Genomic DNA, 60,948 nt, shown 5'->3' on the forward strand with positions numbered 1-60,948 from the left:
CAAACATTTGCCGAGCCATTTGCAATATGTGCCAAGCAAGTGTTGGTCGTGGAAAACTAGGGGGTCATTTTGGAACTTCAGCTCTTATGAGACATCTTGAAGGAAAACATCCATTAGAGTGGAGCAGAGGGAAAATTAATAAGCCTAAGAATGTCAGTGTGATTGAAGACGAGGATGAAGAGGCGGATGATCCACTTGTGTATCCTCAACCAACTTTTGGTCAGTTTGGGTCAACTAGTTTCACTATGTATCCTCCTGAAATGTCGGGAGACCTTAACCCAATACTCCACACTGTGCCTATAGAATATGACAATGAGAACGAAGATGCCGAGAGGTCAAGTAGTATTGGCATTTCTTTCAAGGAAACTATTCTGGAACCAACTAGTATTATTTTGAAAGCAAATGGAAAATACCCTTCCGATCACCCGAAGGCCCAATCCTGGAACAGGAATATAACTGAACTGATGTGTGAGATGGGCCTTCCTTACTCATTCATTACCTCTAAAGCGTTTCAGAAGTTTATGGCGCAGGCAGACCCTCACTATTCAGTTCCTACGAGAGCCTTCTTCTCTGGGAAGGCCGTTCCTCAGCTTTATGAGGCAGTCTGTGAGAGGATAGTTAGTGATCTAAAGATGTCAGGATGTCCTCAAGTCCACATCACGGCCCATGTGTGGTCTAGTGACCTTACCATGAATTATTTAGCCTTAACAGCCCACTGGGTGGTTTTAAGACAAGATGCCGATCAGTCTACAGAGAGGATGTATGCTGTCATATGCATTAAACGCATTCCCAAAGAATATACGGAGAGCAATATCCAACAGGAATTAATTCGACAAGTTAGTTTGTGGCTTGCGCCCAATGCTCTCTGTCCCGGTTTCCTTGTCTCCAGCAGAGATTCCAATCTTATCCATGCAATTATAGGAGCAAATTACACATATGTACCTTGCTTTACTAATTCTCTAAACCTGCTGGTTATGGATTTCCTACAGAATAATCGCTACATTGCAGGAATGCTCACCATGGCCAGAAAAGTGTGCAGCCACTTTAGCAACTCTTCCAGAGCAAGAAGAATCCTTAGTGATCTCCAGTTCCAAAATAATCTGCCCAAGCATTCTCTAAAATTCGAAACTCTGTCCAATTGGACGTCTACTTTCTACATGTTGCAGAGACTCCTAGAGCAGCAGAGAACTGTCCAGGAATACTTAGCGATGCATAAAGTGGAAACTGTTGATATTCATCTAAGTTCTTGTCACTGGAACCTCATGGCATCACTGGTGGATCTTTTACAACCCTTCGAGATGGCCATACGAGAGGTCAATGCCAGTCATTCGTCCATCAGTCAAGTGTTGCCAGAACTTCGGTATCTTCATATCTTCCTGAAACAAATTAGAGGACATTTTGAAAGCAAAGGAGATGCCAACGGGGTTGTTCTTGCTGATAGTTTTGCTTTTAAACTCTCTACTGACTATGGTATCAATGAAATGTTCCAAAAGGAAGAGTTTGTTTTGGCCACCTTGCTGGATCCACGTTTCAAAGGAAGAATTGAAGCAATACTGCCTCCTGACTCAGATATTGACCATTGGAAACAAGTTCTTGTTAAGAAAGTAAAAGAGATCATGTCTTCATCTTCTTCCATTTACTCGTCCTCCCAGGTAAATCACTCGGCCTCTCAGAGTAGAGAAGAAACTCAGTCTCACCTTTTAACAAGTAAACATTTTGACTTGGAGTCCAGTGGGATGACTATGGCTCCACAATGGAGAAAAAACATGAGGTCTCCACCTTTAATCCACAAGGAGAAATCATTAATTGAACATTTGGAGAGTGTTGGCCTCTTGGCCTCCAAGTCCACTGGGGCTTCCTTGTCAACAGAGAGCCATTCTGCATGCATCATGGTGGAGAGATATTTCCAAGACAATAAAACCATTGGAGCAAAGGTTGACCCTTTGATCTACTGGCAAAAACGGTCATGTCTTTGGCCATCACTAACGAAATTGGCCATTATGTACCTGACATGTCCTCCTTCAAGTGTGTTTGCAGAATCAGTCTTTAAAGCTCCTCGGACCTTCATGGACGCCCAACGTCGACCAGACATCATGGAGGGGATGGAACACATTGTATTCCTGAAGGTCAATCTGGAGAATTTCCCCAATTATAATCCACCACCACTTATCTTCTCCTCCGACAACGAGATGGAGCAAAGTGACAGTGACGAGGGATTCTAGACTTGTGTATCACATCCTCAAAAGTCTAAGATTATGAAAATACAAGATATAATAAAGTCCTGAAGCTCATGGGAAACGTGTCCGTGGTAAAGGGATAATACCTTATATGTTTGATAACTATTTTGTTCTGGATCACATCTTGTATCTATGAAAGGAGCTTTTGTGTCCCTATAACAGTACTTCTACTCGTGGGTTCTGGCAGCTTAGTGTTATCATAGTGTTTCCAGCTTTCATTTGATTGACATGGTTGTTTTTGGGTTGTCGTACTAGATAACACTGAGATGCTATAGTACAGGACAGTGAGTGTTGTCTTGGGGATGCAGGTAGTAAAATCCGATAACTTGACAAGTGCTTATTTTTTCTGTACATGTAGTCTGTTGTTTAGGCCACGGCCCCACTATCAGTATTTGGTCAGTATTCGGTCAGTATTTTTTCTCAGGAGTGGGAGCCAAAACCAGGAGTGAGTGATAAATGCAGAATTGGTGACTTGTTTCTATTCTACCTTTTCTCTGATTGTTCCTCACCTGGTTTTGGCCAAACATGTCCAGTGCATCTGACGCGGCCAGGAACAGGCGAGGAAGCATTCACATGGGTAGTGTCATGTACCAAGCACTATCGTATGTCCTATGGATGCTGAGACCACTAGTTTCCAATTTTTGCAAAGCTAAATCATAGGCAGCAGGTTTCTTAAATTTGTAACGCTCGGGTTAGGTTTAAGGAAATCGATAATTTTATATGCTGAAACTGAATAGCTGCTTTTAGAAACCTTTCCTATAAAGGGTCTGCCCTCTTAAATTTCTAAATATATTCCTACAGTAGCTGCTGTTTATTTTATAGAAAACTCCAAGACCGTGCATGACAAAATGATGTCTGCCTGCAGCCACCACTAGGGGGAACTCACTGCATACAGAGATACATGACAAGATTCTGGCTGCAGCCACCACTAGGGGGAGCTCCCTGTATACAGAGATACATGATAAGATCCTGTCTGCAGCCACCACTAGGGGGAGCTCCCTGTATACAGAGATACATGATAATATCCCATCTGCAGTCACCACTAGGGGGAGCTCCCTGTATACAAAGATACATGATAAGATCCTGTCTGCAGCCACCACTAGGGGGAGCTCCCTGTATACAGAGATACATGATAAGATCCTGTCTGCAGCCACCACTAGCGGGAGCTCCCTGTATACAGAGATACATAATAAGATCCTGTCTGCAGCCACCACTAGGGGGAGCTCCCTGTATACAGAGATACATGATAAGATTCTGTCTGCAGCCACCACTAGGGGGGGCTCCCTGTATACAGAGATACATGAAAAGATCCTGTCTGCAGCCACCACTAGGGGGAGCTCCCTGTATACAGAGATACATGATAAGATTCTGTCTGCAGCCACCACTAGGGGAAGCTCCCTGTATACAGAGATACATGATAAGATTGTGTCTGCAGCCACCACTAGGGGGAGCTCCCTGTATACAGAGATACATGATAAGATTCTGTCTGCAGCCACCACTAGGGGGAGCTCCCTGTATACAGAGATACATGATAAGATTATGTCTGCAGTCACCACTAGGAGGAGCTCCCTGTATGCAGAGATACATGATAAGATTATGTCTGCAGTCACCACTAGGGGGAGCTTCCTGTATACAGAGATGTCTGCTAAGATTCTGTCTGCAGCCACCTCTAGGGGGAGCTCCCTGTATACAGAGATATCTGATAAGATTCTGTCTGCAGCCACCACTAGGGGGAGATCCCTGTATACAGAGATACATGATAAGATTGTGTCTGCAGCCACCACTAGGGGGAGATCCCTGTATACAGAGATACATGATAAGATTGTGTCTGCAGCCACCACTAGGGGGAGCTCCCTGTATACAGAGATACATGATAAGATCCTGTCTGCAGCCACCACTAGGGGGAGCTCCCTGTATACAGAGATACATGATAAGATCCTGTGTGCAGTCACCACTAGGGGGAGCTCCCTGTATACAGAGATACATGATAAGATTCTGTCTGCAGCCACCACTAGGGGGAGCTCCCTGTATACAGATACATGATAAGATCCTGTCTGCAGCCACCACTAGGGGGAGTTCCCTGTACACTGTGTTATTACTGGTTTCAATGTGTAGGCATGAGGATTTCCCTATTGGTGGCTGCAGTGAGGCACAATATTATCCTGCACTCGTGTAAGTATGAATTTAAAGCTCTGAGTCCTCATTGCTACAAACATATATACAGTATAAAAAGAAATCCATTACTGGCTGAGATCAGATTTACATCTCAACTCTCTTCTGGGTTACCTCCCTATATGTGAATGTTATTGTGATTACTGTATATATAACATCCAAATTCCAAAAAAGTTGGGACTTTGCAGATTCACCATCTACAGCACAAAATATAATAAAAAATTCAGACATTCTGGAGAAATCCATGTGCACAAGGGACAATAACAATGGTCCATATTGGAGGTTCGTGATCTCCGGGCCCTTAGGCCACAATGTTTTAAAAACCGATGGGATTTGGTCATGCAAATCATTTCATGGGCTCAGGAAAATATCCAGAAATCATTGTCTGTGATCAAAGAAGTTCTTCAATCCATGAATGCAAAATAAAGCTCAAACATACAAAGAAGAAGCCAAATATTGTCACAATCCACAAACATTACCATCTTCTCTGGGCCAACACTCATTTATAATGGACGGAAGCAAAAATACAGATATAGAGAATTACAGCCAGTATACAGAACAAGGGAAGTGGTACTGTGCAATATATATACATACACAGGACAGGAGACGTGATACTGTGCAGTATGTGTATATATATACAGTACAGACCAAAAGTTTGGACACACCTCATTTAAAGATTTTTCTGTATATTCATGACTTTGAAAATTGTACATTCACACTGAAGGCATCAAAACTATGAATTAACACATGTGGAATTATATACATAAAAAAAAGTGTGAAACAACTGAAAATATGTCTTATATTCTAGGTTCTTCACAGTAGCCACCTTTTGCTTTGATGACTGCTTTGCACACTCTTGGCATTCTCTTGATGAGCTTCAAGAGGTAGTCACCGGAAATGATCTTCACTTCACAGGTGTGCCCTGTCAGGTTTAATAAGTGGGAATTCTTGACTTATTAATGGGGTTGGGACCATCAGTTGTGTTGTGCAGAAGTCAGGTGGATACAAAGCTGATAGTCCTACTGAATAGACTGTTAGCTGCTTTTTTCTTGCCATAATACAAATTCTAAGTAAAGAAAAACGAGTGGCCATCATTACTTTAAGAAATGAAGGTCATTCAGTCTGAAAAATTGGGCAAACTTTGAATGTGTCCCCAAGTGCAGTTGCAAAAACCATCAAGGACCATGAGGACCGCCCCAGGAAAGGAAGACCAAGAGTCACCTCTGCTTCTGAGGATAAGTTTATCCGAGTCACCAGCCTCAGAAATCGCAGGTTAACAGCAGCTCAGATTAGAGACCAGGTCAATGCCACACAGAGTTCTAGCAGCAGACACATCTCTACAACAACTGTTAAGAGGAGACTTTGTGCAGCAGGCCTTCATGGTAAAATAGCTGCTAGGAAACCACTGCTAAGGACAGGCAACAAGCAGAAGAGACTTGTTTGGCCTAAAGAACACAAGGAATGGACATTAGACCAGTGGAAATCTAGGCTTTGGTCTGATGAGTCCAAATTTGAGATCTTTGGTTCCAACCACCGTGTCTTTGTGCGACGCAGAAAAGGTGAACGGATGGACTCTACATGCCTGGTTCCCACCGTGAAGCATGGAGGAGGAGGTGTGATGGTGTGGGGGGGCTTTGCTGGTGACACTGTTGGGGATTTATTCAAAATTGAAGGCATACTGAACCAGCATGGCTACCACAGCATCTTGCAGCGGCATGCTATTCCATCCGGTTTGCGTTTAGTTGGACCATCATTTATTTTTCAACAGGACAATGACCCCAAACACCTCCAGGCTGTGTAAGAGCTATTTGACCAAGAAGGAGAGTGATGGGGGGCTACGCCAGATGACCTGGCCTCCACAGTCACCAGACCTGAACCCAATTGAGATGGTTTGGGGTGAGCTGGACCGCAGCGTGAAGGCAAAAGGGCCAACAAGTGCTAAGCATCTCTGGGAACTCCTTCAAGATTGTTGGAAAACCATTTGCGGTGACTACCTCTTGAAGCTCATCAAGAGAATGCCAAGAGTGTGCAAAGCAGTCATCAAAGCAAAAGGTGGCTACTGTGAAGAACCTAGAATATAAGACATATTTTCAGTTGTTTCACACTTTTTTGTTAAGTATATAACTCCACATGTGGTAATTCATAGTTTTGACGCCTTCAGTGTGAATGTACAGTTTTCATAGTCATGAAAATACAGAAAAATATTTAAATGAGAAGGTGTGTCCAAACTTTTGGTCCGTACTACCGTGTGTGTATATATATATATATATATATATATATATATATATATATATATATATATATATATATATATACATATACAGTTATATGAAAAAGTTTGGGCACCCCTATTAGTCTTAAGCTTAATGTTTTATAAAAAATTGGTGTTTTTGCAACAGCTATTTCAGTTTGATATATGTAATAACTGTTGGACACAGTAATGTTTCTGCCTTGAAATGAGGTTTATTGTACTAACAGAAAATGTGCAATCTGCATTCAAACAAAATTTGACAGGTGCATAAGTATGGGCACCCTTATCATTTTCTTGTTTTAAATAATCCTACCTACTTTTTACTGACTTACTAAAGCACTTTTTTTGGTTTTGTAACCTCATTGAGCTTTGAACTTCATAGCCAGGTGTATGCAATCATGAGAAAAGCTACTTAAAGTGGCCACTTGCAAGTTGTTCTCCTGTTTGAATCTCCTCTGAAGAGTGGCATCATGGGCTCCTCAAAACAACTGTCAAATGATCTGAAAACAAAGATTATTCAACATAGTTGTTCAGGGTAAGGATACAAAAAGCTGTCTCAGAGATTTAACCTGTCAGTTTCCACTGTGAGGAACATGGTAAGGAAATGGAAGAACACAGGGACAGTTCTTGTTAAGGCCAGAAGTGGCAGGCCAAGAAAAACATCAGAAAGGCAGAGAAGAAGAATGGTGAGATCAGTCAAGGACAATCCTCAGACCACCTCCAGAGAGCTGCAGCATCAACCTGCTGCAGATGGTGTCACTGTGCATCGGTCAACTATACAACGCACTTTGCACAAGGAGAAGCTGTATGGGAGAGTGTTGCGAAAGAAGCCGTTTCTGCAAGCACGCCACAAACAGAGTCGGCTAAGGTATGCAAAAGCACATTTGGAGAAGCCAATTTCTTTTTGGAAGAAGGTCCTGTGGACTGATGAAACCAAGATTGAGTTGTTTGGTCATACAAAAAGGCGTTATGCATGGCGGCAAAAAAACACAGCATTCCAAGAAAAACACTTGCTACCCACAGTAAAATTTGGTGGAGGTTCCATCATGCTTTGGGGCTGTGTGGTCAATGCCGGCACCGGGAATCTTGTTAAAGTTGAGGGACGCATGGATTCCACTCAGTATCAGCAGATTCTTGACAATAATGTTCAAGAATCAGTGACAAAGTTGAAGTTATGCAGGGGATGGATCTTTCAGCAATACAATGATCCAAAACACCGCTCCAAATCTACTCAGGCATTCATGCAGAGGAACAATTACAATGTTCTGGAATGGCCATCCCAGTCCCCAGACCTGAATATCATTGAACATCTGTGGGATCATTTGAAGAGGGCTGTCCATGCTCGGCGACCATCAAACTTAACTGAACTGGAATTGTTTTGTAAAGAGGAATGGTCAAATATGCCTTCATCCAGGATCCAGGAAATCATTAAAAGCTACAGGAAGCGACTAGAGGCAAAAGGAGGATCTACTAAATATTAATGTCACTTTTCTGGTGAGGTGCCCATACTTATGCACCTGTCAAATTTTGTTTGAATGCAGATTGCACATTTTCTGTTAGTACAATAAACCTCATTTCAAGGCAGAAACATTACTGTGTCCAACAGTTATTACATAGATCAAACTGAAAGAGCTGCTGCAAAAACACCAATTTTTATAAAACATTAGCTTAAGATTAATAGCGGTGCCCAAACTTTTTCATATAACTGTATATATATATTTATACACTGCTCAAAAAAATAAAGGGAACACTGAAATAACACATCCTAGATCTGAATGAATGAAATATTCTCATTGAATACTTTGTTCTGTACAAAGTTGAATGTGCTGACAACAAAATCACACAAAAATCATCAATGGAAATCACATTTATTAACCAATGGAGGCCTGGATTTGGACTCACCCCCAAAATAAAAGTGGAAAAACACGCTACAGGCTGATCCAACTTTGATGTAATGTCCTTAAAACAAGTCACAATGAGGCTGAGTATTGTGTGTGGCCTCCACGTGCCTGTATGACCTCCCTACAACGCCTGGGCATGCTCCTGATGAGGCTGAGTATTGTGTGTGACCTCCACGTGCCTGTATGACCTCCCTACAACGCCTGGGCATGCTCCTGATGAGGCTGAGTATTGTGTGTGGCCTCCACGTGCCTGTATGACCTCCCTACAACGCCTGGGCATGCTCCTGATGAGGCTGAGTATTGTGTGTGGCCTCCACGTGCCTGTGTGACCTCCCTACAACGCCTGGGCATGCTCCTGATGAGGCTGAGTATTGTGTGTGGCCTCCACGTGCCTGTATGACCTCCCTACAATGCCTGGGCATGCTCCTGATGAGGCTGAGCATTGTGTGTGGCCTCCACGTGCCTGTATCACCTCCCTACAATGCCTGGGCATGCTTCTGATGAGGCTGAGTATTGTGTGTGGCCTCCACGTGCCTGTATGACCTCCCTACAACGCCTGGGCATGCTTCTGATGAGGCTGAGTATTGTGTGTGGCCTCCATGTGCCTGTATGACCTCCCTACAACGCCTGGGCATGCTCCTGATGAGGTTGCTGATGGTCTCCTGTGGGATCTCCTCCCAGACCTGGACTAAAGCATCCGCCAACTCCTGGACAGTCTGTGGTGCAACGTGACGTTGGTGGATGGAGCAAGACATGACGTCCCAGATGTGCTCAATCGGATTCAGGTCTGGGGAACGGGCGGCCAGTCCATAGCTTCAATGCCTTCATCTTGCAGGAATGGCTGACACACTCCAGCCACATGAGGTCTGGCATTGTCCTGCATTACGAGGAACCCAGGGCCAACCGCACCAGCATATGGTCTCACAAGGGGTCTGAGGATCTCATCTCGGTACCTAATGGCAGTCAGGCTACCTCTGGCGAGCACATGGAGGGCTGTAGTGTGTTTTTCCACTTTAATTTTGGGGGTGACTCCAAATCCAGGCCTCCATTGGTTAATAAATGTGATTTCCATTGATGATTTTTGTGTGATTTTGTTGTCAGCACATTCAACTTTGTACAGAACAAAGTATTCAATGAGAAGATTTCATTCATTCAGATCTAGAATGTGTTATTTCAGTGTTCCCTTTATGTTTTTGAGCAATGTGTGTGTGTGTATATATATATATATATATATATATATGCAGTGCCTACAAGTAGTATTCAACCCCCTGCAGATTTAGCTGGTTGACACATGCGGAATTAACTTGGCATTGTGACATAGCCTGGAAGTGGGAAATGCTCTGCAGCAAATTTTTTTTTTTTTTTTTTTTTTTTTTTTAAAAACGTTAAAAGTTAATTCAGAGTGTCATTTATTATTCAACCCCTCAAACCACAAGAATTCTGTTTGGTCCCCCTAAAGTATTAAGAAGTAGTTCAGGCACCAAGAATAATGAGCTTCACATGTGTGGATTAAAGATCTCTTTTGCCAGCCTTTTCTGACTATTTAAGACCCTCCCCAAACTTGTGAACAGCACTCAGACATGGTCAACATGGGAAAGACAAAGGAGCATTCCAAGGCCATCAGAGACAAGATCGCGGAGGGTCACAAGGCTGGCAAGGGGTACAAAACCCTTTCCAAGGAGTTGGGCCTACCTGTCTCCACTGTTGGGAGCATCATCCGTAAGTGGAAGGCTTATGGAACTACTGTTAGCCTTCCACGCCTGGACAGCCTTTGAAAGTCTCCTCCCGTGCCGAGGCCAGGCTTGTCCGAAGAGTCAAGGCTAACCCAAGGACAACAAGGAAGGAGCTCCGGGAAGATCTCATGGCAGTGGGGACATTGGTTTCAGTCAATACCATAAGTAACGTACTCCACCGCAATGGTCTCCGTTCCAGACGAGCCCGTAAGGTACCTTTACTTTCAAAGCGTCATGTCAAGGCTCGTCTACAGTTTGCTCATGATCACTTGGAGGACTCTGAGACAGACTGGTTCAAGGTTCTTATGGTCTGATGAGACCAAGATCGAGATCTTTGGTGCCAACCACACACGTGACGTTTGGAGACTGGATGACACTGCATACGACCCCAAGAATACCATCCCTACAGTCAAGCATGGTGGTGGCAGCATCATGCTGTGGGGCTGTTTCTCTGCCAAGGGGCCTGGCCGTCTGGTCCGCATCCATGGGAAGATGGATAGCACTGCCTACCTGGAAATTTTGGCAAAGAACCTCCGCTCCTCCATCAAGGATCTTAAGATGGGTCGTAATTTCATCTTCCAACAAGACAACGACCCAAAGCACACAGCCAAGAAAACCAAGGCCTGGTTCAAGAGGGAAAAAGTCAAGGTGTTGGAGTGGCCTAGTCAGTCTCCTGACCTTAACCCAATTGAAAACTTGTGGAAGGAGCTCAAGAATAAAGTCCACATGAGACACCCAAAGAACCTAGATAACTTGGAGAAGATCTGCATGGAGGAGTGGGCCAAGATAACTCCACAGACCTGTGCCGGCCTGATCAGATCTTATAAAAGACGATTATTAGCTGTGATTGCAAACAAGGGTTATTCCACAAAATATTAAACATAGGGGTTGAATAATAATTGACCCACACTTTTATGTTTAAAAATTAATAAAATTCAACTGAGCAACATAACTTTTTGGTTTGTAAGATTTATGCTTCTGTTCATAAAACCTACTCTCGTTTGCAGTTTGAAGGCTCTAACTTATTTGCATCTTATCAAACCAGCTAAATCTGCAGGGGGTTGAATACTACTTGTAGGCAGTGTGTATATATATATATATATAATATATATATATATATATATATAATATATACATATACAGGACAGGAGAAGTGGTACTGTGCAGTGTATATATACTTGAGAGGAGAAGTGGTACTGTGCAGTGTATATATACAGGACAGGAGGAGTGGTACTGTGCAGTATATATAGAGGAGGAGTGGTACTGTGCAGTGTATATATACAGGACAGGAGGAGTGGTACTGTGCAGTGTATATATACAGGACAGGAGGAGTGGTATTGTGCAGTTTATATATACAGGACAGGAGGAGTGGTACGGTGCAGTGTATATATACAGGACAGGAGGAGTGGTACTGTGCAGTGTATCTATACAGGACAGGAGGAGAGGTACTGTGCAGTGTATATATACAGAACAGGAGGAGTGGTATTGTGCAGTGTATATATACAGGACAGGAGGAGTGGTGCTGTGCAGTGTAGATATACAGGACAGGAGGAGAGGTACTGTGCAGTGTATATATACAGGACAGGAGGAGTGGTACTGTGCAGTGTATATATACAGGACAGGAGGAGTGGTACTGTGCAGTGTTATATATACAGGACAGGAGGAGTGGTACTGTGCAGTGTATATATACAGGACAGGAGGAGTGGTACTGTGCAGTGTATATACAATACAGACCAAAAGTTTGGACACCCCTTCTCATTTAAAGATTTTTCGGTATTTTCATGACTATGAAAATTGTACATTCACACTGAAGGCATCAAAACTATGAATTAACACATGTGGAATTATATACTTAACAAAAAAGTGTGAAACAACTGAAAATATGTCTTATATTCTAGGTTCTTCAAAGTAGCCACCTTTTGCTTTGATGACTGCTTTGCACACTCTTGGCATTCTCTTGATGAGCTTCAAGAGGTAGTCACCAGAAATGGGTTTCACTTCACAGGTGTGCCCTGTGAGGTTTAACAAGTGGGATTTCTTGCCTTATAAATGGGGTTGGGACCATCAGTTGTGTTATGCAGACGTCTGGTGGATACACAGCTGATAGTCCTACTGAATAGACTGTTAGCTGCTTTTTTCTTGCCATAATACAAATTCTAACAGTCTATTCAGTAGGACTATCAGCTGTGTATCCACCAGACGTCTGCATAACACAACTGATGGTCCCAACCCCATTTATAAGGCAAGAAATCCCACTTGTTAAACCTCACAGGGCACACCTGTGAAGTGAAACCCATTTCTGGTGACTACCTCTTGAAGCTCATCAAGAGAATGCCAAGAGTGTGCAAAGCAGTCATCAAAGCAAAAGGTGGCTACTTTGAAGAACCTAGAATATAAGACATATTCTCAGTTGTTTCACACTTTTTTGTTAAGTATATAATTCCACATGTGTTAATTCATAGTTTTGATGCCTTCAGTGTGAGTGTACAATTTTCATAGTGATGAAAATACAGAAAAATCTTTAAATGAGAAGGTGTGTCCAAACTTTTGGTCTGTACTGTATACAGGACAGGAGGAGTGGTACTGTGCAGTGTATATATACAGGACAGGAGGAGTGGTACTGTGCAGTGTATATATACAGGACAGGAGGAGTGGTACTGTGCAGTGTATATATACTGGACAGGAGGAGTAGTACTGTGCAGTGTATATATACAGGAGAGGAGGTACTGTGCAGTGTATATATACAGGACAGGAGGAGTGGTACTGTGCAGTGTATATAGACAGGATAGGAGGAGTGGTACTGTGCAGTGTATATAGACAGGACAGGAGGAGTGGTACTGTGCAGTGTATATATACAGGACTTGAGGAGTGGTACTGTGCAGTGTATATATACAGGACAGAAGGAGTGGTACTGTGCAGTGTATATATACAGGACAGGAGGAGTGGTACTGTGCAGTGTATATATACAGGACAGGAGGAGTGGTACTGTGCAGTGTATATATACAGGACAGGAGGAGTGGTACTGTGCAGTGTATATATACAGGACAGGAGGAGTGGTACTGTGCAGTGTATATATACAGGACAGGAGGAGTGGTGCTGTGCAGTGTGTATATATACAGGACAGGAGGTGTGGTACTGTGCAGTGTATATATACAGGATAGGAGGAGTGGTACTGTGCAGTGTATATAGACAGGACAGGAGGAGTGGTACTGTGCAGTGTATATAGACAGGACTTGAGGAGTGGTACTGTGCAGTGTATATAGACAGGACTTGAGGAGTGGTACTGTGCAGTGTATATATACAGGACTTGAGGAGTGGTACTGTGCAGTGTATATATACAGGACAGGAGGAGTGGTACTGTGCAGTGTATATAGACAGGATAGGAGGAGTGGTACTGTGCAGTGTATATAGACAGGACAGGAGGAGTGGTACTGTGCAGTGTATATAGACAGGACAGGAGGAGTGGTACTGTGCAGTGTATATAGACAGGACTTGAGGAGTGGTACTGTGCAGTGTATATATACAGGACAGGAGGAGTGGTACTGTGCAGTGTATATAGACAGGACAGGAGGAGTGGTACTGTGCAGTGTATATAGACAGGACAGGAGGAGTGGTACTGTGCAGTGTATATAGACAGGACAGGAGGAGTGGTACTGTGCAGTGTATATAGACAGGACAGGAGGAGTGGTACTGTGCAGTGTATATAGACAGGACAGGAGGAGTGGTACTGTGCAGTGTATATAGACAGGACAGGAGGAGTGGTACTGTGCAGTGTATATAGACAGGACTTGAGGAGTGGTACTGTGCAGTGTATATAGACAGGACAGGAGGAGTGGTACTGTGCAGTGTATATATACAGGACAGGAGGAGTGGTACTGTGTAGATTGTGAGCAGTATCATGGCCTCCAAGCTTTTCTTTACATGCTTAGTGCCCTGTTGCCGTGGTGACAATGTTGGTTTCCACTACTTCTTGGCCTCCTGAGGCAGGAGGAGACCTCAGTCCTTGTTCTGGGACAGATTTCGGAGCTTCTCTGTGACAGGTGAGTGCCATTGACCCCTTATGTTCCAGATTTGTGAGATAATAAGTGAATGAATTATCTCAGTAATATAATACCTGATAGGATTAGATACAGCAGCTCAGCCCAGTATCACACATGCTAGGATCAGATACACAGATAGTTGCAGGCAGAGTGGGGCCATGGACAAAAATTATAAGTGTGGCCTCAAATCCTGACATATTTGTGCCAAATGTATTCCAGTCCATTGTCGCTTGTTTCTCGGACAATCCCCATATCTTGCTCGGTCCCCGTACATACGTTATCGGCAGCACGGCTCCCGGTTACACCGGGCGATGAGAACAATGATCTTTGTTCCTGCACAAACTATATAAAAAAGTCCCGGTCCCGCCATGCGGTGCCCATATAGTGGTAGATACCCGTCCTGCAGATCATGTCAGAGATGACAGTGCAGATATAGGTGGTGACGTTTCTTCACTTTTCCCGTCTTTTCCATCTTACCCAGACCGCCATGACTCCTCAGCAACGAGCGTCTGAAGAGTTTACCACAAACACGTTTTCCCATTCTGTGACGCGTATAGCGCGCAGGGGCAAATTTTGGCCACATCCCGATCCACGCCCATTTACCATTATCTTTCTCCCCTGGCAGGAGGAGTTGTCAGAGGGGCGCTGGTAGTGAGGGAAATTCAGCAGACGCCCGAGACTGCAGGACGCAGACCCAAATCCAGGACTGTCCGCTGCATCCGCGACGGTTGGGAATAGATGTGAGCGGATGGATTCCCGGGTCTCTGGTCCAGCATCCAGGTCAGTGCTACCTGGCGGCTGGACGGGAGGTCGTGAATCTCTTCCGGGGCAGCACGACGTCACCTGTGCGTCCTGCTCATCTCTAGTTGTGGATTATTTTTTGTTCCTTCATTCACAGTCGGAGCAGCCAGAACTTTCTCATCTTTATGAAGCTTCACCATATGACATCTAATTTTTTTGTGTCTGTAAGGCCGTGTTCACACAGTACAGAAATCCTGTGTTTTATGTTTTCAGCAGGATCCGCACCAAACTCCACAATAACAATCCTCTCCCCCTTATTTGATGCGTTGCTGGTGCAGATGTGAAGCCGCGTTTTTAATGTGCTTTTTATAGTTCAGAAAAGCTTTGCACTTAATAAAGTATCTGTGTTTTTTTAGGCTCCACATAGAAGCGTCTGAAGACTCTGCTGAACTCTGCGGTGGTGATGAGCGAGCGTGTGTTGTTAACCCTTTCGGCAAGCACGCTCGGCATTTATGTTAGTGCTGCCGCGGCTGCATGTCTCACGGCATCCTGCATGTGTCACAGCTGTCTAACAGCCCCAACACATGCAGCCGCGGCGGCACTAACATAAATGCCGAGCGTGCTTGCCGAAAGGGCTGAAACATAGATGCCAAACACGCCGAAAATACTCGGCGAACACCCGAGCGTGCACACCGAAAGGGTTAACAACAGGGCTGTGGAGTTGGTAAGCCAAACCTTCGACTCTGACTCCTTCATTTTCATGACACCGACTCCACAACTCCGAATCCCTCATACACGGCTCATGTGTAAGTGATAAATTTACTGCAGCACAGATTCATCTCAGCTAAAAGTCCAGACCCTGAGATCAGGAATAGGACAGACATTTATAGGACATCTCATAACTTTCCCAAGTTCTTATGAAAATATATTCCCCACAAACTGCATTGAACTACTGCACCCAATTTATTATAGATTTTAGGAGTTGGAGTCCACCAAAATGGACTCCGACTCCCTAGCCCTGGTTAACAATACACGCTCGCTCATCACTTCTCTGCGGTTTTGGAGCATTTTCTCCTCGGCTTCTTCTGAAAAAAACGCATGGAGAAAAATAACGCCGCTGCATTTTTAAGAGCAAAATCAAAGCTTTTCTGTACTGTTAAAAAGAGTTAAAAACTCTGGTTCATACCTGCCCCAAAATCGCATCAAATAAGTAGGAAACACATAAAAGAAACGCAGCAAACACCAATAATCAGAGAAGATTGTTACTGCGTCATGTGGTGCGAACACCTGCAGAAAAAAAGCAGAAAAAAAGAACGCAGCATTTACGCTACGTGTGAACACGGCCTCAGCATTACAGTTTTATTACATTTTTTATGGGTTTAATAAAGAAAAAATATCAATCACGCAATTTTTTTTACGCCATTTGCCGATCCCCGTAAATAATCTGATCGCTGTGTTCTGCGGGTTGTTACGATTACAGGGACACCAAATGTGTCCATGTTATTTGCTGATTTGTGATGTTCATTATTTTTTACAATACGCAAGTGACAATATTTTTTTAATTCTGAAATGTTTTTCTTTATTATTTTTTTAGCAATTTTATAGGCTGAAAAAATCTCTTATTCTCCCTGTAAAATAAAATTACATATATAGTGACCAGCAGTGTATGTAGATCAGTACAATCAGCCTATAGTCAAAGCCGGCAGTACGGGTCAAGTAGACAAAATTCTAACAATGGATTCACTAGAGCTGGTGACTCCGCAGGATAAGTATCTGTGTTAGTAATGTTTTAAGGTTGTGGGTTCAAGACCAAGGACTCACAGAATAAAACCTATATTATTGTAATTGTTCACAAATTTACTACTTTTATTTATAGGATCAAAAAAATAATTTTCTTCAGCTCAGTATACAGGCACCATAAAATACATTGCTATACACAATGTATTTCTATGGACTTGTATGAGCTGCTTCTGGAATCATTGCCTGCATTGTTGAGTCAAGTTAACTAAATCCTCCTATATTCACCATAGAGAGCAGTAGCTCAGTGCTTAGAGCTTCAGCCTCTGCACATGGAGTTCCTAGTTCAAGTCCTGAACTGGGAAGAAAAAGAAGAGGTGAGTGTAATGTAATATAATTTAATCACTGACCAGTGAGTGATCCCAACCACCCCAATACTGAGTCACTGCTGCCGTGTGAGTCCATATTACTGCTCTGCAACATGGTGCTTCTCTTACTGCCCCACATCCTAATGCCACCACTGTGCTCCTTACACAGTAATAATGCCTCTTTTGCGTCCTCTAGATGGTAAAATTGCCCCATAGAAAGTTTTAAACCGTCTGTGTTTGCTCTAGAAAGTAATATTATTCAGATTTTGCTCCCAGAAAGTAATAATGTCTCCTGTGTGCCCACTTAACATTTCATATTCTCAGCTGAGTCCCCCTAAAAAGTAATAATGTCTACTAATGCCCCAACAGTCCCCCTATACACAGTACAGTATAATTGCCCCACAGCTCCCCTATATATAGAATTATATCTCCCGCAGCATCCTATACACAGTATGGGATCCCCACAGCCACCTACATACAGTATAATACCCCAGTGGCTCTCCTATATACAATATGGGGCACCACAGCTCCCTATATTTAGTATTGAGCCCCCACAGCTCCCATATATACATTATGATGCAGATGGCCCCTACAGCTCCCTATATAAAAGTATGTTGACCCTACATTTACCAGTATACCATATGATGGCCCCAACAGCTCACTATATACAGTATGAAGCCCCCACACCTCTGTATGTACAGTATGATGTCCCCACAAGCTCCCTACATACAGTATGGGGCACCACAGCTACCTATAATTAGTATGGGGACCCCACAGCTGCCCTATATACAGTATGATGGCCTCAACAGCTCACTATATACAGTATGAAGCCCCTACACCTCTGTATGTACAGTATGATGTCCCCATAAGCTCCCTACATACAGTATGGGGCACCACAGCTACCTATAATTAGTATGGGGCCCCCCACAGCTGCCCTATATACAGTATGATGGCCTCCACAGCTCACTATTACACTATGGGGCTTCCACAACTTCTTATACATAGTATGACATCACACCACCTGTGTCGGGACACTGACGTCCTATACATGCACCCGGCTTTCTTTAGACCTAAGGTGTAATAGGGTAATGGAGGGAGACCATGTCTCTCTGCTCTACCACAGAGCTTAACTGTATCAGCGTGTTGTGATGGTCGCTCCAGATGGGACCAGAACTACCGCCACATTGCTTCTTTATGAACAGGGGCCTCTCCTGGATTCTGGATGGGGACCTTGTGCAATTGCCTTGTCTGACAGCCCCCCCTCCCCCCAGTCCTGTACACAACTCAGCTCAGCAGACAGTATCACACATGATAGGATAGGATACACAGCTCAGCAGACAGTATCACACATGATAGGATAGGATACACAGCTCAGCAGACAGTATCACACAGGAGAGGATTAGATACAGAGCTCAGCAGACAGTATCACACATGATAGGATAGGATACACAGCTCAGCAGACAGTATCACACAGGATAGGATTAGATACAGAGCTCAGCAGACAGTATCACACATGATAGGATTAGATACAGAGCTCAGCAGACAGTATCACACAGGATAGGATTAGATACACGGCTCAGCAGACAGTATCACACATGATAGGATTAGATACAGAGCTCAGCAGACAGTATCACACAGGATAGGATTAGATACACAGCTCAGCAGACAGTATCACACATGATAGGATTAGATACACAGCTCAGCAGACAGTATCACACATGATAGGATTAGATACAGAGCTCAGCAGACAGTATCACACAGGATAGGATTAGATACACGGCTCAGCAGACAGTATCACACATGATAGGATTAGATACACAGCTCAGCAGACAGTATCACACAGGATAGGATTAGATACACAGCTCAGCAGACAGTATCACACATGATAGGATTAGATACACAGCTCAGCAGACAGTATCACACAGGAGAGGATTAGATACAGAGCTCAGCAGACAGTATCACACAGGAGAGGATTAGATGCACGGCTCAGCAGACAGTATCACACAGGATAGGATTAGATACACGGCTCAGCAGACAGTATCACACATGATAGGATTAGATACACAGCTCAGCAGACAGTATCACACAGGATAGGATTAGATACACAGCTCAGCAGACAGTATCACACAGGATAGGATAGGATACACAGCTCAGCAGACAGTATCACACAGGATAGGATTAGATACACGGCTCAGCAGACAGTATCACACAGGATATGATTAGATACACGGCTCAGCAGACAGTATCACACAGGATAGGATAGGATACACAGCTCAGCAGACAGTATCACACATGATAGGATTAGATACACAGCTCAGCAGACAGTATCACACAGGATAGGATTAGATACACGGCTCAGCAGACAGTATCACACAGGATAGGATTAGATACACAGCTCAGCAGACAGTATCACACAGGATAGGATTAGATACACAGCTCAGCAGACAGTATCACACAGGATAGGATAGGATACACAGCTCAGCAGACAGTATCACACATGATGGGATTAGATACACGGCTCAGCAGACAGTATCACACATGATGGGATTAGATACACAGCTCAGCAGACAGTATCACACATGATAGGATTAGATACACAGCTCAGCAGACAGTATCACACAGGATAGGATTAGATACACAGCTCAGCAGACAGTATCACACAGGATAGGATAGGATACACAGCTCAGCAGACAGTATCACACATGATAGGATTAGATACACAGCTCAGCAGACAGTATCACACAGGATAGGATTAGATACACGGCTCAGCAGACAGTATCACACAGGATAGGATTAGATACACAGCTCAGCAGACAGTATCACACAGGATAGGATTAGATACACAGCTCAGCAGACAGTATCACACAGGATAGGATAGGATACACAGCTCAGCAGACAGTATCACACATGATGGGATTAGATACACGGCTCAGCAGACAGTATCACACATGATGGGATTAGATACACAGCTCAGCAGACAGTATCACACATGATAGGATAGGATACCCAGCTCAGCAGACAGTATCACACATGATGGGATTAGATACACGGCTCAGCAGACAGTATCACACAGGATAGGATTAGATACACGGCTCAGCAGACAGTATCACACAGGATAGGATAGGATACACAGCTCAGCAGACAGTATCACACATGATGGGATTAGATACAGGGCTCAGCAGACAGTATCACACAGGATAGGATTAGATACACTGCTCAGCAGACAGTATCACACAGGATAGGATTAGATACACGGCTCAGCAGACAGTATCACACAGGATGGGATTAGATACACGGCTCAGCAGTGTGGTTGGATGTATGGTCGGTGACGTGCAGCTCTCACACATGGGGGCGTCTGCTCAGTGCTCGGGGGGAAGGGTCGCTGCATAGCTGGATGTTCTCTGCCGCGGCTCCATCCTCGTCTCACAGAGAGTGTGATATTTAGGTCAGTACAATGCTGTATTATCTATAGAGTATCACACGGAGATGAGGATCATACATGTAATGTCACCCCGTGTATTATCTATAGGGTATCACACGGAGATGGGGAGGATCGTACATGTAATGTCACCCCATGTATTATCTATAGAGTATCACACGGAGATGAGGATCATACATGTAATGTCACCCCGTGTATTATCTATAGGGTATCACATGGAGATGAGGATCATACATGTAATGTCACCCTGTGTATTATCTATAGGGTATCACACGGAGATGAGGAGGATCGTACATGTAATGTCACCCCGTGTATTATCTATAGAGTATCACACGGAGATGAGGATCATACATGTAATGTCACCCCGTGTATTATCTATAGGGTATCACATGGAGATGAGGATCATACATGTAATGTCACCCCGTGTTTTATCTATAGGGTATCACACGGAGATGAGGAGGATCGTACATGTAATGTCACCCTGTGTATTATCTATAGGGTATCACATGGAGATGAGGATCTTACATGTAATGTCACCCCGTGTATTATCTATAGGGTATCACATGGAGATGAGGATCATACATGTAATGTCACCCCGTGTATTATCTATAGGGTATCACACGGAGATGGGGAGGATCGTACATGTAATGTCACCCCGTGTATTATCTATAGGGTATCACACGGAGATGGGGAGGATCGTACATGTAATGTCACCCCGTGTATTATCTATAGGGTATCACACGGAGATGGGGAGGATCATACATGTAATGTCACCCCGTGTATTATCTATAGGGTATCACATGGAGATGGGGAGGATTGTACATGTAATGTCACCCCGTGTATTATCTATAGGGTATCACACGGAGATGGGGAGGATCGTACATGTAATGTCACCCCGTGTATTATCTATAGGGTATCACACGGAGATGAGGAGGATCGTACATGTAATGTCACCCCGTGTATTATCTATAGGGTATCACATGGAGATGGGGAGGATCGTACATGTAATGTCACCCCGTGTATTATCTATAAGGAATCACACGGAGATGGGGAAGATCGTACATGTAATGTCACCCCGTGTATTATCTATAGGGTATCACATGGAGATGAGGAGGATCGTACATGTAATGTCACCCCGTGTATTATCTGTAGGGTATCATATGGAGATGAGGATCATACATGTAATGTCACCCCGTGTATTATCTATAGGGTATCACATGGAGATGAGGAGGATCGTACATGTAATGTCACCCCGTGTATTATCTATAGGGTATCACATGGAGATGAGGATCATACATGTAATGTCACCCCGTGTATTATCTATAGAGTGTCACACGGAGATGGGGAGGATTGTACATGTAATGTCACCCCGTGTATTATCTATAGGGTATCACATGGAGATGAGGAGGATCGTACATGTAATGTCACCCCGTGTATTATCTATAGAGTGTCACACGGAGATGGGGAAGATCGTACATGTAATGTCACCCCGTGTATTATCTATAGGGTATCACATGGAGATGAGGAGGATCGTACATGTAATGTCACCCCGTGTATTATCTATAGGGTATCACATGGAGATGAGGAGGATCGTACATGTAATGTCACCCCGTGTATTATCTATAGGGTATCACATGGAGATGGGGAGGATCGTACATGTAATGTCACCCTGTGTATTATCTATAGGGTATCACACGGAGATGGGGAGGATCGTACATGTAATGTCACCCCGTGTATTATCTATAGGGCATCACACGGAGATGGGGAGGATCGTACATGTAATGTCACCCCGTGTATTATCTATAGGGTATCACAGGGAGATGGGGAGGATCGTACATGTAATGTCACCCCGTGTATTATCTATAGGGTATCACACGGAGATGGGGAGGATCGTACATGTAATGTCACCCTGTGTATTATCTACAGGGTATCACACGGAGATGGGGAGGATCGTACATGTAATGTCACCCCGTGTATTATCTATAGGGTATCACACGGAGATGGGGAGGATCGTACATGTAATGTCACCCCGTGTATTATCTATAGGGTATCACACGGAGATGAGGAGGATCGTACATGTAATGTCACCCCGTGTATTATCTATAGGGTATCACACGGAGATGGGGAGGATCGTACATGTAATGTCACCCCATGTATTATCTATAGGGTATCACACGGAGATGAGGATCGTACATGTAATGTCACCCTGTGTATTATCTATAGGGTATCACACGGAGATGGGGAAGATTGTACATGTAATGTCACCCCGTGTATTATCTATAGGGTATCACATGGAGATGGGGAGGATCGTACATGTAATGTCACCCCGTGTATTATCTATAGGGTATCACATGGAGATGGGGAGGATCGTACATGTAATGTCACCCCGTGTATTATCTATAAGGAATCACACGGAGATGGGGAAGATCGTACATGTAATGTCACCCTGTGTATTATCTATAGGGTATCACATGGAGATGAGGAGGATCGTACATGTAATGTCACCCCGTGTATTATCTGTAGGGTATCACATGGAGATGAGGATCATACATGTAATGTCACCCCGTGTATTATCTATAGGGTATCACATGGAGATGAGGAGGATCGTACATGTAATGTCACCCCGTGTATTATCTATAGGGTATCACATGGAGATGAGGATCATACATGTAATGTCACCCCGTGTATTATCTATAGAGTGTCACACGGAGATGGGGAGGATTGTACATGTAATGTCACCCCGTGTATTATCTATAGGGTATCACATGGAGATGAGGAGGATCGTACATGTAATGTCACCCCGTGTATTATCTATAGAGTGTCACACGGAGATGGGGAAGATCGTACATGTAATGTCACCCCGTGTATTATCTATAGGGTATCACAGGGAGATGGGGAGGATCGTACATGTAATGTCACCCCGTGTATTATCTATAGGGTATCACACGGAGATGGGGAGGATCGTACATGTAATGTCACCCTGTGTATTATCTACAGGGTATCACACGGAGATGGGGAGGATCGTACATGTAATGTCACCCCGTGTATTATCTATAGGGTATCACACGGAGATGGGGAGGATCGTACATGTAATGTCACCCCGTGTATTATCTATAGGGTATCACACGGAGATGAGGAGGATCGTACATGTAATGTCACCCCGTGTATTATCTATAGGGTATCACACGGAGATGGGGAGGATCCTACATGTAATGTCACCCCATGTATTATCTATAGGGTATCACACGGAGATGAGGATCGTACATGTAATGTCACCCTGTGTATTATCTATAGGGTATCACACGGAGATGGGGAAGATTGTACATGTAATGTCACCCCGTGTATTATCTATAGGGTATCACATGGAGATGGGGAGGATCGTACATGTAATGTCACCCCGTGTATTATCTATAGGGTATCACATGGAGATGGGGAGGATCGTACATGTAATGTCACCCCGTGTATTATCTATAAGGAATCACACGGAGATGGGGAAGATCGTACATGTAATGTCACCCTGTGTATTATCTATAGGGTATCACATGGAGATGAGGAGGATCGTACATGTAATGTCACCCCATGCATTATCTGTAGGGTATCACATGGAGATGAGGATCATACATGTAATGTCACCCCGTGTATTATCTATAGGGTATCACATGGAGATGAGGAGGATCGTACATGTAATGTCACCCCGTGTATTATCTATAGGGTATCACATGGAGATGAGGATCATACATGTAATGTCACCCCGTGTATTATCTATAGAGTGTCACACGGAGATGGGGAGGATTGTACATGTAATGTCACCCCGTGTATTATCTATAGGGTATCACATGGAGATGAGGAGGATCGTACATGTAATGTCACCCCGTGTATTATCTATAGAGTGTCACACGGAGATGGGGAAGATCGTACATGTAATGTCACCCCGTGTATTATCTATAGGGTATCACATGGAGATGAGGAGGATCGTACATGTAATGTCACCCCGTGTATTATCTATAGGGTATCACATGGAGATGGGGAGGATCGTACATGTAATGTCACCCTGTGTATTATCTGTAGGGTATCACACGGAGATGGGGAGGATCGTACATGTAATGTCACCCCGTGTATTATCTATAGGGTATCACACGGAGATGGGGAGGATCGTACATGTAATGTCACCCCGTGTATTATCTATAGGGTATCACAGGGAGATGGGGAGGATCGTACATGTAATGTCACCCCGTGTATTATCTATAGGGTATCACACGGAGATGGGGAGGATCGTACATGTAATGTCACCCTGTGTATTATCTACAGGGTATCACACGGAGATGGGGAGGATCGTACATGTAATGTCACCCCGTGTATTATCTATAGGGTATCACACGGAGATGAGGAGGATCGTACATGTAATGTCACCCCGTGTATTATCTATAGGGTATCACACAGAGATGGGGAGGATCGTACATGTAATGTCACCCCGTGTATTATCTATAGGGTATCACACGGAGATGGAGAGGATCGTACATGTAATGTCACCCCGTGTATTATCTACAGGGTATCACACGGAGATGGGGAGGATCATACATGTAATGTCACCCCGTGTATTATCTATAGGGTATTACACGGAGATGGGGAGGATCGTACATGTAATGTCACCCTGTGTATTATCTATAGGGTATCACACGGAGATGAGGATCATACATGTAATGTCACCCCGTGTATTATCTATAGGGTATCACATGGAGATGAGGATCATACATGTAATGTCACCCCGTGTATTATCTATAGGGTATCACACGGAGATGAGGAGGATCGTACATGTAATGTCACCCTGTGTATTATCTATAGGGTATCACATGGAGATGAGGATCATACATGTAATGTCACCCCGTGTATTATCTATAGAGTATCACACGGAGATGGGGAGGATCATACATGTAATGTCTCCCTGTGTATTATCTATAGGGTATCACACGGAGATGGGGAGGATCATACATGTAATGTCACCCCGTGTATTATCTATAGGGTATCACACGGAGATGGGGAGGATCGTACATGTAATGTCACCCCGTGTATTATCTATAGGGTATCACACGGAGATGAGGATCATACATGTAATGTCACCCCGTGTATTATCTATAGGGTATCACAAGGAGATGAGGATCATACATGTAATGTCACCCCGTGTATTATCTATAGGGTATCACACGGAGATGAGGAGGATCGTACATGTAATGTCACCCTGTGTATTATCTATAGGGTATCACACGGAGATGAGGATCGTACATGTAATGTCACCCCGTGTATTATCTATAGGGTATCACATGGAGATGAGGATCATACATGTAATGTCACCCCGTGTATTATCTATAGGGTATCACACGGAGATGAGGAGGATCGTACATGTAATGTCACCCTGTGTATTATCTATAGGGTATCACACGGAGATGGGGAGGATCGTACATGTAATGTCACGCTGTGTATTATCTATAGGGTATCACACGGAGATGAGGAGGATCGTACATGTAATGTCACCCTGTGTATTATCTATAGGGAATCACACGGAGATGGGGAGGATCGTACATGTAATGTCACCCTGTGTATTATCTATAGGGTATCACACGGAGATGGGGAGGATCGTACATGTAATGTCACCCCGTGTATTATCTATAGGGTATCACATGGAGATGGGGAGGATCGTACATGTAATGTCACCCCGTGTATTATCTATAGGGTATCACATGGAGATGGGGAGGATCGTACATGTAATGTCACCCTGTGTATTATCTATAGGGTATCACACGGAGATGGGGAGGATCGTACTTGTAATGTCACCCCGTGTATTATCTATAGAGTGTCACACGGAGATGAGGATCGTACATCTAATGTCACCCCGTGTATTATCTATAGGGTATCACATGGAGATGAGGATCGTACATGTAATGTCACCCCGTGTATTATCTATAGGGTATCACACGGAGATGGGGAGGATCATACATGTAATGTCACCCCGTGTATTATCTATAGGGTATCACACGGAGATGAGGAGGATCATACATGTAATGTCACCCCGTGTTTTATCTATAGGCTATCACACGGAGATGGGGAGGATCATACATGTAATGTCACCCCGTGTATTATCTAAAGGGTATCACACGGAGATGGGGAGGATCGTACATGTAATGTCACCCTGTGTATTATTTATAGGGTATCACACGGAGATGTGGAGGATCGTACATGTAATGTCACCCCGTGTACTATCTATAGAGTATCACACGGAGATGAGGATCGTACATGTAATGTCACCCCGTGTATTATCTATAGGGTATCACACGGAGATGGGGAGGATCATACATGTAATGTCACCCGTGTATTATCTATAGAGTATCACACGGAGATGAGGATCGTACATGTAATGTCACCCCGTGTATTATCTATAGGCTATCACACGGAGATGGGGAGGATCGTACATGTAATGTCACCCCGTGTATTATCTATAGGGTATCACACGGAGATGGGGATGATTGTACATGTAATGTCACCCCGTGTATTATCTATAGGGTATCACATGGAGATGGGGAGGATCATACATGTAATGTCACCCCGTGTATTATCTATAGGGTATCACACGGAGATGGGGAGGATCGTACATGTAATGTCACCCCGTGTATTATCTATAGGGAATCACACGGAGATGGGGAGGATCATACATGTAATGTCACCCTGTGTATTATCTATAGGGTATCACACGGAGATGGGGAGGATCATACATGTAATGTCACCCCGTGTATTATCTACAGGGTTTCACACGGAGATGTGGAGGATCATACATGTAATGTCACCCCGTGTATTATCTATAGGGTATCACACGGAGATGGGGAGGATCGTACATGTAATGTCACCTCGTGTATTATCTATAGGGTATCACACGGAGATGGGGAGGATTGTACATGTAATGTCACCCTGTGTATTATCTATAGGGTATCACACGGAGATGGGGAGGATCGTACATGTAATGTCACCCCGTGTATTATCTATAGGGTATCACACGGAGATGGGGAGGATCGTACATGTAATGTCACCCCGTGTATTATCTATAGGATATCACACGGAGATGAGGAGGATCATACATGTAATGTCACCCCGTGTTTTATCTATAGGGTATCACACGGAGATGGGGAGGATCATACATGTAATGTCACCCCGTGTATTATCTATAGGGTATCACACGGAGATGGGGAGGATCGTACATGTAATGTCACCCTGTGTATTATCTATAGGGTATCACACGGAGATGAGGAGGATCGTACATCTAATGTCACCCCGTGTTTTATCTATAGGGTATCACACGGAGATGGGGAAGATTGTACATGTAATGTCACCCCGTGTATTATCTATAGGGTATCACATGGAGATGAGGAGGATCGTACATGTAATGTCACCCTGTGTATTATCTATAGGGTATCACATGGAGATGAGGATCATACATGTAATGTCACCCCGTGTATTATCTATAGGGAATCACACGGAGATGGGGAGGATCATACATGTAATGTCACCCTGTGTATTATCTATAGGGTATCACACGGAGTTGGGGAGGATCGTACATGTAATGTCACCCCGTGTTTTATCTATAGGGTATCACACGGAGATGGGGAAGATTGTACATGTAATGTCACCCCGTGTATTATCTATAGGGAATCACACGGAGATGGGGAGGATCGTACATGTAATGTCACCCCGTGTATTATCTATAGGGTATCACATGGAGATGGGGAGGATCATACATGTAATGTCACCCCGTGTATTATCTATAGGGTATCATACGGAGATGGGGAGGATCGTACATGTAATGTCACCCCGTGTATTATCTATAGGGAATCACACGGAGATGGGGAGGATCATACATGTAATGTCACCCTGTGTATTATCTATAGGGTATCACACGGAGATGGGGAGGATCATACATGTAATGTCACCCCGTGTATTATCTATAGGGTTTCACACGGAGATCTGGAGGATCATACATGTAATGTCACCCCGTGTATTATCTATAGGGTATCACACGGAGATGGGGAGGATCGTACATGTAATGTCACCTCGTGTATTATCTATAGGGTATCACACGGAGATGGGGAGGATTGTCCATGTAATGTCACCCTGTGTATTATCTATAGGGTATCACACGGAGATGGGGAGGATCGTACATGTAATGTCACCCCGTGTATTATCTATAGGGTATCACACGGAGATGGGGAGGATCGTCCATGTAATGTCACCCCGTGTATTATCTATAGGGTATCACACGCTGATGGGGAGGATCGTACATGTAATGTCACCCCGTGTATTATCTATAGGGTATCACACGGAGATGGGGAGGATCGTACATGTGATGTCACCCTGTGTATTATCTATAAGGCATCACACGGAGATGGGGAGGATCGTACATGTAATGTCACCCCATGTGTTATCTATAGGGTATCACACGGAGATGGGGAGGATCGTACTTGTAATGTCACCCCGTGTATTATCTATAGAGTGTCACACGGAGATGAGGATCGTACATCTAATGTCACCCCGTGTATTATCTATAGGGTATCACATGGAGATGAGGATCGTACATGTAATGTCACCCCGTGTATTATCTATAGGGTATCACACGGAGATGGGGAGGATCATACATGTAATGTCACCCCGTGTTTTATCTATAGGGTATCACACGGAGATGGGGAGGATCATACATGTAATGTCACCCCGTGTATTATCTATAGGGTATCACACGGAGATGGGGAGGATCATACATGTAATGTCACCCCGTGTATTATCTATAGGATATCACACGGAGATGAGGAGGATCATACATGTAATGTCACCCCGTGTTTTATCTATAGGGTATCACACGGAGATGGGGAGGATCATACATGTAATGTCACCCCGTGTATTATCTATACGGTATCACACCGAGATGGGGAGGATCATACATGTAATGTCACCCCGTGTTTTATCTATAGGGTATCACACGGAGATGGGGAGGATCGTACATGTAATGTCACCCTGTGTATTATCTATAGGGTATCACACGGAGATGAGGAGGATCGTACATGTAATGTCACACCGTGTTTTATCTATAGGGTATCACACGGAGATGGGGAAGATTGTACATGTAATGTCACCCCGTGTAATATCTATAGGGAATCAGACGGAGATGGGGAGGATCGTACATGTAATGTCACCCCGTGTATTATCTATAGGGTATCACATGGAGATGAGGAGGATCGTACATGTAATGTCACCCTGTGTATTATCTATAGGGTATCACATGGAGATGAGGATCATACATGTAATGTCACCCCGTGTATTATCTATAGGGTATCACATGGAGATGAGGAGGATCGTACATGTAATGTCACCCCGTGTATTATCTATAGGGTATCACATGGAGATGGGGAGGATCGTACATGTAATGTCACCCTGTGTATTATATATAGGGTATCACACGGAGATGGGGAGGATCGTACATGTAATGTCACCCCGTGTATTATCTATAGGGTATCACACGGAGATGGGGAGGATCGTACATGTAATGTCACCCCGTGTATTATCTATAGGGTATCACACAGAGATGGGGAGGATCGTACATGTAATGTCACCCCGTGTATTATCTATAGGGTATCACACGGAGATGGGGAGGATCGTACATGTAATGTCACCCTGTGTATTATCTACAGGGTATCACACGGAGATGGGGAGGATTGTACATGTAATGTCACCCCGTGTATTATCTATAGGGTATCACACGGAGATGAGGAGGATCGTACATGTAATGTCACCCCGTGTATTATCTATAGGGTATCACACAGAGATGGGGAGGATCGTACATGTAATGTCACCCCGTGTATTATCTATAGGGTATCACACGGAGATGGGGAGGATCGTACATGTAATGTCACCCTGTGTATTATCTACAGGGTATCACACGGAGATGGGGAGGATCATACATGTAATATCACCCCGTGTATTATCTATAGGGTATCACATGGAGATGAGGAGGATCATACATGTAATGTCACCCCGTGTTTTATCTATAGGGTATCACACGGAGATGGGGAGGATCATACATGTAATGTCACCCGTGTATTATCTATAGAGTATCACACGGAGATGAGGATCGTACATGTAATGTCACCTCGTGTATTATCTATAGGCTATCACACGGAGATGGGGAAGATCGTACATGTAATGTCACCCCGTGTATTATCTATAGGGTATCACACGGAGATGGGGATGATTCTACATGTAATGTCACCCCATGTATTATCTATAGGGTATCACATGGAGATGGGGAGGATCATACATGTAATGTCACCCCATTGTATTATCTATAGGGTATCACACGGAGATGGGGAGGATCCTACATGTAATGTCACCCCGTGTATTATCTATAGGGAATCACACGGAGATGGGGAGGATCATACATGTTATGTCACCCTGTGTATTATCTATAGGGTCTCACACGGAGATGGGGAGGATCATACATGTAATGTCACCCCGTGTATTATCTATAGGGTTTCACACGGAGATGTGGAGGATCATACACGTAATGTCACCCCGTGTATTATCTATAGGGTATCACACGGAGATGGGGAGGATCGTACATGTAATGTCACCCTGTGTATTATCTATAGGGTATCATACGGAGATGGGGAGGATCGTACATGTAATGTGACCCTGTGTATTATCTATAGGGTATCACACGGAGATGGGGAGGATCGTACATGTAATGTCACCCCGTGTATTATCTATAGGGTATCACACGGAGATGGGGAGGATTGTACATGTAATGTCACCCTGTGTATTATCTATAGGGTATCACACGGAGATGGGGAGGATCGTACATGTAATGTCACCCCGTGTATTATCTATAGGGTATCACACGGAGATGGGGAGGATCGTACATGTAATGTCACCCCGTGTATTATCTATAGGGTATCACACGAAGATGGGGAGGATCGTACATGTAATGTCACCCCGTGTATTATCTATAGGGTATCACACGGAGATGGGGAGGATCGTACATGTGATGTCACCCTGTGTATTATCTATAAGGCATCACACGGAGATGGGGAGGATCGTACATGTAATGTCACCCCATGTATTATCTATAGGGTATCAAACGGAGATGGGGAGAATCGTACATGTAATGTCACCCCGTGTATTATCTATAGGGTATCACATGGAGATGAGGATCGTACATGTAATGTCACCCTGTGTATTATCTATAGGGTATCACACGGAGATGGGGAGGATCGTACTTGTAATGTCACCCCGTGTATTATCTATAGAGTGTCACACGGAGATGAGGATCGTACATCTAATGTCACCCCGTGTATTATCTATAGGGTATCACATGGAGATGAGGATCGTACATGTAATGTCACCCCGTGTATTATCAATAGGGTATCACACGGAGATGGGGAGGATCATACATGTAATGTCACCCCGTGTATTATCTATAGGGTATCACACGGAGATGAGGAGGATCATACATGTAATGTCACCCCGTGTTTTATCTATAGGGTATCACACGGAGATGGGGAGGATCATACATGTAATGTCACTCCGTGTATTATCTATAGGGTATCACACGGAGATGGGGAGGATCATACATGTAATGTCACCCCGTGTATTATCTATAGGATATCACACGGAGATGAGGAGGATCATGCATGTAATGTCACCCCGTGTTTTATCTATAGGGTATCACACGGAGATGGGGAGGATCATACATGTAATGTCACCCCGTGTATTACCTATAGGGTATCACACGGAGATGGGGAGGATCATACATGTAATGTCACCCCGTGTTTTATCTATAGGGTATCACACGGACATGGGGAGGATCGTACATGTAATGTCACCCTGTGTATTATCTATAGGGTATCACACGGAGATGGGGAGGATCATACATGTAATGTCACCCCGTGTATTATCTATAGAGTGTCACACGGAGATGGGGAGTATCGTACATGTAATGTCGCCCCGTGTATTATCTATAGGGTATCACACGGAGATTAGGAGGATCATACATGTAATGTCACCCCGTGTATTATCTATAGGGTATCACACGGAGATGTGGAGGATCGTAAATTTAATGTCACCCAGTGTATTATCTATAGGGTATCACACGGAGATGGGGAGGATCGTACATGTAATGTCACCCCGTGTATTATCTATAGGGTATCACACGGAGATGGGGAAGTTCGTACATGTAATTTTACCCCGTGTATTATCTATAGGGTATCACACGGAGATGAGGAGGATCGTACATGTAATGTCACCCCATGTATTATCTATAGGGAATCACACAGAGATGGGAGGATCGTACATGTAATGTCACCCCGTGTATTATCTATAGAGTATCACACGGAGATGGGGAGGATCGTACATGTAATGTCACCCCGTGTATTATCTATAGAGTGTCACACGGAGATGAGGATCGTACATGTAATGTCACCCCGTGTATTATCTATAGGGTATCACACAGAGATGGGGAGGATCGTACATGTAATGTCACCCTGTGTATTATCTATAGGGTATCACACGGAGATGAGGATTGTACATGAAATGTCACCCTGTGTATTATCTATAGGGTATCACACGGAGATGGGGAGGATCGTACATGTAATGTCACCCCGTGTATTATCTATAGGGTATCACACGGAGATGGGGAGGATCATAAATATAATGTCACCCCCTGTATTATCTATAGGGTATCACACGGAGATGGGGAGGATCGTACATGTAATGTCACCCTGTGTATTATTTATAGGGTATCACACGGAGATGTAGAGGATCGTACATGTAATGTCACCCCGTGTATTATCTATAGAGTATCACACGGAGATGAGGATCGTACATGTAATGTCACCCCGTGTATTATCTATAGGGTATCACACGGAGATGGGGAGGATCATACACGTAATGTCACCCGTGTATTATCTATAGAGTATCACACGGAGATGAGGATCGTACATGTAATGTCACCCCGTGTATTATCTATAGGCTATCACACGGAGATGGGGAGGATCGTACATGTAATGTCACCCCGTGTATTATCTATAGGGTATCACACGGAGATGGGGATGATTGTACATGTAATGTCACCCCATGTATTATCTATAGGGTATCACACGGAGATGGGGAGGATCGTGCATGTAATGTCACCCCGTGTATTATCTATAGGGAATCACACGGAGATGGGGAGGATCATACATGTAATGTCACCCTGTGTATTATCTATAGGGTATCACACGGAGATGGGGAGGATCATACATGTAATGTCACCCCGTGTATTATCTATAGGGTTTCACACGGAGATGTGGAGGATCATGCATGTAATGTCACCCCGTGTATTATCTATAGGGTATCATACGGAGATGGGGAGGATCGTACATGTAATGTGACCCTGTGTATTATCTATAGGGTATCACACGGAGATGGGGAGGATCGTACATGTAATGTCACCCCGTGTATTATCTATAGGGTATCACACGGAGATGGGGAGGATTGTACATGTAATGTCACCCTGTGTATTATCTATAGGGTATCACACGGAGATGGGGAGGATCGTACATGTAATGTCACCCCGTGTATTATCTATAGGGTATCACACGGAGATGGGGAGGATTGTACATGTAATGTCACCCTGTGTATTATCTATAGGGTATAACACGGAAATGGGGAGGATCGTACATGTAATGTCACCCCGTGTATTATCTATAGGGTATCACACGGAGATGGGGAGGATCGTACATGGAATGTCACCCCGTGTATTATCTATAGGGTATCACACGGAGATGGGGAGGATCGTACATGTAATGTCACCCCATGTATTATCTATAGGGTATCAAACGGAGATGGGGAGAATCGTACATGTAATGTCACCCCGTGTATTATCTATAGGGTATCACATGGAGATGAGGATCGTACATGTAATGTCACCCTGTGTATTATCTATAGGGTATCACATGGAGATGGAGAGGATCATACATGTAATGTCACCCCGTGTATTATCTATAGGGTATCACACGGAGATGTGGAGGATCGTACATGTAATGTCACCCCGTGTATTATCTATAGAGTGTCACACGGAGATGGGGAGGATCGTACATGTAATGTCTCCCTGTGTATTATCTATAGGGTATCACACGGAGATGAGGAGGATCATACATGTAATGTCAACCCGTGTATTATCTATAGCAGGGTTCCCCAACTCCAGTCCTCAAGGCCCACCAACAGGTCATGTTTTCAGGATTTCCTTAGTATTGCACAGGTCATAATTACATCAGCTGCACAGGCAATAATTCCATCACCTGTGCAATACTAAGGACATCCTGAAAACCTGACCTGTTGGTGGGCCTTGAGGACTGGAGTTGGGGAACACTGTTCTATAGGGTATCACAAAGAGATGGGGAGGATCGTACATGTAATGTCACCCCGTGTATTATCTATAGGGTATCACATGGAGATGGGGAGGATCGTACATGTAATGTCACCCCGTGTATTATCTCTAGGGTATCACACGGAGATGGGGAGGATCGTACATGTAATGTCACCCCGTGTATTATCTATAGGGTGTCACACGGAGATGGGGAGGATTGTACATGTAATGTCACCCTGTGTATTATCTGCAGGGTATCACACGGAGATGGGGAATATTGTACATGTAATGTCACCCCGTGTATTATCTATAGGGTATCACATGGAGATAGGGAGGATCATACATGTAATGTCACCCCGTGTATTATCTATAGGGTATCACAAGGAGATGGGGAGGATGGTGCATGTAATGTCACCCCGTGTATTATCTATAGGGAATCACACGGAGATGGGAAGGATCATACATGTAATGCCACCCTGTGTATTATCTATAGGGAATCACACAGAGATGGGGAGGATCGTACATGTAATGTCACCCTGTGTATTATCTATAGGGTATCACATGGAGATGGGGAGGATCGTACATGTAATGTCACCCCGTGTTATTTCTATAGGGTATCACATGGAGATGGGGAGGATCGTACATGTAATGTCACCCTGTGTATTATCTATAGGGTATCACATGGAGATGGGGAGGATCGTACATGTAATGTCACCCCGTTTATTATCTATAGGGTATCACATGGAGATGGGGAGGATCGTACATGTAATGTCACCCTGTGTTATTTCTATAGGGTATCACATGGAGATGGGGAGGATCGTACATATAATGTCACCCCGTGTATTATCTATAGGGTATCACATGGAGATGGGGAGGATCGTACATGTAATGTCACCCTGTGTATTATCTATAGGGAATCACACGGAGATGGGGAGGATTGTACATGTAATGTCACCCCGTGTATTATCTATAGGATATCACAAGGAGATGGGGAGGATCATACATGTAATGTCACCCCGTGTATTATCTATAGGGTATCACACGGAGATGGGGAGGATCGTACATGTAATGTCACCCCGTGTATTATCTATAGGGTATCACACGGAGATGGGGAGGATTGTACATGTAATGTCACCCTGTGAATTATCTGCAGGGTATCACACGGAGATGGGGAATATTGTACATGTAATGTCACCCCGTGTATTATCTATAGGGTATCACATGGAGATAGGGAGGATCATACATGTAATGTCACCCCGTGTATTATCTATAGGGTATCACAAGGAGATGTGGAAGATGGTACATGTAATGTCACCCCGTGTATTATCTATAGGGTATCACACGGAGATGAGGAGGATCATACATGTAATGTCATCCCGTGTATTTTCTATAGGGTATCACACGGAGATGGGAAGGATCATACATGTAATGCCAGCCTGTGTATTATCTATAGGGAATCACACAGAGATGGGGAGGATCGTACATGTAATGTCACCCCGTTTATTATCTATAGGGTATCACATGGAGATGGGGAGGATCGTACATGTAATGTCACCCCATGTATTATCTATAGGGTATCACATGGAGATGGGGAGGATCGTACATGTAATGTCACCCCGTGTATTATCTATAGGGTATCACATGGAGATGGGGGGGATCGTACATGTAATGTCACCCCGTGTATTATCTATAGGGTATCACATGGAGATGGGGAGGATCGTACATGTAATGTCACCCTGTGTATTATCTATAGGGAATCACACGGAGATGGGGAGGATCGTACATGTAAAGTCACCCCGTGTATTATCTATAGGGTATCACACGGAGATGGGGGAGATCGTACATGTAATTTTACCCTGTGTATTATCTATAGGGTATCACACGGAGATGGGGGAGATCGTACATGTAATTTTACCCCGTGTATTATCTATAGGGTATCACACGGAGATGAGGAGGATCGTACATGTAATGTCACCCCATGTATTATCTATAGGGAATCACACAGAGATGGGAGGATCGTACATGTAATGTCACCCCGTGTATTATCTATAGGGTATCACACGGAGATGGGGAGGATCGTACATGTAATGTCACCCCGTGTATTATCTATAGAGTGTCACACAGAGATGAGGATCGTTCATGTAATGTCACGCCGTGTATTATCTATAGGGTATCACACAGAGATGGGGAGGATCGTACATGTAATGTCACCCTGTGTATTATCTATAGGGTATCACACGGAGATGAGGATTGTACATGTAATGTCACCCTGTGTATTATCTATAGGGTATCACACGGAGATGGGGAGGATCGTACATGTAATGTCACCCCGTGTATTATCTATAGGGTATCACACGGAGATGGGGAGGATCATAAATATAATGTCACCCCCTGTATTATCTATAGGGTATCACATGGAGATGGGGAGGATCATACATGTATTGTCACCCCCTGTATTATCTATAGGGTATCATATGGAGATGAGGATCGTACATGTAATGTCACCCCGTGTATTATCTATAGGGTATCACACGGAGATGGGGAGGATCGTACATGTAATGTCACCCCGTGTATTATTTATAGGGTATCACACGGAGATGTGGAGGATCGTACATGTAATGTCACCCCGTGTATTATCTATAGAGTATCACACGGAGATGAGGATCGTACATGTAATGTCACCCCGTGTATTATCTATAGGGTATCACACGGAGATGGGGAGGATCATACATGTAATGTCACCCGTGTATTATCTATAGAGTATCACACGGAGATGAGGATCGTACATGTAATGTCACCCCGTGTATTATCTATAGGCTATCACACGGAGATGGGGAGTATCGTACATGTAATGTCACCCCGTGTATTATCTATAGGGTATCACACGGAGATGGGGATGATTGTACATGTAACGTCACCCCGTGTATTATCTATAGGGTATCACATGGAGATGGGGAGGATCATACATGTAATGTCACCCCGTGTATTATCTATAGGGTATCACACGGAGATGGGGAGGATCGTACATGTAATGTCACCCCGTGTATTATCTATAGGGAATCACACGGAGATGAAGAGGATCGTACATGTAATGTCACCCTGTGTATTATCTATAGGGTATCACACGGAGATGGGGAGGATCATACATGTAATGTCACCCCGTGTATTATCTATAGGGTTTCACACAGAGATGTGGAGGATCATACATGTAATGTCACCCCGTGTATTATCTATAGGGTATCACACGGAGATGGGGAGGATCGTACATGTAATGTCACCCTGTGTATTATCTATAGGGTATCATACGGAGATGTGGAGGATCGTACATGTAATGTGACCCTGTGTATTATCTATAGGGTATCACACGGAGATGGGGAGGATCGTACATGTAATGTCACCCCGTGTATTATCTATAAGGTATCACAAGGAGATGGGGAGGATTGTACATGTAATGTCACCCTGTGTATTATCTATAGGGTATCACACGGAGATGGGGAGGATCGTACATGTAATGTCACCCCATGTATTATCTATAGGGTATCACACGGAGATGGGGAGGATCGTACATGTAATGTCACCCCGTGTATTATCTATAGGGTATCACACGAAGATGGGGAGGATCGTACATGTAATGTCACCCCGTGTATTATCTATAGGGTATCACACGGAGATGGGGAGGATCGTACATGTGATGTCACCCTGTGTATTATCTATAAGGCATCACACGGAGATGGGGAGGATCGTACATGTAATGTCACCCCATGTATTATCTATAGGGTATCAAATGGAGATGGGGAGAATCGTACATGTAATGTCACCCCGTGTGTTATCTATAGGGTATCACATGGAGATGGGGAGGATCGTACATGTAATGTCACCCTGTGTATTATCTATAGGGTATCACATGGAGATGGAGAGGATCATACATGTAATGTCACCCCGTGTATTATCTATAGGGTATCACACGGAGATGGGGAGGATCGTACATGTAATGTCACCCCGTGTATTATCTATAGAGTGTCACACGGAGATGGGGAGGATCGTACATGTAATGTCTCCCTGTGTATTATCTATAGGGTATCACACGGAGATGGGGAGGATCATAAATGTAATTTCAACCCGTGTATTATCTATAGGGTATCACAAGGAGATGGGGAGGATCGTACATGTAATGTCACCCCGTGTATTATCTATAGGGTATCACACGGAGATGAGGAGGATCATACATGTAATGTCACCCCATGTATTATCCATAGGGTATCACACGGAGATGGGGAGGATTGTACATGTAATGTCACCCTGTGTATTATCTGCAGGGTATCACACGGAGATGGGGAATATTGTACATGTAATGTCACCCTGTGTATTATCTATAGGGTATCACATGGAGATAGGGAGGATCATAAATGTAATGTCACCCCGTGTATTATCTATAGGGTATCACAAGGAGATGGGGAGGATGGTACATGTAATGTCACCCCGTGTATTATCTATAGGGTATCACACGGAGATGGGAAGGATCATACATGTAATGCCACCCTGTGTATTATCTATAGGGAATCACACAGAGATGGGGAGGATCGTACATGTAATGTCACCCCGTTTATTATCTATAGGGTATCACATGGAGATGGGGAGGATCGTACATGTAATGTCACCCCGTGTATTATCTATAGGGTATCACATGGAGATGGGGAGGATCGTACATGTAATGTCACCCCGTGTATTATCTATAGGGTATCACACGGTGATGGGAAGGATCATACATGTAATGTGACCTTGTGTATTATCTATAGGGAATCACACGGAGATGGGGAGGATCGTACATGTAATTTCACTCCGTGTATTATCTATAGGGTATCACAAGCAGATGGGGAGGATCGTACATGTAATGTCACCCCGTGTATTATCTATAGAGTGTCACACGGAGATGAGGATCGTACATTTAATGTCACCCCGTGTATTATCTATAGGGTATCACACGGAGATGGGGAGGATCGTACATGTAATGTCACCCTGTGTATTATCTATAGGGTATCACACGGAGATGGGGAGGATCATACATGTAATGTCACCCTGTGTATTATCTATAGGGTATCACACGGAGATGGGGAGGATCATACATGTAATGTCACCCTCTGTATTATCTATAGGGTATCACACGGAGATGGGGAGGATCGTACATGTAATGTCACCCCGTGTATTATCTATAGGGTATCACACGGAGATGAGGATCGTACATGTAATGTCACCCCGTGTATTATCTATAGGGTATCACAAGCAGATGGGGAGGATCGTACATGTAATGTCACCCCGTGTATTATCTATAGGGTATCACATGGAGATAGGGAGGATCATAAATGTAATGTCACCCCGTGTATTATCTATAGGGTATCACACGGAGATGAGGAGGATCATACATGTAATGTCACCCCATGTATTATCCATAGGGTATCACACGGAGATGGGGAGGATTGTACATGTAATGTCACCCTGTGTATTATCTGCAGGGTATCACACGGAGATGGGGAATATTGTACATGTAATGTCACCCCGTGTATTATCTATAGGGTATCACATGGAGATAGGGAGGATCATAAATGTAATGTCACCCCGTGTATTATCTATAGGGTATCACAAGGAGATGGGGAGGATCGTACATGTAATGTCACCCCTTGTATTATCTATAGGGTATCACACGGAGATGAGGAGGATCATACATGTAATGTCACCCCATGTATTATCCATAGGGTATCACACGGAGATGGGGAGGATTGTACATGTAATGTCACCCTGTGTATTATCTGCAGGGTATCACACGGAGATGGGGAATATTGTACATGTAATGTCACCCCGTGTATTATCTATAGGGTATCACATGGAGATAGGGAGGATCATAAATGTAATGTCACCCCGTGTATTATCTATAGGGTATCACAAGGAGATGGGGAGGATGGTACATGTAATGTCACCCCGTGTATTATCTATAGGGTATCACACGGAGATGAGGAGGATCATACATGTAATGTCACCCCGTGTATTATCTATAGGGTATCACACGGAGATGGGAAGGATCATACATGTAATGCCACCCTGTGTATTATCTATAGGGAATCACACAGAGATGGGGAGAATCGTACATGTAATGTCACCCCGTTTATTATCTATAGGGTATCACATGGAGATGGGGAGGATCGTACATGTAATGTCACCCCGTGTATTATCTATAGGGTATCACATGGAGATGGGGAGGATCGTACATGTAATGTCACCCCGTGTATTATCTATAGGGTATCACACGGTGATGGGAAGGATCATACATGTAATGTGACCCTGTGTATTATCTATAGGGAATCACACGGAGATGGGGAGGATCATACATGTAATGTCACCCCGTGTATTATCTATAGAGTGTCACACGGAGATGAGGATCGTACATTTAATGTCACCCCGTGTATTATCTATAGGGTATCACACGGAGATGGGGAGGATCGTACATGTAATGTCACCCTGTGTATTATCTATAGGGTATCACACGGAGATGGGGAGGATCATACATGTAATGTCACCCTGTGTATTATCTATAGGGTATCACACGGAGATGGGGAGGATCATACATGTAATGTCACCCTGTGTATTATCTATAGGGTATCACACGGAGATGGGGAGGATCATACATGTAATTTCACCCCGTGTATTATCTATAGGGTATCACACGGAGATGAGGATCGTACATGTAATGTCACCCCGTGTATTATCTATAGGGTATCACACGGAGATGAGGATCATACATGTATTGTCACCCTGTGTATTATCTATAAGGTATCACACGTAGATGGGGAGGATCGTACATGTAATGTCACCCTGTGTATTATCTATAGGGTATCACACGGAGATGAGGATCATATATGTATTGTCACCCTGTGTATTATCTATAAGGTATCACACGGAGATGGGGAGGATCGTACATGTAATGTCACCCTGTGTATCATCTATAGGGTATCACACGGAGATGAGGATCGTACATGTAATGTCACCCCGTGTATCATCTATAGGGTATCACACGGAGATGAGGATCGTACATGTAATGTCACCCCGTGTATTATCTATAGGGTATCACAAGGAGGGGGCTTCCAGATTTTTGAAACACTCATTTGTCTGTATTTAGATCATTGTTGTCAGCAGCCCCATGTAAACAGCAGATGCTGACATGACACTGATGACCACAGAACATTCATATCAACAATCATCCATCCCCATTCAGGACTCGGTCCTTCTCTGCCCTTATTCACATTGACTTCACTATGACACAGGGTAAGGTTTTAATACTAGAGGTTAGGACCATCCCGATTGTGGGACACCTTGACACTGGTAGGATGGCTTTTACACTATTTTTTAGAAAAAACTGTATTTACTAAGTATCCTATGTTATTTATATGCACTATTGCTTTTACTGTTTGCTTACAGCATGGTATATGTTCATTTTGTTTCTGTCTTGGGTTTTGTATGTTTAATGGCCAGTGTGAAGATGCTCCTAATTTGCATGCATACCAACTTATACTCCAGTTCATTTTTTTTTTCAGTTAAAATTTGGTATAGTCCCTCTCAGGAACCTCGGATGGATGTCCATCATATTGGAATGTCTTCAGTTAGGACTTCACTCAGGAGATTTCCTGTCGGCAGGGCTGGCATTGGGGGGATCAGGAGGGGGTAAACTGGGCAAATGCACAAGCCCCCACCCTCCTAGGTACCCTCAGCATTCACAGCAGAAACTGCATTGATAATAGCAGTTTGGCTATATTTGTGTAATTTCTGATGCGTAAAGTGCAGTAGGTCCTCTACTTTGTGGGAGTTTAGAAGAACTGAATAGGATTCAAACTGGAATGTCCTCGGTAGTGTGTGTGAATGTATGTGTGTATGTGCTCTGTGTATACATGTGTGTTTGTATGTGCTCTGTGTATGTATGTGTGTATGTGCGCTGTGTATACTCTGTTTATACATATGTCTGCATGTATGTGTATACGTGTGTGTATGTGTTCTGTGTATACGTGAGTGTCTGTATGTACAGTGATGAGCAAAAGGGTAACAATGTTTTGAACTTTTGACTTTCAGGCTCCATATCTCACCATCCACTACTGCTTTGAATGTAAGACTACCATCATTTTATAGATAATCATCTTGGCTATCTCATACATAAATTTGACTTGCAACTCTTTAGCATATGATTAGTTATGCGGATTCTTGTCATGTTACTGCATTGTTACTGTTTTGCTCCTAAAAATGTAAATTTAAATTTGTATTTTTTGTTAGTATTTTGTACATCCATCTTTGGCTTTCAACACTGCCTGAATCCTTCTAGGCATGCTCTCGATTGGATTCAAGAATGTCTAGACTGAAATCTGAACCCGGTCTCTTCTACACGGTACCAAAGTTGGTGCATACTGGTTCACTCACTGGAGTATGTATACAGATTTTTCTTCACCTCTACCCTCAAGTGTTGGATTGGGTTGAGGTCTGGGGACTGTGGAGCCAATCCAGCACTTCTACCTCATTGTTATTGAACCATTTCTTCGCCAATCTCGACGTGTGCTTTGGGTCATTGTCCTGCTGGAACACTATGTTGTTCTTTTCATACCCATTTTACTGGCGTGTGTAAAGTAACTTGTCTTGTAGGATACTCACATATAGCTCAGCTTTGAGACCACCATCGATCCTGGTCAAGTATCTAACGCTTTTGGTTGCAAAACAGCCCCATATCATCAGGCTTCCTCCACCAAACTTGACAGTTCCATCAATTTCTCTATCCGTCAGCCCCTTTTTCCCTTGTTTCTTCCAGACCCAATTGCACCCATCAGAGCCTAGACTATTGACTTTCGTCTCATCGCATCAAATCACCGTTTCCAATCTTTTAGTGTTCACTTTTTGTACTTTTTTGCAAACTCGAGCCAATGCTTCTAATGACGATATTGAAGTCAAGGCTTCTTCAACTTTTTTCAACCACTACTCCTGACTTGTGTAATGTGCATCGCACAGTGCTTGTATGGACGTTTGTGATCTCACTATTACGAAGCTTACGAGCCTCCTCCAATGCCATGTTTGTCGCTCTAGAACTGATAGTTCTTGTGATGAGCCGACTTGTTGACTCCGATATTTTTCCTGGACGTCCACCTCTTGGCTTTTCAATGGATGGACGGACTTCATTTCATATTCTTTTAATTGTCATGGCACTCACATGATGCAGTTTGGCTATTTTGTTGGCTAAGAGACCGCTGTTGATGAGCTGGATGATGCTGTTTCTCTTTTCTTGGGAAATCTTCTTCATGGCTGGTCCTCGATTCAAACAATGACCTTTCCCTTGGGGATAACACACTGCGCTATTAGGGAATGTGAGAACAGGTTGTGATTTGTAGTATACAGGAAAGTATACAGGAAGATTTTTCCACCACCAGGAGCAAAACAGTAACAATGCAGTGATGTTATAAAAATCTGCATAACTAATCATATGCAAAGTATTTGCAAGTCAAATTTATGTATGAGATAGCCAAGATGATGGTAGTCTCACATTCAAAGCAGTAGTGGATGGTGAGATATAGAGCCTGAAAGTAAAAAATTCACATTGTTACCCTTTTGCTCGTCAGTGTATGTGCTCTGTGTACACATATGTTTATATGTATGTGCTCTGTTTGTATGTATATATATATATATATATATATATATATATATGTATATACAGTACAGACCAAAAGTTTGGACACACATTCTCATTTAAAGATTTTTCTGTATTTTCATGACTATGAAAACTGTACATTCACACTGAAGGCGTCAAAACTATGAATTACCACATGTGGAATTATATACTTAACAAAAAAGTGTGAAACAACTGAAAATATGTCTTATATTCTAGGTTCTTCAAAGTAGCCACCTTTTGCTTTGATGACTGCTTTGCACACTCTTGGCATTCTCTTGATGGCTGGAAACTGGGGGAACTTGTTAATGATCTGAAGGCAGCTGGGACCACAGTCACCAAGAAAACCATTGGTAACACATTACGCCTTAAGGGTGTGTGCAGATGATCTAGAGCCGCTGCGGGTTTGACTCTGTGGACTTATACAGAGTCAAACCCGCAGCTGTCTGCTGTTACAGCATAATGGATGGGATTTGTACAAATCCCATGTCCACAAACCGTCTCTGTGCACCCGCGGAAACTGACATGCGGCGCGTCTTTCCGCATGTGGACTTTCCCCATAGACCTAATCCGCAGCGTCAGAGCCGCAGGCTGGAAGATATGTCTGCACATACCCTAAAGGTTTAAAATTCTGCAGCGCCCGCAAGGTCCCCCTGCTCAAGAAGGCACATGTGCAGGCCTGTCTGAAGTTTGCCAATGAACACCTGGATGATTCCTTGAGTTATTGGGAGAAGGTGCTGTGGTCAGATGAGACAAAAATTGAGCTCTTTGGCCTTAACTTGCCGTGTTTGGAGGAATAAGAAGGATGAGTACAACCCTAAGAACATCATCCCAACCGTGAAGCGTGGTGGGGGAAACATTATACTTTGGGGGGCTTTTCTGCAAAGGGGACATGATGACTGCACTGTACTGAAGGGAAGATGGATGGGGTCATGTATCGTGAGATTTTGGCCAACAACCTCCTTCCCTCAGTAAGAGCATTGAAGATGGGTCGTGGCTGGGTCTTCCAACAAGACAATGATCCAAAACAAGTAGCACACTGCAAGGCTAAGTATGCGTACATGAAATATATGAAATTGGAATAGCATATGCAAAGTATTACTCATGTTCACATACTTAGCCTTGCAGTGTGCTACTTTGTTTGTTGGTTATAAATGGAGGTAACTGTTCCTAGTAAGCACCTGTACACACCTATTTCTTGTTTTGGAAGTGCGGGTCAGTTTTTTCTGTTGCTATGTAAACACTGTGTTCCAAATTATTATGCAAATAATATTTTCTCAGATTTTCCCAAATTACCTATATGAATTGCAGTCATTGTAATTTTCCAGTCAAATAACTATTAGAGTACAATTGAAAGGTTTTTGTACAAACTGCCTATGATAACAGGATATTTTTTAAAAAATAAAACACTCAAACTGCACTCAAAATGCATGTTCCAAATTATTATGCACAGCAGAGTTTTCAACCTTTTCATTTTAATAAAGAAGAAAAAAATGGTCATTTTTGAAATTATAAGCATTAGCAGGTTATTACAAACTGAAATCAAACAGTTTTCAACTCAAAACTTTATTCTAGGTGATGTTACATTTGCACATAGGACCCCTTGTTCGAAAGGAGCTTCTGAACTCTCTCGTGCATTGAATTTGTCAGGTTTTGGATGGTTTCTGCTTTTATTGTTTTGCATGAGGACAGAATACCCTCCCAGAGCTGTTGCTTAGATGTGAACTGCCTCCCGCCATCATAGACACTCCTTTTGATGATGCTCCAGAGGTTCTCAATGGGGTTGAGGTCAGGGGAGCATGGGGGTCACACCATAAGTTTGTCCCCTTTTATGCCCATAGCAGCCAGAGATGCAGATGTGTTATGTGCAGCATGAGACGGGGCATTATAATGCATGAAATGATCTCGATGGTCCAGATGGATGGAGTGGAGGATGGCTGGTTGATGGACACCCCATGCAAACACGGCTACGGCGCTAACAAGGAGGAGGTGGAGTAATGTTTTGGGCTGGAATCATGGGGAGAGAGATTGTCGGCCCTTTTAGGATCCCTGAAGGGGTAAAGATGAACTCCATAATGTATGTTGAGTTTCTCGAACAGCACTTCCTTCCATGGTTCAAGAAGAAGAACCGTGTATTCCGCAGCAAGATCATTTTTATGCATGATAATGCCCCGTCTCATGCGGCACATAACACATCTGCATCTCTGGCTGCTATGGGCATAAAAGGGGACAAACTTATGGTGTGACCCCCATGCTCCCCTGACCTCTACCCCATTCAGAACCTTTGGAGCATCATTAAAAGGAGTGTCTATGATGGCGGGAGGCAGTTCACATCTAAGCAACAGCTCTGGGAGGGTATTCTGTCCTCATGCAAAACAATTGGAAGCAGAAACCATCCAAAACCTGACAAATTCAATGGACGAGAGAGTTCAGAAGCTCCTTTCCAACAAGGGGTCCTATGTGCAAATGTAACATCACCTAGAATAAAGTTTTGAGTTGAAAACTGTTTGATTTCAGTGTGTAATAACCGGCTAATGCTTATAATTTCAAAAAAGACCATTTTTTTGTTCTTTATTAAAATGAAAAGGTTGAAAACTCTGCTGTGCATAATAATTTGGAACATGCATTTTGAGTGCAGTTTGAGTTTTTTATTTTTTTAATAATATCCTGTTATCATAGGCAGTTTATACAAAAACCTTTCAATTGTACTCGAATAGTTATTTGACTGGAAAATTACAATGACTGCAATTCATATAGGTAATTTGGGAAAATCTGAGAAAATATTATTTGCATAATAATTTGGAACACAGTGTAAGCTTTGACTGAGCACTTCACCTCTAGGCCACAGGCGGTTTTAATTGCAGCAGGATCTTGCATTCCCGCACACAAGCAGACTTTTGTCTCTTAGATAGGCGTTCACACAGGCAGATTCCTGGTATGATGAGAAACGCCTTTCCGTGGCTACCAGGTACACATGAATTGGCCAATTTATGCACTAAGATTTCTCATTTATTTCTATTTTCTAGAGCAGTAATGCTATTCAAATTTCATATATTTCATGTTTGCATACTTAGCTTTGCAGTGTGCTACTTTGTTAGTTATAAATGGAGGTAGCGGCTCCTAGTAAGCACCTGTACACACCTATTTCTTGTTTTGGAAGTGCTGGTCAGTTTTTTCTGTTATTTTGCTGTAACGTTTCGCGTCATGAGATCATGACCTATGCAACAACATGTGCAGAATTGTTGCCTGTCTAGTCAAACCTGGAAGTCTGATCCCAGTGTGAGACACCTGGGAATTTCAGGGCGATGATATGAAGGAGGTGGCGAGGACCAGACAGGTGATGTGAGGAGCGTGGGGCTGGAGAGGTGAGCAGTGACGTATAACAATTTTTTATTTTTTATTTTATTTTGCTGAATAAGGTTTACAGATTTTGCTGAATGTGCACTAAAACTAATTACAAAAAAATCAGCATTTTGCCTTATGTGGATTTTTATATAATTCAATTCCACTCAAATTTATTTCCTCATCTCTAGTGTGTATGTATGTGCTCTGTGTATACGTGTGTGTTTGTGTGTATGTGCTCTCTGAATACCTATGTGTGTGTATGTGCTAGGTGCATACATGTGTGTGTATATGCTCTGTGTATACAGTACAGACCAAAAGTTTGGACACACCTTCTCATTTAAAGATTTTTCTGTATTTTCATGACTTTGAAAATTGTACATTCACACTGAAGGCATCAAACCTATAAATTAACACATGTGGAATTATATACTTAACAAAAAAGTGTGAAACAACTGAAAATATGTCTTATATTCTAGGTTCTTCAAAGTAGCCACCTTTTGCTTTGATGACTGCTTTGCACACTCTTGGCATTCTCTTGATGGCTTCAAGAGGTAGTCACTGGAAATGGTTTTCACTTCACAGGTGTGCCCTGTCGGGTTTAATAAGTGGGATTTCTTGCCTTATAAATGGGGTTGGGACCATCAGTTGTGTTGTGCAGAAGTCTGGTGGATACACAGCTGATAGTCCTACTGAATAGACTGTTAGAATTTGTATTATGGCAAGAAAAAAGCAGCTAAGTAAAGAAAAACGAGTGGCCATCATTACTTTAAGAAATGAAGGTCAGTCAGTCCGAAAAATTGGGAAAACTTTGAAAGTGTCCCCAAGTGCAGTTGCAAAAACCATCAAGCGCTACAAAGAAACTGGCTCACATGAGGACCGCCCCAGGAAAGGAAGACCAAGAGTCACCTCTGCTTCTGAAGATAAGTTTATCCGAGTCATCAGCCTCAGAAATCGCAGGTTAACAGCAGCTCAGATTAGAGACCAGGTCAATGCCACACAGAGTTCTAGCAGCAGACACATCTCTACAACAACTGTTAAGAGGAGACTTTGTGCAGCAGGCCTTCATGGTAAAATAGCTGCAAGGAAACCACTGCTAAGGACAGGCAACAAGCAGAAGAGACTTGTTTGGGCTAAAGAACACAAGGAATGGACATTAGACCAGTGGAAATCTGTGCTTTGGTCTGATGAGTCCAAATTTGAGATCTTTGGTTCCAACCACCGTGTCTTTGTGCAATGCAGAAAAGGTGAACGGATGGACTCTACATGCCTGGTTCCCACCGTGAAGCATGGAGGAAGAGGTGTGATGGTGTGGGGGGGCTTTGCTGGTGACACTGTTGGGGATTTATTCAAAATTGAAGGCATACTGAACCAGCATGGCTACCACAGCATCTTGCAGCGGCATGCTATTCCATCCGGTTTGCGTTTAGTTGGACCATCATTTATTTTTCAACAGTACAATGACCCCAAACACACCTCCAGGCTGTGTAAGGGCTATTTGACTAAGAAGGAGAGTGATGGGGTGCTACGCCAGATGACCTGGCCTCCACAGTCACCAGACCTGAACCCAATCGAGATGGTTTGGGGTGAGCTGGACCGCAGAGTGAAGGCAAAAGGGCCAACAAGTGCTAAGCATCTCTGGGAACTCCTTCAAGATTGTTGGAAGACCATTTCCGGTGACTACCTCTTGAAGCTCATCAAGAGAATTCCAAGAGTGTGCAAAGCAGTCATCAAAGCAAAAGGTGGCTACTTTGAAGAACCTAGAATATAAGACATATTTTCAGTTGTTTCACACTTTTTTGTTAAGTATATAATTCCACATGTGGTAATTCATAGTTTTGATGCCTTCAGTGTGAATGTACAATTTTCATAGTCATGAAAATACAGAAGAATCTTTAAATGAGAAGGTGTGTCCAAACTTTTGGTCTGTACTGTATATGTATGTGTTCTGTGCATACAAATATGTGTGTATGTATGTTCTCTGTGTATACATATGTGTGTGTGTGTACTATGTGTTGTGGCAAGACGACTCGCTCGGCTCTCCCGGAGGCAGACTCAGGACACACTTTCTCAGGTTACCTTTCTGCTGGTTTATTATCTGGCATAAACTCATGCAGGGTTCCGCAGGAAAAATAAACAAGACCCCTCTGGGTTAAACGGGAAAACAAAACAAAATATAGCTCAGTCCATAGGTGAGCGGGTGCCGCCCGCTCTCGGTAGCATAAACTGCACAGGTAACCAGCTCTGCAGCTTCCACAATACTGTCTGGAGACTTCCCTCTCCAGACCACACTCCAGAGGAAAAAAAAAGGACTGAGCTTTTACACATTGCTCAGCCACACCCTGAGGGGAGGTAGGGGGAATGGCGTCCCGCCCTCTTTGCCATTCCCATAAAACCGCACACCCTTTAACAGAGTAAACCAACCAGCATATAACACGCTGGAAGAAAAATAAAGTAGGTCTTAGTTCACACAGGAGAGCATCCTGAGTGACACATACCTCCCCTCTCATATAAAACCAGTGACACTGTCACATATCCCCCCCCCCCTCTGCTCAAAGCCGGGGGTTTGGGCACCTTCTGACACCAGGCAGGGAATCCTAGAGAGGGCATCTGCATTCCCATGTAACCTGCCGGGCCTATGCTCCACGTGAAAGTTAAAATCTTGAAGCTCTAGGAACCATCTAGTTACCCTGGCATTTTTACCCCTCTTCTCCCTCAACCATCTCAACGGGGCATGGTCTGATACTAATTTAAACTTCCGGCCTAGTAGGTAATATTTCAGTGTATCCACGGCCCATTTTATGGCTAAACATTCTTTCTCTACTATGGCGTAGTTCTTCTCGCAGGAGGACAGCTTTCGGCTTAGATAGAGAATGGGATGTTCTTCCCCATTTATCTCTCGGGAGAGTACGGCTCCTAGACCAACCTCTGAAGAGTCTGTCTGGACCACAAATTCTTTCTTGAAGTCTGGCGCGACCAGGACCGGCTGTTTGCACAGTGTTAGCTTCAACTGTTGAAACGCGGTCTCCGTTTCTTCCGTCCATTTGACCATGGTTGATTTGGTGCCTTTTAGAAGATCCGTTAGTGGCGCGGCAATCATGGCCAAATTCGGGATAAACCGCCTGTAGTATCCCACCATTCCCAGGAATGCTCTCACCTGCTTCTTCGAGAGCGGTTGCGGCCAGGTTTGAATTGCCTCCACTTTCTTGATTTGCGGCTTTATTTCGCCTCTCCCAACAACATAGCCCAGGTACTTGGCCTCCTCTTTTCTGATGGCACACTTTCTCGGATTTATGGTAAATCCTGCCTTCCTTAGCGCCTCCAGAACGGCCTGTAGTTTAGGTAGGTGTCGTCGAGGTAGGCTGCGGCATACTTCTTATGTGGGGCTAGGATCCGATCCATAGCCCTCTGGAACGTGGTTGGGCGCCCCCTGTAGTCCGAACGGCATCCGCGTGTATTGAAAACACCCATCCGGTGTTGAGAAAGCCGTCTTCTCCTTAGCCATCTGGGACATGGGGATCTGCCAGTAGCCCTTCGTCAGGTCAAGAGTGGTGATGTACCTCCCCGGTCCAAGCCTCTCGATGAGTTCGTCGACGCGGGGCATCGGGTACGCTTCACACTTGGATACCTCATTCAGCCGGCAGTAGTCATTACAAAACCTCCACTCTCCATTGGGTTTCGGCACGAGAACGATTGGGCTTGACCACCCACTCTTTGACTCCTCTATTACCCCGAGGTCTAACATCCTCTTCACCTCAGCCGAGATCACCTCACGGCATGCTTCCGGAATACGATATGGCTTTAGATTCACTCGTACGTGCGGCTCTGTCAGCACGTCATGCTCTACCACTTGAGTATGCCCCGGCAACTCTGAGAACAGCTCCCGATTCTGCTGTAGTAATTCTCGACACTGTTGCTTCTGGGCCGGTGATAGAGTCTCTGCAATAGTGACCTCCTCCACCTTGCCTTCTGGTGCGGCTCCCAGGCAAGGAGTTTCCACAGGTTCACGGTCCCGCCACGGCTTGAGCAAATTTACATGATATATTTGATGCGGCTTTCTTTGGCCAGGTTGGTGGACTTTATAATTAACCTCACTGACTTTCTCCACCACCTCGTATGGACCTTGCCATTTGGCGAGGAACTTGCTCTCGACGGTAGGGATCAGCACCAAAACACGGTTCCCGGACTGAAACTGTCTTAGTCTCGCCGACCGGTTATAGACCCTCGCCTGGGCTTCCTGTGCCTGGAGGAGATGTTCTTTCACGATGAGCATCACCTTTGACATTCTCTCCTGTAACTGGGTGACATGTTCGATGATACTCCGGTGTGGCGTGACTTCAGCCTCTCAAGTTTCCTTGGCGATGTCTAGGAGACCTCTTGGATGCCGCCCATATAGGAGCTCAAATGGAGAAAAGCCAGTGGAGGCTTGAGGAACTTCTCTGACCGAGAAAAGCAGAAATGGGAGCAGGTAGTCCCAGTCTCGCCCATCCTTTTCCACGACCTTCTTGAGCATCGCCTTTAAGGTCTTGTTGAAGCGTTCCACTAGGCCGTCCATCTGTGGATGATAAACCGAGGTCCGAAGCTGAGTTATCTGAAGGACCCTGCAAAGCTCCTTCATCACCTTGCTCATGAAGGGGGTTCCTTGGTCTGTCAGAATCTCTTTTGGCAGACCTGTCCAAGCAACAATATGGACCAGCTCTCGGGCTATACTTTTATTGGACGAGTTCCTTAGGGGAACCGCTTCAGGGTATCGGGTCGCATAGTCCATGACGACCAGGATATATTGGTGGCCCCGAGCTGATTTAACTAAGGGGCCCATGAGGTCCATGGCAATCCTCTCAAAGGGAACCTCTATCACAGGTAGTGGGACTAATGGGCTACGGAAGTGGGAGGAGGGAGCGGTTATTTGGCAGGTGGGGCAGGACCTACAATAGTTTTGAACTTCTCAATAACACCCTGGCCAATAAAACCTTCTCAGTATCCTCTCCTGAGTTTTCTCGACCCCTAGGTGTCCCCCCAGAACATGTGAATGGGCCATATCTAGCACCCACCGTCTGTATGGCCCCGAAACTAACAGCTGTTCCACTATCTCACCGCCCTTCAGTTTGGCCACCCGATATAGCAACTCCCCCTGCACTGCAAAGTGGGGGAATCTGGTGTCGGCCCCTGGCTCTTAGGCAACCCCATTGCATACAGTAACCTGGTCGAACGCCCCTTTTAAGGTCAGGTCTCGAAATTGAGCAGTCCCAAAGTTCTCTCTGGACATATCTAACGCAGGGAGGTCGGCCTCCTCGGTCACCGTCTTACCCTCCTCACAGACAAGGACGCACAGTAGGAACTCCTCCATCTGAGACTTCGTCGGGGGTTCTTCTTCAAGGACCTGGCTTTTCCCCATGCTACTTAGTCCAGTTCCCTTCCCCCACAAGTCCCAGAATAAGGAAAAATCACGGCCCAATATGACGGGGTGTATCAGGTCCTTCACTACCCTGACTTCATGGGACTGGGCACCACAGTCTGTCCCCACTGTCACTGTAGCCACGGGATAGTCCTTGGCGTCACCATGGATGCACCGAACGCCCAGGGTTTTGGAAGGGATCAACTGGTGGGGAAGGGTTGCTCTGATCAAGGTCACCAGACTCCGGAGTCCAACAGCCCAAGCACTTTTACTCCATTAATGGACACTGCACACGCTTGTGGCCCCTCGCCGGGTCGACAGTCCATGCTACAGGCTAGATAGGCATAATAGGAGACCCGTCTGCCTAGGCTGCAGTCCATGGGCTCAGGGGATATTTGACACCTGGCGGCTACATGTCCAGGGTGGTGACACCGCCATCAAACTATATCTTTACCAACCTTTCTAACGGCACCTTCAGTGGGAGTGGGACGTCCCCCAGTGGTGGCTCTAGACCCCTTCCGTGCTGAACCCACCCCCTTTTGGGTATCCCAGTAGGGAGAAGTGACTGCATCCGGTTTCCCAAGAGATCTCTCAACTACCTGGTACCTCTATACCAGGCTGATGAAGTCATCTGCGTTCTGGGGATCACCCTGGGCAACCCAGGTCTGTACTGGCTTGGGAATGGAATGCATGAATCTGTCAATCACCACCTGCTCAACCATCTGGGCCGGAGTGGAGGACTCCGGTTGTAGCCACTTCTGAACAAGATGCAGGAGGTCAAACATCTGCGAGCGAGGGAGTTTGTCGCTAGCATACGCCCAGTGATGAACTCGTTGGGCTCTCACCGCCATATTTACTTCCAGACGTGCTAAGATCTCTGTCTTTAGTTTGGGATACTCCTTAGCATCTTGCAGCGCCAAGTCAAAATACGCCTTCTGGGGTTCACCCGATAAATATGGCGCCAGAACCTCTGCCCACTGTGCTGGTGGAAGTCTCTCCCAGTCAGCCACCCTCTCAAAAACAGTCAGAAATGCTTCTACATCATCCCCAGGGGTCATCTTCTGCATGGCCCGCCTTACCCCCTTCCTGACATGAGAATCATCAGTCGGCCCTGGGCGTGGGGCGGCCGCCCTGCTCTGGATGGCGTCCGCCAAAAGCTGTATCTGCTGTTGCGCCTCCTGCTGGTGCTGCTGCTGCGACTTTTGCTGCAACTGGATTTGCTGAAGCAACAGTTTGGTCATCTCCTGGTGCTGCTGCTACATGCTCTGCTGGGCCTGCTGCTTGCTATTCTGGCTCTGTAGGTGTTGCTGCTGCATGCTCTGTTGGCTCTGGACCAGGTGCTTAGTGAGCTCCTCCATGCTGCTGGACTTCCCTGGCTGGCTGGCGGCCTTCACCCAGGACATCCAACGGTCTTTGTGGCAGGTACACGTGTTCCTGGAATTCTGCACGCACTCTCACACCAACTGTGGCAAGACGACTCGCTCGGCTCTCCCGGAGGCAGACTCAGGACACACTTTCTCAGGTTACCTTTCTGCCGGTTTATTATCTGGCATAAACTCATGCAGGGTTCCGCAGGAAAAATAAACAAGACCCCTCTGGGTTAAACGAAAAAACAAAACAAAGTATAGCTCAGTCCATAGGTGAGCGGGTGCCGCCCGCTCTCGATAGCATAAACTGCACAGGTAACCAGCTCTGCAGCTTCCACAATACTGTCTGGAGACTTCCCTCTCCAGACCACACTCCAGAGGAAAAAAAAAAGGACTGAGCTTTTACACATTGCTCAGCCGCACCCTGAGGGGAGGTAGGGGGAATGGCATCCCGCCCTCTTTGCCATTCCCATAAAACCACACACCAGTGTAAACCTACCAGCATATAACACGCTGGCAGAAAAAATAAAGTAGGTCTTAGTTCACACAGGAGAGCATCCTGAGTGACACATACCTCCCCTCACTGTCACAGTGTATATACAAGTGTGTATAACATGCAGTGTTTGTATACGTAGGTGTATCATACAGTGTTTGTGTCACATACCGTGTGTGTCTGTAGCATCCACATTTATAAATACTGGCTGGCAGCACAGATGAGTGTTAATAGGTGTAAACATGTCGGCGATCGCCTACCGAATAAGCAAAATGATGCTCATTCATCGTGTGAGTGAATTGTGCTGTTGTGCAATAAATCATCAGGAAACGACTGTATACAAAATCCAGCATAAGTATCAGAATATAGAGCTGGTCACTAATCTAACGGATGTGTGTACTGAGGAATAGGACTGATCGCTGCAAGGTGATAACTATAGAAAACTATAGAAAGCTGCAATACCAGCTGCATAATAAAATGTTATATATTGCAATGAAGTATAGTACAAATTACTCATCTTACATCCGCATAAAAGGTTAAGCGTATGTATATATCAAGATAAAGTTTGTGAGAAATCAGAATAAGGGTAATAGGGAAGGATAATCCCAATACTGAATAAAATGATCAAAATGTTGAAAAAGTATGAAAACTTAGTACGAAAGTTCTAAAGAGAATCCAAACATGATGTTTGAGCGAATACTTTCTAAATATTGAGTACATAAAATAAATAACGTGCACTCATCAGTGGTATGATATAACGCATGCGCAAATAATTACTATTTTGCAAGCCATAATAATAATAAGCACAGCCCAACATGGGAGTAGCCATGCTAAATGTCTCATGGGCCAAGAAGATTTTCTCTCCATATATGTACACTGATTTATAAGACTATGTAGCCTCACATCATAATAATCCGTTTCAGGAATATCTCCCTCAATTCCTGGTGGGTTTCAGGCTGATGACCCACCTGTCTTGCAGGCACATCCAGCTTTCCTACATGCTTCCTTTTCTTAGATGGTGTAAGGAGGGAGCCCCACAGAAGATGGATTGCAATGTCACATTTCATCCCCCGGCCTGTCTTTTGAGGTTTTCCCCCCAGTACAGGGAGCATTCTTGGAACCTGTTCTCCCAATAATACTTTGGGTAGAGGTCTGAATAAGGTCCAGGAGCTCACGCAAGTTTGTCTTCTACTGTGGACTAGCTGCACGAATGGCTTAGATACAGTGGCAATAACACACCTGATATGTTTAGATTTAGCAGCTCAGTAGACGGTATCACATTTGAGTCAGTACAGGAAATATTTACCCTGACATATAACTGTAATTTATTTTGTATTTTTCAGAAGTTTTTGGACCATTGTAGAAGTCATGTGACCAATTATTGCTTCCCGAAGACAGGTTAATAAATTACTATATGAGATGTCTCCACCACATCTCGGCTGAGGAAACATCTTAAACCAGGACGTATCTAGTGGATTGAACTAGTTGAAGTTTTAGAACATTTTCGTGGCCATGGAAAACAGGAACAACAAAGATCAGAACCCAGAGCATGCCAGGATCACCCCCGAAATGCTGAAGTCTAGAACTGGGGAGTTTGACCTGGAGTCCATCCTGTTCCTCAAGTTGAGAGGCTTGGGACTGCAGGAGTTGGGTTGTATAGGAGAATGCTTGAACCTGGAACGTTTAGACCTCTCTAATAACCACATCACACACCTTGCTCCATTATCCTCTCTCAAGCAGATGGTGGCCCTAAATCTTTCCTGCAATCGGATCTCTTCCTTGGAGCCTTTGGCATCATGTGACAACTTGCAGACTCTAAATGTGGCGGGAAACCTGCTATGCAACGTCGAGAACCTGCAGTGTCTGAAGGGTCTTCGTAGGCTTGAGAGCATCCGTCTTCGGGACCCTGTGTATAACTTGAGCAATCCGCTTTGTGCCAATGGGTCATACAGACATTCCGTGTTGGACACTATCACCAGTGTCAGAGTCATTGACGGTGAGAGGGTTACCGGTTCCGGAAGTGACCTTTACCATCTTTGTAAAGATATTGATAATTCCTTAAAGAGATTCATTGGCAATGGAGCTGTGGAGGTCTCTGGGGCCGTCAAACCTTGGGTGGATGAAGGCTTTTGGGAACTGAAGCCCTCACACAGCTCCATTATTGAGGAAACCTATAAACAATTTAATGATATCCTTCAAGAGTGCAAGGAACTGAGCAAGAGGGCTGACGATGCCATCGCCCAGGCTGAAAGAACGCTCAACATAAGAAGTGACACCAACTCCTATGTCTTCTGAGCCTGGATTTGGTCTGTCTGCACCTGTTTAGATTCCTTCTTCTTGCCCCCTGTGGCCCAGTTTTTTTATTGAGTCTCCACTCTTAGATATCGAACTTCTTCAACCCCAGAATCAGTCTAAACTCTTTAAGGACTTAGGATACATCCACATAGGGTGAAAACGCTGCTGATTTTAAAGCTGGTTTTGCGGAAGGAAAATCCACAGTGGGATTTATTAACAATAAAGTGGACGAGATTTGAACAAATATAAATTTTTGCTGCAGAGAGAGGACAGATTTCTTGCTGATTTTTACCATTGATTTGCTGCTTCCATGGCGAGGTATCCGTGGTCCCCAGCTGGTATCGGTTTACTGTCACCTAGTAATAACATGTCATTTGGATACGTAACTGCTGCAGCCAATCATAGGCTTCAGTAGTCACATGTGCCAACATATCATCACTGGGCGGACAGGGATTGCTCAGCACACGTGGGAAAACTTCGACTTCGGAATAGCAGAAAATCCTACGTGTGTGAACATAGTCGTAATTAAAGTCCAAACCTCTCCCAACTTGGCGAACCCTGTATATATGAGCCCAAAGAGCTTCTTAAAGGGGCGCTAATCTTAAAAATGCGGTTCATAAAAACAGAATTTTTCTTACTACACTACAGTCAACCTCTGAGACAACTGATAACAGAGAACAATAAATTGCATGCAACTGAACATTAAAGGGATGGACTCGTGGTGTAGAGTCTCTTTAATACTTGCCAACTTTCATTGGCAATGACCCATGTGAGGACAATGCTTCTAATCTTAATTACCCAGACGTCTAGATTTGTTAAGCCAGGAGAAATACACTATTATCTTTGTGTTGACTTTTGAATTTATGTGTTTTTCTTTTGGTGGGTCAAGAAGGACAGACTAGTATTAGGCCCACGGAAGACCCCATGTCTTCACAACCCATGACGAGAAACCATCTGTAATGGTACAACTTTATGGTATCCATTGCCACACTATTGTCTGGCCCTTTCCCTCTTTTCCATGCCCCATCCCCCATGCTTTAACTTGTTCCTTTTTGTATTAGTGTCTGTAGGTCACATTCGGTGTAGAATGCCAACTCACAGCCATCATAGTGGGCACAGTTTAATCTGTAATATGGTCACATAGTGCCAATTGAAGGACCAGAGAAACCGCACCCGATCCCCATACAAGCAGTATTTTTCACATGTCCCCTGTTTTTGGTGGTGTAGTGACGTTTCCACCTCCATTCCTCCTGCATTGCCCGTGTGTCAGTCCACAGTGAAGTCTGGGAAGGTTTAAAACACAATCTAAATGTTACTGTGAATGCAGAACATACAATAAACCCAACGCTTATCCTCCTATATATTGCTGCATTGGTGGCCGCCTGTGTCTATGTATAAACCCTGAACGAATCCACTGTGGAGTTTACAATGGAGAAGGATTAAGGTGCGATTTTTAAAGGGAACCTGTCACCTTGAAAAAGGCCACTTGCTTGCAAAATATACGGTGTATCTGCAGGTAAATAGCGTTACAATTCTGCTGAACTTATTTTCTTCCGGGAGCCACTGGCTTTCAGTCAAGGGGTCATACATGCAGCATTTACAGTCATTGCTCACAGCACCGCTCACTATACTGTAAATGGCGGCTGTACGTACACCTAGCACTATGACTGACAGCTTGCACAGATGAGCTGCAAAGCCGGCTGTCAATGCCAGTTCCATGTCGTGCTTACAGCCGCTGCTCACAGAATAGCGACCGGTGCTGTGAGCGATGAGTCTAGCGGCTCTGTGCACCCCCATGACTGAAAGCCGGCGGCTCATGTCAGGAAATTAGTTTATTTTCTCCCGATAGCTGCACTTTCAGCAAGATTACAGCGGGTAGTTCCACCAAACAAAATGGTTAACAAAAAATTTTTTTCCCATATATGATCTTATATTTTGTTAGGATATTAGAAACATTGTAAAAATTTTTGAACAAAATGTAAATTTGCTGCTAAAATTCTAAATACTCTTTTTTTGCCTATTTATTCAGGTTTGTAGTGACTTTGAGGAACCTATTTAAGGGAAGACCCCCCCCCCCCCCCAAAAGTGATACTATTTTAAAAAAACTTCACCCCTCAATATACTCAAAAATTCTGTCAGAAAGTTTGTTTCACATATAGTTTTTATTAAATTTTTCCAATTACCAAACGTTTTAAACAGTATGAGATAAATAACTTTTATTACAATAAAGAAACAGGGCAAGCGTGAGTCAGGAAGGGAAAGAAAACTAAGGTTAGGAACAGGCAAGGGAAAACGTGGGTAGAAAGGGAATTGAATAGATGGTAAAGGTCTAAAACAAGATGGGGAGAAATTAAAAAAATAAGAAGAAAGGAGTTTAATAATATTTATGGTGATCATTTGATTCAGTTAAAGATAAAGTTCACTAGAATTAATTATACTGCCAGTCATTTAATCTGTTACGGATCCGGGTGGTGGAACCTCTGTGCTACGGTGCAAGGAGGGACCCAGAGGGGCGTAACTAAGTATCAACCCGGACCGACCCTGGTCGTACGGCGGCTAACGACTCCATGACCAGGGAGGGACCGAGCAGAGGGACCAGGTGCTACTCTGGGGACGACCTTGTAAGGGAGCAGGTGACTCCCACGGTACAGATGGCAGGGACTGCCTGGAGTAGCAGGTAGGCACAGCAGGCAGGCTGGCGAGCAGAAGCCTCCAGGTAGGCTATCAGGTAGACACGGCAAGTGACGGCAGGAGTCTCAAGGTGGGCTGGCAGGTGGTCACGGCAAGTGACGGCAGGAGTCTCTAGGTGGTCACGGCAAGTGATGGCAGGAGTCTCTAGGTGGTCACGGCAAGTGACGGCAGGAGTCTCTAGGTGGGCTGGCAGGTGGTCACGGCAAGTGACGGCAGGAGTCTCTAGGTGGTCACGGCAAGTGACGGCAGGAGCCTCCGGGAAGGCATGGCAGTTAACAAGCAGGTAACAGGCAGATCACAGGCAAGTGCTCCCAGGTGAGTGAGCTGGCAGGCACGGCAGGTAACAGGCAGGCAACAGGCAAGTGCTCCCAGGTGAGTGGGTTGGCAGGCACGGCAGGTAACAGGCAGGCAACAGGCAAGTGCTCCCAGGTGAGCGGACTGATAGGCACGGCAGGTAACAGGCTGGCGGGCAAGACAGGTAGTCAGGCTAACAGCGGGACCTGAGGGCTGAAGCAGAGGTCAGAAACACTGTGCAACAACTTTTGCTCGGGCACCTCCATTTTGGAGGAGGTGCCTTAAATATGGGAGGACCCTCGACTATTGGCCGGGGACTCCTTAGGACGGCGC

The 60,948-nt window shown here is 44.3% G+C and overlaps 2 protein-coding genes across 3 annotated transcripts in view; both read left to right on the plus strand.

Annotated features, from left to right (window-relative positions):
• The window catches only part of LOC141264766 (zinc finger BED domain-containing protein 6-like), an 18,097-nt gene extending 15,806 nt beyond the window's left edge, over nucleotides 1-2,291 (plus strand). Inside the window, exon 2 of the mRNA XM_073677054.1 lies at nucleotides 1-2,291. This exon is cut by the window's left edge and continues 1,225 nt beyond it. Coding sequence (XP_073533155.1) covers nucleotides 1-2,222 — 2,222 coding nt within the window. The 3' untranslated portion in view covers nucleotides 2,223-2,291.
• Nucleotides 2,292-14,224: 11,933 nt separating this feature from the next.
• On the plus strand, nucleotides 14,225-58,993 carry LRRC61 (leucine rich repeat containing 61). Of its 2 annotated transcripts, none has more exons than XM_073677057.1 (2): nucleotides 14,225-14,334; nucleotides 56,679-58,993. In XM_073677057.1, the coding sequence occupies exon 2, from the start codon at nucleotides 56,848-56,850 to the stop codon at nucleotides 57,628-57,630; it is 783 nt and encodes a 260-aa protein (XP_073533158.1). In that variant the 5' UTR covers nucleotides 14,225-14,334; nucleotides 56,679-56,847; the 3' UTR covers nucleotides 57,631-58,993. The 2 variants fall into 2 exon arrangements, with proteins under 2 accessions (XP_073533158.1, XP_073533157.1); XM_073677056.1 differs by lacking the exon at nucleotides 14,225-14,334 and adding an exon at nucleotides 20,522-20,625.
• The last annotated feature ends 1,955 nt before the right edge of the window (nucleotides 58,994-60,948 follow it).

This window comes from Phyllobates terribilis, unplaced genomic scaffold (genome assembly GCF_046119375.1).
Source record: "Phyllobates terribilis strain yellow unplaced genomic scaffold, ASM4611937v1 Scaffold_4__5_contigs__length_816908805, whole genome shotgun sequence".
In the NCBI taxonomy this organism is placed as follows: Eukaryota; Metazoa; Chordata; class Amphibia; order Anura; family Dendrobatidae; genus Phyllobates; species Phyllobates terribilis.

Coding starts and splice junctions, on each gene's coding strand:
- LRRC61 (XM_073677057.1), top strand. CDS start 56,848: ATGGAAAACAGGAACAACAAAGATCAGAACCCAGAGCATGCCAGGATC.